Source organism: Podarcis bocagei (genome assembly GCF_964188305.1).
Source record: "Podarcis bocagei genome assembly, chromosome: 17".
In the NCBI taxonomy this organism is placed as follows: Eukaryota; Metazoa; Chordata; class Lepidosauria; order Squamata; family Lacertidae; genus Podarcis; species Podarcis bocagei.
Genome location: NC_138143.1, coordinates 27,668,150 through 27,731,616, shown reverse-complemented (window position 1 = coordinate 27,731,616; position 63,467 = coordinate 27,668,150). Strand labels below are relative to the sequence as shown.

General features: G+C 42.0%; 1 protein-coding gene across 1 annotated transcript; it reads left to right on the top strand.

Moving 5' to 3' along the window:
• Positions 1-15,066: 15,066 nt before the first annotated feature.
• PTBP3 (polypyrimidine tract binding protein 3) lies at positions 15,067-63,250 on the top strand. Its single transcript, XM_081177131.1, has 15 exons — positions 15,067-15,197; positions 24,694-24,727; positions 41,169-41,244; positions 43,644-43,813; positions 45,010-45,156; positions 46,679-46,843; positions 48,287-48,397; positions 49,330-49,504; positions 51,392-51,470; positions 52,048-52,207; positions 52,612-52,645; positions 53,686-53,778; positions 54,308-54,524; positions 55,888-55,965; positions 57,474-63,250. The coding sequence occupies exons 1-15, from the start codon at positions 15,190-15,192 to the stop codon at positions 57,604-57,606; spliced, it is 1,680 nt and encodes a 559-aa protein (XP_081033257.1). The 5' UTR covers positions 15,067-15,189; the 3' UTR covers positions 57,607-63,250.
• The last annotated feature ends 217 nt before the right edge of the window (positions 63,251-63,467 follow it).

Below are 63,467 nucleotides of genomic sequence, written 5' to 3'. Positions count from 1 at the left end.
GAGAAGGACTGAACCTCCTTACCTGGCTTTGTGATTGCTTAAAATAATACATATGAAGCCCTATAATATATAAAATAATACATATGAAGCACTATAGACATGCTAAATATTTTTATTAATACGTCATTTATTTTATATATGGTATCCTTTATTAATGCTGTATATGAGCATGCATGTGCTATTATTTCACGAGGAAGCAAATAAATGCAAGGGCAACTGAAATAAGTCAAGGAAGGGAGATAGAAATGGCAAGTGGGAAGAAGAAGAAGAAGAGTTTGGATTTGATATCCCGCTTTATCACTACCCGAAGGAGTCTCAAAGCGGCTAACATTCTCCTTTTCCCTTCCTCCCCCACAACAAACACTCTGCGAGGTGAGTGAGGCTGAGAGACTTCAAAGAAGTGTGACTAGCCCAAGGTCACCCAGCAGCTGCATGCGGAGGAGTGGAGAATCGAACCCGGTTCACCAGATTACGAGACTACCGCTCTTAACCACTACACCACACTGGCTCTCCCAGTGGGAGCTGGATTGTGGTCTATCTATTGAGGAGCAGGTGCTTAGAATCCACCAAAGAAATTTAAGGGATGATGCAAAGCTAGATAAGGTCACAAAATTAAGTCTCATTTCCCCCCTTTTTCCTCTTCACAAAACAACAGTGTAGCACAAACTCAGGCTTTTGCAAGTGGTCTGGAGTATAATTAAATTAAGAAAAAGACCCAAAGCAGTTCAAATAGGGAGAAACAGCCAAACGTTAAACAGGGGGCACAGGGAAGGTGTAGAAAAAATCAGGTTAAAACAGTAGTACGTGTTCAGCACAACAACAATGGCATAGGCAGAGGTTTGTTGCCTACAGCAGCCAGCACAGGGGAAGGAAGTGTTAATTCTTTCTACTGCATGCCCCACATTCCTATGGGGCTACTAATAAGAATTTGTTGTTGATGCAGGATAGCAAATGTAGGCAAGAGTTTAACAGGAAATGTTCATTTTTATTTTTGGCCAGTTGCCTCAACTTCATCTTTGATTTGTTCTCAGAATGCTTGCATCCGTATTGCCAGGAAGAAATTTGTAGAAATAAGGGGCACCTGGTCATTATATAGTTTCACCCTTTTGCACCCAAATGACAGCAGCCATTTTTTGTGCCTAAGAATCTATCAATTTCCAGAACTATGTTAGTATGTTGCAGCAAAACAACAGAATCTTGTGGCACGGGAAAACACTATTCTAAGGCCTAATAACATCAGCCACAACATCCAGGGTTCATTCACTAGCTCAGCTTCCAGTGTGTTTATATATCTGTGTTTTTTTTAATTTTCTGCCACCCGCAATTCACTCCAAGTGGTTTCAAAACCTCCTTCTAGCTGGTATAGTAGGCTTAGGCATGAGATGGCAGCCAACACTCAAGACAGGGTGAACTTTTATTGGTTTGTTAAAGGGATGCTACATACATAAATGTTCATTGAGTTTTCTGCCAACACTTACTATTCTTTAGGTTGCCAAACAAAAATGTCCAATTTATTAAACTTTAGTATCCTTTTTGAGGTGTCTGATAGTACTTTAGTGTTTGAAACTGTGTGTGTTCATGCAGATAAAGGATTTCTGCCAATCTTTTATTGCCAAGTGATTTTTCTCTAGCCTTTCTTTCCTTTGACTATTTCCTGTCCATGTCAGCATACAATAGGCTCTTTAGCCCTATTATGCCAAATCTCCAAAGTGTCTTCTTGTATTTTATTGTAGCCATTAAGCAATGTAATAGTACCTACAACCAGAAGTCAATCTGGTTTTCTAGCAAGACAGCATGGACTACAAGACCACTGGCCTACTTTTTATATACCAAATATAGAAATATCCTGTAAGTCAGACTTTAAATTTAGCTTGTAATAAGAAACATCTGTGCCCATCCATAAAAATGTGGGGTCTTTTCAAAACCTCTCAGGGAGATATTTTTAAGGACACAAAAGGAAATCACTTTTCTTTCTCTCTTTTGCTGATATCAAAAGCCCAGTTTTTGAGAGAAGGGGCGCTCTGGAGGGGCAGGAACAAAATGAAACCCCTGAAACGAAATTGATACCTCTTCTAAAACTGGTATTTAATGGTGCGTTCATCAGTAACCACAAGGCTTTTAGGTTAATAGATACAAATGCAGTTCCACACATTATTTGCCTTCTATAGTTGGTACAAGGAACCTTGTGGACAGATGGTGCTGGATGAAGGTAGTCAACCAAGGAGAACTCGACCAACTTAGTCAATTTCCTCCCTACCTGTTCAAGGGAGAGGGAAGCTTTCCTGCCTTTGGCTCATTTTCCAGCACTCTTAAAAAAATATATTGTATGATTGCAACTTGCATATGCAGAATGGCAGCATGCATGTTGTAGTGTAGCACCCTGCTTGTGGTTAACGCTTAGCTGGAATGAAATATTCAACGCAGCAATAGAGAAATTAAAATAATTATTTATTTGTCAGACAAATAAATGAGAGGCACAGTGGTATATGGTTACCAAGCTCTGGCCTGGCTCCTGCCATTATGGTCAGCCCTTATATTCCCTTAATCCAGCCCCCCTTTGCTCCTCCTGTGGCTGCCTTTGTCCAATCAGCCTAGTTGGATTTCCTATTGGCTGATTGCTATATCCAATCCTAAAAGATACACCCACATCCTCCTGTCCTTATAAGGAACACAAAGAGCTATATATTGTTACATCTATAAATGACAAATAAGTAGTAATATATCTTACATGTGTCTCAACAAGGAATCTTAATTACCAGCTCACCTCTTGCCCTCCCTGCCCTATTGCCTTCTAAAACAAATGGTTAATCTTAAATTTTTATCTTAAACATATGTCAAGGATCTTGAGTTTCACATCAACATTGAAAGATATCCTTCATTTGAAGGTTTCTCTGACAGCTAATATATCTGGACAGCATTTGATGGCGTCTTCTTGTCTGGCAAGAGGCTGAGCTCAATGGCCCCTGTAGTCTATTCCAACTCTAGGACTCTATGATTCTATGAAATAAGAATCTAACATCTAAATTTGTTACTTTCTAAATCCTTTGCATAGTTACATTTAAGCTAATATATTTCATACATTATCATAGGTAACCTTTTAAAAGGAATAAGGCCTTTTTAAAGTAGAGAGAGAAAGAGAAAAAAAGAAGAACTCAGTTTAAAACAGTTTCAGAAGAAGGCTCTTCAGTTTACATCCCCCCCCTTCAGCAAGCTGCTTTTCCCATTATCTGTTTAAGGAAGAAACAGCTTTAAAAAGACTTCCCAGCTAGATGCTTTTCCCCATTCGCCTCTGGCTTTAGAAAATACAGCTCAAGGTTTTAAGAGAGGCCCATGGTATCATTTTACTATTTGCCCATTCCTAATTATATTTATCTCTGCCTTTGTTATCTTCTGTAACATGTAGGGTCAATGTCCTGCTCTTAGTCTGTATTTTCAGCTTTTACGACTTTGAGAATTGTTTTCTGCTATCAATCAAAAGAGGCCCCTTGTCTTAGGAGAATGGCCAAGGTTTTCTCTGCCTGGCATGAAACGTTTGAAAATTAAGCCCTCTTTAATATACAAGTCCTGATCAAACATTAATAAAATGCAGGCTTATGCCTGATGCCTCATTCCCCCCTTTCAAGCTCAAGGACCTTCATCCCAAGTGTCCTTGATAGCTTGACCTTCATCATATTCCTGAGGTAAAGCTCTGTATAGGGCCATGATATGAGGTAGAGTTTCATTTGAAACCATCTTGCTAATTGTACTTCTAAAACATGAAATGATACATGGCATCATACATAAAACCATTACCACTACTGTCAAGAAAAACAAGCAAGACAATAGTATCCCTTTGAGTCCTGTGACATTAGGTAACCAATTGGTGAGCCATCCCATATCCCATCCTTCCCATGTTTGTACTGGGACATGTGCTATATTCTCCATCTTTGTGGCCAACACACGGATTGCCTCACCATTATCTGAAATGTTAAAGCAACAGGCATTCCCTGTCAAGTTCAAGACTCCACATAGGCCTCCCTGCTTGGCAAGTACATAATCCATTCCCATTTTCAGCTGCAAAATGGCGGCTCTACTTTCATCCAACTGTTGTGCAATAAGTCTCAAACTCTTGGCCGTTGCATTGGTTACAAGTTCCACTACTGCTTGCAATCGAATTATTCTGTTTAGATTATAAATAGGATCCCGTGCCCCTTGTATGAGCTCACCAGGATTCCAGGAGGCAGGATCATAATAGGCTATAATGCGCTCTGGTGGCCAATCATCAGTACCGCTCCAACTTTGGGTACTTCCTCCTGCTATATGAGAAATATCAGCGTTTCTTCGTGTACGCTTGGGCAAATTAGTGGGCATAATCCACATTGGTGGCAATACCCATCCCAGGAAACAAGTCCCACTCCATTTGGAGGGGAGTTTCTTGTATGCCCATTCTCCACATATCCACCACAACCATCGTGTCTGAGGTCTTTGGTACGTGGAGTACAGAAGGCAAAATAGCAAAAGAGGTAGAGAGTTCACAGTGCAGTATGTCAGATTGCCTTTTTCTGTCACAGTTATGTTCCATACCACTTTCCATGCATGAATAAAAGGAGGTGCACAGGGCAAGGCATCCCGAGTTCGATAGGTAGTATCGTGTGCCCAGGTATTCTTAATATTATCCCAAGTATAGTGACAATGAGAAGAGCCTATCATGGTAGAATCAGCTGCATCTGATGATCTATGTACACAGAATTCCCCTTGTACAGGTATAACTCGTAATGGTTTAGTTGAGTTCCATCCGGGGAAATTCTGTACTTCTGTTTGGTGTGGTATTTCGCTTACCATACCAATGGCATCTAATGGTATCGGTAATAAGGGCATACCTCCCTCTGAATCATCTGGCCCGAGAGAGCAAACAAGGCAATTGGTCCTATTTGCAACATTGGCTACCATTTCAGCTAAACCTACCCACATATTGTGGTCATGGTGGAATCCATATTTAGTCAATTTGGCCAGATTCAAGGACCCTTCCCCTTCCCAAGGGATCAGGATTAATAGAATCATGTTGATGTCTAGCATATGCATTCCTTCCACAAAAGATTACCTTATAGTGATAGCAAATAAATATTAGTCCCAATATAATTCCCCCAGTGACAGAAATGGGGAACCACCAAGACCAAAACATATATCCCGAGGATCCCCAATGAGTAATATCTCTGATAATTGTTCCACAAGGAGGTGGGCAGTCAATTAATTGTATAAGAGAATCTTTCCTTTCACAATCGCTGGTTCAGATGCTCCTCAAGCTTCAGGCGTGCGCAGGTCAGCCAGCTTCCAGGTTGTGGCTGCAGCAGGCCGGTCGTCAAATGTTGCCCGTGACCTAGCCCGTTCCCGGTAGGGCTAGATACAGGGGTTTTTGGAGAGAGTCAGTTTAAGAGGATTAGAGGGGTCACCTTTGCACGTCCAACTGCCTTCGGACTTCTTCAAACGGGAGTGATGAATCCAGGGGGTCACCTCAGCTACCTTCACCGCTGTTGGAGTAGAGAGCAAGACGGTGTAAGGTCCACGCCACTTAGGTGCAAGTGGATCACGTTTCCACTCTTTCACCCATACGCTATCGCCAGCCTGGAACTGATGAATCGGCTCGGCAATGCTGCACGGCGTGCGCTCGAGGGCCCACCTGTTAAGAGAAACAAAAACACGGGAGAGAGATTGCACTTGTCCCTGTGTCACATGGTCTCCTATTTGTTTAAGATCAGCTGAAATATCCTGAACAAAGGAGGGTGGTCTCCCATACAGGAGCTCAAAAGGTGACAACTTAAGTCTTTTTGTGGGTGCACACCGAACACGAAACAGTGTTATGGGTAACACATCACTGCTGTGGCTAGCATCACCATCTTTTCCTTCTGCCACTTCTTCTTCTCTTGTTTCTCAGCCTCATCCCTATTCCGATAAACTCGGCGTGCAATGGCCATAATTTGGCTCATCAGCATCCCTTCCCATCCTTCGGATTTCTGAATTTTCTTACGAATGTCAGAAGCGCACTGGGCCACAAATGTAGCAGTAATCATTCTGCTGTTTTCAGGGGCTTCAGGGTCAAAAGGAGTCCATATACGATAGGCTTCTTGCAGCCTCTCTAAAAAGTCTCCTGGACTCTCATTTGGTTTCTGTTCTACTTCTGAGACTTTAGACATATTAGTGGGCTTCTGGCATGCCCTGCGGATACCTTGCACAAGCGTCTGGCGGTAGGTGGTAAGTCTGGCCAGGTGAATTACATTGTTTGGATCCCAATTAGGATCTTCCAAGGGAAAGTTGTCTTGGAGATGACGGTCAATATTATAAATATTTCCCACTCTGGCCTGCTCACGCAAATATATCTGTGCCTTTTCAATTATGTCTCTCCTTTCCTCAGTGGTAAACAGAGTATTCAGGAGCTGGCGGCAATCTGTCCAAGTAGGACTATGAGTATTTATTATTGAAGTCACCAAGTCCATCATAGCCTGAGGTTTTTCTGCAAAAGATGGGGTGTGTGTTTTCCAATTCATCAGATCCGTAGTTGTGAATGGAATGTACTGGAGGGTCGAAGTTCGAGGTGGCCGTGGTCCGGGTTGCCCGTTAACCAGCACAGGCTCCTCAAGTGCATCAAATACTCTTCTGAGAGGGGCTACTACGTGATCTTTCTCTTCGCCTTGCTCTAGGGGCCTCAAATCATAGGGGATGGTATTTGTCCCAAGGCGTTCTTTTAGCAGCTTTATACGCCTGGCTGTATTGCTTGCTGACCGATTAAGGTCTCCCTGTAACTTCTGTAATAATTCTCTAGGACTTGGATGTACAGGGGTTTGGGGTAGGCAATCAGTTGTTTCACTAAAAGAGACTGTAGATGGAGTTCTACTGGGACTCACAGATGGAATAACCACTTCTGCTTGGGCTTTATTATAGGCCTCCAATGCCTCCTGAAGATATTTATCATAATCTATCAAGGAATCAAGTTCTGTGACTCCAGCCCCATTATTCATTCCACTTTCTTGCCTTGGGGTTACAACTGGTGGAGTGTTTGGATTTGGCTCCCTTCGATGTGGAGCATAAGGTGGAGGTGGAAGCAGCTCTTCCTCTGGTCCCTCAAAAATGGGTTTGAGTTTATTTGGCAAGATTCCTTTCCTAGCTTCGGCTTTTACAGCCAATAATTTGCATCGTTGGACTTTGCATTCCCTTATCCATGGAGGATTTTTATTTAATGTGCTCAGCCAGGAATCTATATATGAAAATTGTTCTGGGCACCCTCCAATTTCTTTGGCGATGTTAGACCAAAGTTTGCTTACTAAATTTATATCAAAGGTTCCTTGAGATGGCCATTCAGTATTTTGCTTCGGCCACTCTAATTCACATAACGTTCTCAGGCGCTCTGGCGTCATTTTGACTCCATACGCCCCTGAGAAGGCTTTCTTAAAATTATTTAACATACATTCAAGAGGTGTATTTTCCCCTTTTGAACCCCCAACTCCCATTGTATGGCCCTGTGAAGTATCCACTCAGTCACTCACACACACGCTTCGTGGGTTTCCTTGCCCAGATGGAGTCGCCTCACTGGGAACCGAAGTACTACCCACTCCACACTCAGGTCAGCTACAGATTGCTCTGTACTTTCTCACACATACAATGCATTAGATACTTCACCACACACTACCTCCCATTCTTCCCTTTTCCCCCACCAGATCACCATCTGATGTATCCAACCACCTAGCGTACTCAGTTCCCACTTACTGAGACGCAGAAGTTTGATCAAGACTTCTCTTCCTCCCAGTTAATTGGAGGGCCAAAAATCCCTTTGTGCACTTACCCCTGGTTGGTTCCGTTTCCCCCCGGTCCGTCGCCGCCAGTGAGCAGGGTATCAGACAGACGAGACTTCTGCGTTCCCCCTGGAAAAATTTACCAGTGCGCGCTTGGGTAAGCAGTTTAAAGATCCTCTCTCTTGTACCCTGCTCAGTAGAGCGAAGGGGCTGCGTTCCAGCAGACCACTTATCCGAGTCGCAGGCACCATAAAATGTAGCACCCTGCTTGTGGTTAACGCTTAGCTGGAATGAAATATTCAACGCAGCAATAGAGAAATTAAAATAATTATTTATTTGTCAGACAAATAAATGAGAGGCACAGTGGTATATGGTTACCAAGCTCTGGCCTGGCTCCTGCCATTATGGTCAGCCCTTATATTCCCTTAATCCAGCCCCCCTTTGCTCCTCCTGTGGCTGCCTTTGTCCAATCAGCCTAGTTGGATTTCCTATTGGCTGATTGCTATATCCAATCCTAAAAGATACACCCACATCCTCCTGTCCTTATAAGGAACACAAAGAGCTATATATTGTTACATCTATAAATGACAAATAAGTAGTAATATATCTTACATGTGTCTCAACAAGGAATCTTAATTACCAGCTCACCTCTTGCCCTCCCTGCCCTATTGCCTTCTAAAACAAATGGTTAATCTTAAATTTTTATCTTAAACATATGTCAAGGATCTTGAGTTTCACATCAACATTGAAAGATATCCTTCATTTGAAGGTTTCTCTGACAGCTAATATATCTGGACAGCATTTGATGGCGTCTTCTTGTCTGGCAAGAGGCTGAGCTCAATGGCCCCTGTAGTCTATTCCAACTCTAGGACTCTATGATTCTATGAAATAAGAATCTAACATCTAAATTTGTTACTTTCTAAATCCTTTGCATAGTTACATTTAAGCTAATATATTTCATACATTATCATAGGTAACCTTTTAAAAGGAATAAGGCCTTTTTAAAGTAGAGAGAGAAAGAGAAAAAAAGAAGAACTCAGTTTAAAACAGTTTCAGAAGAAGGCTCTTCAGTTTACATCCCCCCCCTTCAGCAAGCTGCTTTTCCCATTATCTGTTTAAGGAAGAAACAGCTTTAAAAAGACTTCCCAGCTAGATGCTTTTCCCCATTCGCCTCTGGCTTTAGAAAATACAGCTCAAGGTTTTAAGAGAGGCCCATGGTATCATTTTACTATTTGCCCATTCCTAATTATATTTATCTCTGCCTTTGTTATCTTCTGTAACATGTAGGGTCAATGTCCTGCTCTTAGTCTGTATTTTCAGCTTTTACGACTTTGAGAATTGTTTTCTGCTATCAATCAAAAGAGGCCCCTTGTCTTAGGAGAATGGCCAAGGTTTTCTCTGCCTGGCATGAAACGTTTGAAAATTAAGCCCTCTTTAATATACAAGTCCTGATCAAACATTAATAAAATGCAGGCTTATGCCTGATGCCTCAGTAGCTGAAGAGATAACTGACAGTGACATATCTTGTGTGCAAGCAGCTGGTGCCAGCAATGAAATAAATCAAAGTGGTCCACCACAGTGCTAGTAGTGTAGGAAAGCAGGGGCTGGGTGTACCGGGTGCCTGAGCCACTGTCTCTCCCGGATGCCTGGCTTGGGCAGAGCTATCCCCCCCCCCAAAAAAAAAGTTTAATAACTTTGGGCAGTGAGATGGGGCAGAAGTGGAATACAGGATGACAGAAGGGTCTGTGTATGAATGCAGGAGATATTCTTGTTGGTAATGGAAGGGGGTTGTGAATGTCTTTGCTTCTCCATGTGTTATGAGAGGCAAAACAAGGTATGCATGCAAACAAGCGGTAAATGTTTTCAACGAGCTTAATTCTTTGACATGATTCCTGTTGTGACAACTTGTACCATCATTAGGTTGATTCACTTTCTTGGTTGATCTGCTTAATATTCTCCACCATGTTTTCATTGCTTGTCATTTGGGCTGTCACTTAGCACCAGTGCTTTCCATATGCAAAGTGGGTAAATTGTTTGGGGGGGTGTTTTGTTTTTTTTAGAACATCTTCTAATTCCTTAATAATATACTGCATATACAGTATGTCTTAATAATCTATGACTCTGGCTGTGATCTTTTTGCTCTTGCTTTGTGCTTGTGACACATTTAAGAGTTTAGCCTTGAATCATGTTTAGATGTACTGCTTGGAGGCAAAGGACTTGTAAACAAATCCTTGGTGTAGCAGTATACCTTAGATGAGCAGCTGCACTCTAATCCAGGCAAAGAACTCCACACCTTTGATGCAAGGCCACATCCTAGGATACAAGGCCTTGCACTTTATCTCCTATCACTGTTTCTGTGATTACAATTTATCACCTGCCCTTCACACTAAGATCCCGTTCTTCAACCTGTTGAGTTCTGACTCTCTGAGGTCCCACCGCCAGGGCCACATTCAGGTTTCAGAGTTGTCTTTCATGAGTTGGCAACCCTGGGGACTGCATGTACTCATATCTCATGGCCTTATTTAGGCACAAAATAGGAGCATGCAATATAGGTCTCTGCAATTGTTAGGTAGCATTTTGTTTCATTTATATATTTAAAATATTTTTATACAGTGCTACCTCGGGTTAAGACCTTAATTCGTTCTGGAGGTCCGTTCTTAACCTGAAACTGTCCTTAACCTGAGGTACCACTTTAGCTAATGGGGCCTCCCGCTGCTGCTGTGCTGCCGGAGCACAATTTCTGTTCTCACCCTGAAGCAAAGTTCTTAACCCGAGGTACTATTTCTGGGTTAATGGAGTCTGTAACCTGAAGCGTATGTAACCTGAAGCGTCTGTAACCCGAGGTACCACTGTACCACATTTCATCTCAGTAGGAAGAGCATTCCAGATGGTGGGCACCACAATGCATAAAGGAAAAGTATAAAGCAAGGTTTGCCAACCTTTCATGGCCTGTGAGCACATCTGCACACCAGAGAAACTGTTGTGGACATCACACACACATACTTTAGCCAAGCACACACCACAACCTATTCCACTGGCTTTGATAGAATATTTATTTCAAGCCCAATTTCAACAGAGGAAGGGTGCCAGGATGGTCTCTGAGAGTGTATGTGTGCTCATAGGCAGGGGCATAGCATGGGGGTGCCAGCAGGGCCATGGACCCAGGCACACAATTTTGAGGTGGTGCAAACCAGGCTACCCCAGCATGGTGCTCCTCTTCGCAGGTGTTGGGGGGATTTGCCCACCAAGGGCCACGTTTACCGGCTGGGCTCCCCCCCCCCCATGAGTGGGTAGTGGTCACAGTGTGGGGGTGGTCACTCCAGCAGCAGTGAAGACTGGGCTAGCATGGTGAGCTCCATTCACCCTCCGTGCCCTGCCAACTGGCATGCCTGTGTCTGCCCCAGGCTACAGCAACCCACACTACGCCACTGCTCATAGGCACCATGCTAGCAAGTCATGGAACAAAGCTGCTGAAATTTTTTATTGCCCAGGCATGAAATAAATGCTAGTAACCTGTTCCATGGCTCCCCAATAAAGCCGTGCTTTATATTACAGTTTGGCACTTTGTGCGCCAGCTTTTTGCATGACAGCAACTGATCTTAGGCTGTAGCGCCTACATCCAATTCAAGTACAGTGGTGCCCCGCAAGACGAATGCCTCGCAAGACGGAAAACCCGCTAGACGAAAGGGTTTTCCGTTTTTGAGCTGCTTCGCAAGACGATTTTCCCTATGGGCTTGCTTTGCAAGATGAAAACGTCTTGCAAGTGTTCCGATTTTTTTCCGCTCCCCCCCCCCTTTTTCTAAGTCGCTAATAGCCTTTTAGCCGCTAATCCGCTAAGCCTTTAATAGCCGCTAAGCCTTTAATAGCTGCTAAACCGCTAATAGCGCTAATAGGGTTGCTTCGCAAGACGAAAAAACCGCTAGACGAAGAGACTCGCAGAACGGATTAATTTCGTCTTGCGAGGCACCACTGTATGGTCTCCTACAGGTCCAGTCTGACTCTGGCACTGCCATTCAGATGGTACCACTTAAGTCAAAGTAGTTATGGGCTTTGTGTGCCCCAAATATATGGTTCTCTTATTTGAAAAGATGTAGAATGTGGTCTGTGTAAAGAATCTGAAACAGAAATATGATTAAAGATTAAAAAATTAATAACATGGGGTGGTATCCAACTGTTACTCAGAGTAGACCCACTGAAATTAATAAACATGACTAAGTTAATTTTGATGGGTCTAAACTGAGTAAAACTAAGTTACATACCACCCTTAATCTGCAGTGATTCACTGGTATAAGCCCAGTGGGGTGAATGAGACTTTATGCTATCATGGTGCTTTTGAGTATGAGAGCCTAATAGGATGTAAAAAAAAGAAAGGCTTGACTCACATTTTTATAATGCTTGTGGCTGGGCATTACTGAGCTCTAAACATCCTGGTGGGAAAATACTCTATACTAAAATGCAGAGTGTGGAGGAAATTCAAGGCCCAGTTCTCCCAGCCCTTACATAAAAGCTTAGGCATCTGTTATCAAAACAAACAAAACTGGCAGCTTTGACAACTGACTGTAAAACGGGGTTTGAGTTTCAAAGACTTGAACAACTCCCTTAGATTTCTTCATTGGCACAAGGCAATCTATCCGGGTTCTGCTGTCTACGGGATTCTCCTGTGCATGCGGAGCTCTTCACTTGCTTCTGATTACCATATCCTGGGTTCAAACAACAGGGGGTGCCATCATGTTGCATTTGTGCATTTGTGAGCCTTCCAGAGACATCTAGCTGGATGCAGGTGATAGAATTCTGGACTAAATGGGACCTTTGGTCTCATTTCCCAAGGAAGTACTTAAGCTCTCAGCAGATTTTATCTGAAATTAATTTCAATATGGATCAGCTCTCTCCACTAAAATCAATAGTCTGCTTTGGATTGCATGGCCAATGACAACACCCAGCAGCAACTGTTATAATAATAATAATAATAATTTATTATTTATACCCCGCCCATCTGGCTGGGCCTCCCCAGCCACTCTGGGCGGCTTCCATAAAAACCAAAAATACAATAAAATTGTATAGAATCCATTCAGGGTCAAGAATTGTTTAAGTAACCCCAGATTGAGCTGTGGATACAGTGTGATCCCTAAGCCACCATTCCTGCTGCTCTTCAAAGTTGCAATCTCTTATTTAGGGAGTAAGTAAGTTTTATTTTAGGGTGGCGCTGTGGGTTAAACCACAGAGCCTAGGACTTGCCGATCAGAAGGTTGGCGGTTTGAAACCCCGTGACGGGGTGAGCTCCTGTTGCTCGGTCCCAGCTCCTGCCAACCTAGCAGTTCAAAAGCACGTCAAAGTGCAAGTAGATAAATAGGTACCACTCCGGCGGGAAGGTAAACAGCATTTCTGTGTGCTGCTCTGGTTCGCCAGAAGCAACTTGGTTATGCTGGCCACATGACCCGGAAGCTGTACACCGGCTCCCTCGGCCAATAAAGCGAGATGAGCGCCGCAACCCCAAAGTCGGCCATGACTGGACCTAATGGTCAGGGGTCCCTTTGTCTTTACTAAGTTTTATTTTAGTGGAGCTTAATTCTGAGTAAATGTGTATAGCATTACACTGCATGTGTTTAGAAGGCCACTAAGTAGGGTGAGTACAAACTGTGTGCTCTTTCTGGTGGAGGAGGGTTAGGGTTGTTGGGGTTTTTTTTTGCATTTCACTCCTTTTGGAAAGTTTCCTTTTGTTGTACCACGGCAGTCTCGATCTTGGACAGTTTCCTTTTGTTGCACCACGGCAGTCTCAATCAGCTGAGGCTGAAATATAAATGGACATACAGTGTGCAGTATTTTAATGCAATCTGTTCTCATTTAGCCTGGCAAAGACTAGGAGTTTACCTGCTATGACTTTGTATGAATGACTGTGCTGGGCATAGTTCATGACTAGCACGCTGGCTCAGAATAGAGATTCACATGGCACGCCAGGTAATTCTGACATATCTTTGAATTGGGTGTGAATGGATAATTCAGTCTTTCTCCCGGATGCAGAGACAACTGCAGAATTACCTGTCCTTAGAAGAGGCAGATACTCCCAAGAGCTTTTAATTATGTTTATTCCTAGCAGCACAGAAGCATTTATTTCTTCAGACTGGTATGGCCCTGCCCACAGATGGTTGTTCACTAATATCTCTCATTGAATGCAAGAAGAGCTTTCCCATGGATTGAGAGTTAACATTTTAAATATGTACCTGTAGCAATTTGGGGAACCTCAAGTTATCAGTGTCTCCAGTCCTGGGGTGTGAAAGCCAGGTCACCCTGCCCCTGTAATATGGGCTTTTTGGAAAGCTTTTTGGCCACTGTTCAATACAGAGTTAGGAACATTTTACAATGCAATCCTATGCATGCCCAGAAGTTTCACTGCCTCCAATGAGATTTTCTTCCAAGTTATAGGAGTGTAGCCTATTGAACTCAACATGGAATTTACTTCAGAGCCTATAAGCTTAGGATGGTGTTGTTAAACACACTGCCTAACTCGGCTGGTTTGTAGCCCACACGATATTCCTACTGCTTCATGTTCAATGGAAAATAACCCTTGCACTCCGGGAGCTGCTGGATGTTCCCAAAATGGCTTTGGTAGCAAACAATCCACAAACTACAACCCACCCAGATTCTATCTTCTACGTCTGCCATTAGGAGGGCAGAAAGGCGCTTCTCACAGTGCTCGCTCGGAGAAAGCTTTTTCTTTCTTTCCACCCCCATTATTATATATGCGTCCATTTTAAGTCTGGCTAAACGAGGCAAGAAGAACCGGAAAACTTTGAGAACAGGTCCGGAACCGTTGCGAATGCAGAAGATTATATTCTTTCGTTTTATTGTGTCATCCCGCGTACCTGCCCCTTCCCACGTCTCTCCCCCCCCCCACTCGATAAACATTCCTCGAGAAATGGACTTGCCGAGTCTGAGGGGAAGGGCAGCGCGCGCGCGCACCCCGCCCGAGGCAACAGCAGCAACAGCTGCTGCCTGTTGTTATTGCCGCCGAAGGCTCGCGCCCCGAGATCTCCCGGGGGGCCGCGCGTGTTCATTTGCATGCGGGCGCGCGCTCTGGCTCGCCTCTCCCAGGCAAGGCAAGAAGCCTTCGAAGCCGGGGGGGGGGGGAGAGAGAGAAACGCACGCGCACCTTGCCGAGCCCGCGTGCGCGCCTCCCCCTCCCCTCTCCAGCTGACGCTTGGGTGTGTCCCGGAGCCTCGACAAGCTGGGCGGCAGCAACAGGAGGAGGGGGCGGGCAGGGCAGGGCAGGGCCCAGCTGTCGCGCCTGCGCGCCGCCGGCAGCCCCGCCCCCCCGCTTCGCCCATCCTTTCTCGTTTTTCCTTCTGTGAGGCGGCCGCTCCGCTCCCTTTCCCTTCCCTCCCCCTCGCCCTGTCCCGTCCCTCGCCGCTTCCTTCCTCCTGTCTGTGCCATGGATGGGTAAGTACCTGCCTCGCCCCGGCGGTCGCGGACGGGCGGATTGCACCCGCCTGTGGAGGCGAAAAGCGGGGGGGGGGGTCTTGTCTTTCTCTTTCCAACCCCCCCTCCCCATCCCCACCTCACCGGGGCCGGTGGCGGCTTCGCTTTGTGCACACTGTTAATCTCTTTACCTCTGTGGTTTTTTTTGCCAAATATCCCGGGTTGGTGGAGGGGCGGCGAGGGCAGCGGCGAGGCTGGTGGGAGCGAAAGAGGAAGCGCGGGGTGGGGGGTGGGGATCGGCGGCGGCGATAAAAGGTGCGGTCACCCGGGCAGGTAAGTAGGTAGGTGGGGTGGGGCGCATAATACGTAGGTGGGACAGGAGGGAAGGGCGGAATCTGGCGCTTGTGTTGGGGGATGTTGCTTCCAGCCGCCTCCTTTCGGATTTGCACGCCCGCCCCTCCAAAATCCGGTTCTTCGCATTCCTTCTCCTCGCGTCTTTTGGGGGGGGGAGGAGGAGAAGAGGGGTCATGGGGAGTTTGCAGCGGGAGCTGCTTCTCGGGCATGTGAAGGCGAGGGAAAAACAAGCTGGCCCGGCCTCCTCTTCCTCTCCCTTCCCCCGAACCTGCCGGGGTGGGGGAGAAGGAGGAGAAAGAGCGAGCGCGCAACTTTTCCCCCAGGTACGGCGTGACGAGCCCGCCTCGAAAACTTCTTACGTCTTGTTGCGCTCGGGAGCCGTGCAGCTGGCTGGGGCGACTTTTTAAGTCTCTCTCCGTCCCTTCCTCGCTGGCCATTGTTGGATCTTTCTTTTTCCCCCTCCTCCTTCCAAAAAGGAAGCCTCCCACAAGAGCAACAGATTTCTCTCCGTCCGTCCCCCCCGCTCTCTCTTCCTCTTTCTTGTTGCGACAGCAGTAAAGGAGACGAGCCTAAGTTGCAAGGCTTGCAAGGACGGCGTTTTGTTTTGCTTGCTTCTCTCCTTTTGCAGCTGCTGCGTGTCAGGTGGGGTGGGCAACAGTTTTCCCTTTGCGCGACGAGTCGCTCGCGCGGAGGAAGGAAAGCGTGGCGATGTTCTGGGGAGGGAGGAAGGCGCGTGGCGCATCTTGCGCGGGGGAAACGCGTCTGCGGAGGAGACGGAGCTTGCTGGTCGTGGGGAAAGGGGGTGAGCGAGAGCAGGCCGCGGGAGGAGCGCTTCCTCGTTGAGCCCGGGGAGACTCAGAGGGGGTGGTTGCCGGAGCGCATCGTGGCTTTTCCGCCGCTGCGCGAGAGCAGAACCAGGAAATAGAGAGCGCCGCCTTAAGTTAAAGGTTGCAGACGCGCCCGCTTCTAACATTGCAGCGTGACTCGCGGTGTTTCTGCCCCCCCTTCAGATTTCTTTCCTCCTCCTCCTCCTCCTCTTAAGCAGATACTGTAGTAGCCTTGTAAAGCGCAGTCATCAGCAACAACTGGAGAAGCTTATCGCTTTAATCTCGCCTTGGGACTGGTGAAGGCCATTAACTAATTAATTGGAACTCTAGTCTCACGCAGTAATGAAAACAGATCCCGTCGTGTTTGCTCTTCAGGTGTTTAAATCAGCCTCTGGAAAAGTCTTACCTGTACCTTCTCTCTCTGGATGTTGCCTTGCAATGGTGGTTTTCTTAATTGCAGCTTTTTCTGTCCCGACTGTAATGCAAAATTCAAATGTGTGTGTTTAAGTTCCATGGATTTTGATAGCCTTGTGCATTTCCCCCCACCCCACCACCCCTCAAATGCATGTGAATATTATGGAGACTCTTATTGTGGAAAATATTTACACACACACATGTGCATACTATATGATGGAGAATATATTGGTTGGTAGTGTGTCTATGTGCACATTAGTCATTTGATGGTTGGCTGTCAGTGTGAGTGCTCTTTCTTTGAACCATTGTGTGCAGAACAAGAGTATCTGCCTGGTGGAGCATGCATGAAAAGTTGGGTGGTATTTATTTAGCGATGAAGATCAGATAAAACAGTTCATATTTTGTAGTGTGTTTTCCTGTGCTGCAAGTTTCTGCTTTCTGTTACTGTAAACAAGTCTCCAAACTGGCATTTAAGTTAAGCATATGTACTTTGAGAAGGCTCAGTGCTCTTATGCATAACTATGAGTGGGTTGCTTCATAAAATTAGTTGCTAAACCTAGATTTCCATTACTTTTTTTGGAAGTACTTTTCTTTTATCTTTTCGTAAACATCTTTGAGGGCTTTCAACAATCAAGCGGTGTGCAGTTTAATAAATAAATAGGTAATAAATGATACGGGATTATGAATAGTGCAATTTGATTCACCACTGAGTGAAGCATGCCTACTGAGAAGCAATTCCCATTGAGGTCAGTGTGGTTTATTCCCAGGAATCTAGGTACAGGATTGCAATCTTCACCTCTAACTTGAATATCAGTGTTTCTCTATGGCATATGCATTTCAGGATTCTGTTACTTAATAACTCTTAAAAATATACTTTAGCAGATTTCATCTAGACATGACATCATTGGGGTTAATCTAACCTTTATACAACATGATTTATCCCCACTAATAAGTCATATTGTGGAAAGCTGACTTTCATACTGTTATACCATAGGTAGTTGAGCACAAGCTTTCTCAGAAATTTAAAGTGAATCAGTAGCATGCAGTGTAGATGTGTGATTTATACCATGTTTAGAGTGCACATTTGTGTATCATTTCTAATAAAAACCCCAGTATCTTGCATAAAAGCAGCACCTCTCCTTGTAAGCTGAATAATTGATACTGCTAAGCACAAGTGTCCCAAATGTGTTTTTCCATCTTCAAAACTGTGAAATGAAAAAAAAACCCAAATATAATTAGCCTGCATTTTTAACCCTTTCAGGTACTCTTCTGCAAATACATGGATTGTAGCACATTTCAAACAAAGGAAACTGATATTCTCAGGATTTCAATAAGTGTCTGGTGGTCTCTTAGTTACATGTGTCTTATTTGTTAAAAGATGGATTTCCTACTTGATATAAATTATACACCATAGTTTATAGTTATACACAGTATGAAGAGGTTGGCCAGAAGACAAACTTCAAACCCCCTTTTAGGTGTGAATTTGGTTCTACCAGCTCTGCTTAGGTGCCCACCTATAAAATTGAAATGACTAAACTATGGTTTCTGAGTTTGCTTGAGAAGATTACACAAAGTGTGCAAAGTACTTTATATTTACTTCACTATATAAAGTAGGTATAGGTTTAGCCACTTCCTAAGTGTAAAACAGGGACACGGGTGGCGCTGTGTGTTAAACCACAGAGCCTCGGACTTGCTGATCAAAAGGTCGGTGGTTCGAATCCCCATGATGGGGTGAGCTCCCGTTGCTCGGTCCCAGCTCCTGCCCACATAGCAGTTCGAAAGCATGTCAAAGTGCAAGTAGATAAATAGGTACCGCTCTGGCAGGAAGGTAAATGGCGTTTCCGTGTGCTGCTCTGGTTCACCAGAAGCAGCTTAGTCATGCTGGCCACATGACCCGGAAGCTGTCTGCGGACAAATGCCAGCTCCCTTGGCCAATAGAGTGAGATGAGCGCTGCAACCCCAGAGTCGGCCACAACTGGACCGACAGGGGTCCCTTTACCTAAGTGTAAAACAAAGCTTTGAATACCAGCATTGAATTTGGGTTCAAAGTTGTACATAGCCATGATTTTTTAGGCAGTTTTAAGCCAACGATTATCAGCCTGATGTATACTTAATACAAAGGCTGTGATGCAGAAGGTTCACAATACTTCTCAGAAGTTGTCACTGCAACCTCACCCACACCATATTTAAAGCCTTAAAGCATACTTCTGGCTTGGACATGAGATTTTTATAGGTAGACTAAGGAGAATAATTTCCCTTTAACAAAAACAAACCACCCATCTTGTTCCAAGTTCCCAATCAAGTTCAAAAACCATCCACCATAATTTCTGCAGTGCTTAGACTGTTCTAAGCTCTGTACTTTGATTAAAGAAAGGAGGCAGGCTATGCCCACAGGCATAATGTTTATTAGACGTATCGTATTAAAGGAAAGAGGAATGAAAGCAATAAAGCACATTCAACACATCAATTCTTAAAGTTAGTGTAGTTCAACTTGTAGTGACCAGTTGAAATGGCTGCTGAGGAGGCAGTTCTGAGAAACAAGGAAGCAAAATGGCAGTTGGAGGCAGCTAACCTGATGGAGTCAGTTTTGCTGCCTCCTCAGACCCAGTCACCAGGAAAAGAATCGGAAGCAACTTGGTTACAGGGCAGCTTCTTAGAAACAAATTGGAACTATGGTCATATTGCAACACTCTTAGCAGACTGGCAGTTTAACACTATATATGTTGATTCCACTGAGTTCACAGGAGCTTGCTTCTAAGTAGACATACATAAAAGTATTACATGCCAGTCATTACAACTATCTTGTGATCTCACTCCCCACCACAATCACTTCACTTATAGTGGACTTGCAGTTTGTCCTGGAGGCAAAGTAAGTATTAAGAATGAAATCTAATGTGTCTCCTCTGCCTGTGGAACAGGCTTCATTGATACAATGGATTTCCCATCCAGTCCCCGACACTGACCCAAAATCTGCTCTGGAGGTCTGGGAGGCTCAGCAGAGCAGATGTGAAGGGGGGAAGGCGAAGTCTGTCTGTGCAATAGTGGTGTCCTAAGAGTATAGGAAATTGGTTCAAAGGTGCAAGTTTTTAACATAGAAATGATGCTCAAGTCATGCTGTAAATGGGTGTCAGTGTGCTTAATTCAGCTAATTACAATGAGGCAAGATGTCTATTGGTATGTGGCTTTACTTATAGTAAAGCTGCAGTGTGGGTGAGGTGTGAGTTGTGTAACAAAAGTACAGTGGTACCTCGGGTTAAGTACTTAATTCGTTCCGGAGCATGATTTCTGTTCTCATCCTGAAGCAAAGTTCTTAACCCGAGGTAATATTTCTGGGTTAGCGGTTAAACTTACATGGTGAGTTTTAGGTACTAGAATGTTGTGTAACATTTCTGCTTCGTTTTAGTTTGTTGAATGGCTTAAGGGAGTATTCCCCAATTAAAGTTAATGAAAATTATATACGGTATCTTTCATATTGATGGATAGGGTGAACAATTGCTAAGAGGCAAATAAATAACCCTTTAATTGTAAAAAAAACGAATGTTACATATTTTGTCATATAGAACAAACAAATCTATATTTTTAAAGGGATGTAAATAATTTACTTTGATACCTAAATAATAGAGCTGAATGGTTTTTTGTTCTGCCTTTCAGGCAACTGATATATCTACGTATCACCAAAACATCAACGTAGATACTTAGCAAAACATTTACTAAAAGCTATCATTCATTTTTAGAAGAAATGTGGACTTGAATGCGTTTTGTTCATTCCCAGTGGTGCTAATATGCTGGAAATAAAATGACTTCAAAAGTCAGCATGTGTGTCCTTAACTTACAGCCTTAAAGTTTAAGATTGCCCACACTATTGATTGATTAATGCCTTAGTTGATTAATCAGCTAATTGATATTTACAGTCATACTAACAGCATTCTTTTAAATGCTTGCAAATCTGCCTTGGGCACCATACACCATATTGATTTACTGTTCATGTCTATAATAAAATAGCGTATTTTTCGCCCCATAGGACGCACTTTTCCCCCTCCAAAAATGAAGGGGAAATGTGTGTGCGTCCTATGGGTCGAATGCAGGCTTTTGCTGAAGCCTGGAGAGCGAGAGGGGTCGGTGCGCAAAGTTCTTAACCTGACGTGCTATTTCTGGGTTAGCAGAGTCTGTAACCTGAAGCGTATGTAACCCGAGGTACCACTGTATGTAGAGGCAAATGAGGTGAAGTCCTGGCAACTGCTACTATTTTAGGGGCCTAAAACTGATACACTATTACTTACCTTTAGCGTATTGTTACAATTGTTATTTTATAGTACAGAGCAGGGGTAGGCAACTTAAGGCCCATGGGCTGGATGCGGATCAGCGTGTTTTTACATGAGTAGAATGTGTCCTTTTATTTAAAATGCATCTCTGGGTTATTTGTGGGGCATAGGAATTCATCCCCCCCCAAAAAAAATAGTCCGGCCCACCACATGGTCTGAGGGACGATGGACCGGCCCATGGCTGGAAAAGGTTGCTGACCCCTTGTGCAGAGAGACACTGTGGCAGGAATCACGAAAGAAATGATGACTGGCTTCACAGTTGTTACCACATCACGATTTTTTACATAGCGCGCGCACACACATTGCGATTCACAATATATCACCATGTCGAATCTTATGAAACTGTTACCACAATGTAGACTTCAAATTGATTTTGGATGGTGCGTCTATGCATCACCCAGCCATAGTCTAGTCATTGCACAAAAAAATTAAATATTATTGTGACCTGATTTGACCGTTCTTCTTCTTCCCATATTCCCCTACTTGTTGTTCAAGTAAAAGAACTAGGTTGCACAGATGAGAGGAATCTTGTTAGTATACAAATTGATTTGTTGTCCTATTGTTGTCTCAAGAGACTCTACTTTAGTTGAGTGATCTGTGATAGCAGTTTAAAGCTACTCCACATTTTTACTCCTTGGCCTGTACTCAAGCTCATGTTTTCTGGTAATTCCTGACATTAAAAAAGTTTCTGTTGAATAGTGTCAACTGAACCTGCAAGTGCTTAATAGGACAAATGACCTTATTTATTAAATTGAACTTACCAGGTGTATAATTTGGGTGTCCATCTTGCTATAGTGGTTTGGCGCAGACTGAAAGCAGCCTTCCCTTCAGTGCTGGAGCCAACTGTGGTTATTATAACATGTACTCTGCTTTGTTTGCCAGACATCCTCCCATGGCCACTACAGCCCACTCCATTCTGTAGGGTCCTCCAGGGTCCTTGGGGGAGACTTTTTGGTGAGCTGCTGGGGATGAGCATGCCACTCTGCCAGTATTTTTCTGGATCCAACCAGTCTCTTGTTGGCTTGAGAGCAAACATTCTTCATCAGTGAAAGTTGCGGCTGAAAATGTGTAGCGGTGGTGCAATGCAAGGGTCTTGTTCAGTGTAAACTTGAAGTATTGTTTTGACATAGCAGTTCTACAGCTGCTCAAATCTTTGCAATAGCTTGCATGTGTTGTGCACAATTTGCATCCAGAAATCATCAAACATAAATATTAATATTAACCTTGCACAATGTGCCAGCTTCCTTGATTATGCCAGTCTTCATGTCAATTAATAGAAAAATAATACAGTAATAATAGTACTAGAAAGAACAAAGAAAACAAATGTAACATATTTTAAAATGCTGCTCAAAGACATAGTTTCTCAGAGAGGCATAAGTTATTTTGATTGTATTCCAAATCTGACACAAGTTTGCAATAACTTTATTTTGTATTTGGCCTGTTTCCTTTATCTCTGTTCTTTCTTTCTTTTAAAATCAATTTCAAAATTAAAGGAAAAACCCAAAGTTCATCAATCATTTCATTTGTATCGAATTTTAGTATTTTTACTAGGGACATTCATCTCTGTACGGTGAACATATTTGAAACTATCACATATGAAACTAATTCTGTATCTTTGCTTACCCAACTGTTCTGTATAGTTTAATAAACTTTATAATGGGTTGTGTGTTACATATAAATATTTGTATTCTGGTTTTGTGTTTTTTCCTTTACTTTTGTTTTATTTACACATGGTTAGCATAAGCAGTTAATGCTACGTGTGATACTGATAGATGAAGCGAGTCCTATCAGAAGTAGTTTGTTACCTTAGAGATTTGGGTGTGGGTGTGTTTGGCAAAGGTGAATGTCTCTATTCATTGTATCATTTCACTATCTACCATGCATCTATGAATTTAATAAACTTAAGGAAGCGGTTATTTGATTAATGTTGCACCACATTTTCACAAATCAAATAACAGTCTTGCTCAGTTTTAGCTAGCAGTTACAGTTCCATACACCACAGATTATCTTGCATCTTTCAGCAAGAACAAAAGTATTTTCTATCATCCAAGCAAGAGCACACGTTCTGCCTAGAATGTGTTATCCCTCTAGCGCTCACAACAGTGGTCTGCATACATAGGATCACAGAGCATCTCATCTACATATAAGAACAGCCTGCATTTTGCTCCTCTTTCTTGATATTTGGCAGGATCTTTAGAAGAAAAGTGTTGTCTGTTGCTTATAGAATACAATAATAAGTCTGCTTGCCAGAGTGCCCAGTAGCACACATCTCTTTCTAGAGCTCTTATTTGGGCTGCAGTTTGGAGAAGATGAGAAATAACAAGTAGTTGCTCACAAGCAGCAGTATTAATGAATGTGAAGTTGAGAGATAGATGAGATGAAGAGGAGATACACATCCAGGTTTCCATTTCCCAAATTCTTACTTGTAGGGGAGCAGGTGCTGATTGCTGCGGTGAATTACTGGCCAGATGCTGTGGCTTTTAACTTCTACTCAATGCTGGTTAGGAAGTGACATGGTGGGATTGTATTCTTTAGAATATATTGAGCTTAAATATGATAATATTTAGGGAAGTTATTAATATTTAATGGTGTATTTTTAACACTTGATTGGGAGCCGCCCAGAGTGGCTGGGGAAACTCAGCCAGATGGGAGGGGTATAAATAATATTATTATTAATGGAGAGCAAATTTCTTAGCTGGGTTTGATAGAACATATTAGGTACATGATACTTGGCTTGATCTCTTGGTTTTTTGTACTGAGACATACTGATGGGGAAAATCATTTTCTTCTTTAATGAGCATATCCCTGCACATAAATTGTTTGATACAGTAGAGTGTAGGAAGAACAGAAGTAAACGATTAGTTGTTGGATTAATCTCAAGGTAGTTTAAATTTCACTTAAATTTTGCCTTCATTTGGTTCTTGTTGAAAGATGTTTAAGGGCTTGGATGCCCAGGATTATATTTTGTTGTTTGGAGAAGCTATGGCCCTACTGCAGAACAATCTCCTTGAAAGATCCTATCCATCTATTTCTCAGTGGCTTCTGTCTGCTGTATCATCTTTAGGATGGAATGGCAATGGCATCCCGCAAACGGACTGGGCATGGAAAGGAATATGAGAGAAGTGGAACTACTTTTCATAACTTTACTAGACTTCATTACCCTTAAGGAGACAATGTAGGATGTGTGGTCTTGTTCTTGCATTTTATTGTACAGTACAGAAGTAATGACTTTGCTATAGGAGTATTTCACTTCTCCTGGTTTCATACGGTTTCCCACCTAAAAAGCAGTAGAAATTTAATCCAAATGTGTCTGGCTTGTAAAGGAAACGTCTCCACTACTTCCTGTGTAATAGATGTGTCTAAAAACTCCTTTAATGAGTTGTGTAAAGGAGTTTTGTTTTTTGTTTTTACTACTTGTTCTAACTAAACTTTCCTTTTCTCATACTGTGTGTTACTAAACTGTCCCATTTCTTTTGCAAAACGCTCCATAACTCATTTCATTCTTCCGATATTTTTTCTTCCTTAAGCTTTATTTACCACTGCCTGTGCAATAACTATTTTTCTAACTTTTCCATTTTCTCCCATTTTTTTTTCACACAGTGTTGTTACAGATCTTATAGCAGTCGGTTTAAAGGTAGGCATCTTTTTCTGTCCTTTCATATGCACTTGTTACTCCATTTTTATTTCCAGATATTGGTATTCATACACATCTTTTGCTTTTGTGGCATTGCTCTGTTTCAGTCTGATTCCCCTCCCAAAGAAGTCTCTACAGTTATTTTTTCACGCGTTTACAATTATGTTTCTTGCAGCTCAGCTTGCTGTCATTTGTAGCCCAGAGATTAAAGTGTTTTCGTTTGCTTGCAAGTTGTCAAATGAGAAAAGCAGATGCTTAATAGCGGTGGTTTTGAGTCTCCATACTTTTGTTGCTTTCAGATCCTAATGACCAAAATGCTGGGTTTAAGAATTAGTTCTTAATAATAACTATCTAAAGCATTGTACTCTAGATCTATGCAGGCCATATTAATAAAATCAGATCGTCAGAAACTGAATTTTAAAGGTCAAGTAACTAATACGTTATAGCAGTCTCTGAACTTCAGTTCTGCTAAAGACTTTTAGCTAACCCCCTAGCTGCTCTGTGCTCTTTAGATGCAGTGGCGCAGCATGGGTTGTCAGCACCCGGGGCAAGGCAAGTAATTTGCGCCCCCTAACCCATGGATTTGCGCCCCCTAACCCTAACCCCCAGATGTTGCGCCCGGTGCGGCCGGCCCCCCTGCACCCCCCACGCTACGCCACTGTTTAGATGTTTGTAAGAACAGCGTTTTTATTTATTTGTCTCATAAAATGAAGGCTACCATGTAATTTGTAGTCTTGGAATATATTGGGTTGTTTCCAGTGCTCCACTTGCATAGTTCCACTGTTGGACAGGAACTTCTGCCTCCTCTCATGCCCCTACACGCCCTCAAAATCTGCTCTGGAGGATTCCCCAACCCCAGTTGATTTTGAGGGTTCACAGGAAACTGCTCCATTGTGCCATTGTAGCTGCTGCATTGAAAATGGCTTGTTGTGTTCACGATCAATACTGAGACATACTTTTATTGTACCATCACAAAGCTGTTGAATGCTGCAGCTTCAAAAGAAAATTGTAGTCCATGTATGCCAGTAAAAGATAGTGCCCTAATATTATGTTCCTTACAACTCAGTACGTACCTCCGGTTGTGCACGGGATCCATTTCGGAGCTCTGGTCGGATCCCAAGGAATTCACAACCGGAGGTGCCTGTTCTGCACATGTGCACGGCGCGGTAGAGCTCTTCTGTGCATGCGTGCATGGCGAAACCTGGGAAAATACTTCCGGGTTTGCCGCGCGCATAACCCAAAGGATATGCAACCAGAGGTGTGTGTATCCAGAGGTACCACTGTATCTACTCAGAAGTCAGTCCCTTTGCCTAATAGGGACTTGCTCCCAAGTAAGAATACAGGACTCGAGCCTTAGAAAACGTAATTGCTTTGTTCAGATAAACAAGTAGACAAAATCTGAAAACTTTTTATGCAAGCCTCTGAAAATAGACAAGCTAACAAAAGAATAAAGAAGTCATGGCTAATATTTGGGGGGAGGGGGAAATAACATTATGCAATATTTTATACATTGAAATAAATTGTATACAGTTTTCTGAAGAGGTAAACTTTATTAGGACATGGAGATCACTCTTTAGGAATAAAAGACTGGTCTTAGACTTCAGGGTTTAAAAGACTTGATTTGGATCAAATTTCATTATGTGTTGAGTCATTGCTTTTACTTAACATACCATAAGATTTAAAGACAAAACGGAAGTGAACCTGGCAAAATATTATAGTTTGAGTTCAAAAGGAAGCCACGCTGCATGTTATGAAATATTTATAAGAGATTATTGGACTCGGGGGTTTGTTTGTTTTTAATTAGGCAGAACCAATTCTGTAATAGGACTTCTGATAAATATCTTGAATATTTGTACAATATATTTTCAATTATCTGCATAGTAACCCATTTTTACAGCAAAATGGGATGCAGGTAAACATAACTGGAAAACATAACCAGTCTTAAGGATACTTCGCAGGGATTTTAAATAAGTTTAGTACATGCTCGTGCTATACAGATGGTATCATTGGGGCTGTATATGCTAAAGTACAAATTAAATTTTGTGCCAAGGGCCAAGGTACTCAAATTCTGGCATCTGAGTGCACACTGTCAGTACACTTTGAAGTATCCCTCCCATTAGTCTGAATTGTCCATCTGATGAGGCAAGTAAATACCCAGTTTTATGTTATATTGAGTGCTTCACAATAAGTCTATGCTCCCTGCTTGTTCTGTTCATAGATACTATAGTGGCATTTCCAGAATCTCTTCATTGCTTTTTTGTCTGTTTGTTGTTTTCTAGCTGTTGTACTGCTACTGGCTATCTCTACATTTTCTTTACTCGGTTGCAAGTGGCCAGTAGCCAGGTGCAAAATGTGCCTGGCACTTGGCTAATTTCGAACACTGTTGGAACTACTTCAGTCACACAACTCTCCATGTAGCCAGATATCCACGAGGCTTGATAGCAGCATATCACTAGAATGTCAGGAGCAGTCCTGTGTCAGCTTCTAAGAGTACAATAAGAAGCAGTGCATCTTAGTCCTCTTCAAATGGTACCTGAAGAGAGAACTAGTGTTGCCAGACATAAATACTGTGATTTTTGGTTAAGGGGCCTCACCCTCTAGTTTGTTCTCGAGTAATTCTTAACACCTCAGTGTTTCAAGAAATGTATTTGGTCTTTTCTTCCTACTATACTGTATGATGCATTATGATTTGGGTACAATGCAGGATGTAGGATTTTGTAAAGTCTATGGAAGGGGAAGGGAAGAAATAATGACTTTGTTTTGCTGACACTCTCCTCGAGCAGTTTGAATGTGTGAAAATTCCATGACTCCAGAGCAGCTTAGCCAGTAAGTTTCATAGATTCTACTTAATCAGCACCACCAAATTGCATACTGTATTATAATATAGGTATCTAGTAACTGCAGGAGGTTGGCTAATATAATCTAGTGTTGTTGTAGCCTTTTGAGATTTGGGAGGCAAGCCTCTTTAATTCAATAATTAACAAAGCTGTTGGAGTCTAAACGTCTCATGAATTAAGAGAGAGCAAAGAATTGGTTCAGATAAAGCATATTATCTGGTTCCAACTTGTGTCCCCCCCCCCACCTTGTAATTTTGTAAGCTATGAGGGGCAGTGCATTTTGCAGCTTAAAGGTAAAGGTCCTACTCTGCAGTTGCGGCGCTCATATTGCTCTGTAGGCTGAGGGAGCCGGCGGTTGTCTGCAGACAGCTTCTGAGTCATGTGGCCAACCAGAGCAGTGCACGGAAACGCCGTTTACCTTCCCGCTGCAGTGATACCTATTTGTCTACTTGCACTTTGACGTGCTTTCGAACTGCTAGGTTGGCAGGAGCAGGGACCGAGCAACGGGAGCTCACTCCATCGCAGGGATTCGAACCACCAACCTTTTGATCGACAAGTCCTAGGCTCTGTGGTTTAGACCACAGTGCCGTGGGGGTGGGGGTGAAAGGGAAGGGAAAGCACTCTAGCACTGCCCCTTCTTGCTGTCCATGTCACCCTCCGCTTGCGTAGACTCCCCATGGTTACATCCCAGTTTTTCAGAGTCCTAAATCAAATGGGAAGCCTACACAGGTTGTGAAGGCTCCCCATCGCAGAAGTTATCACTTCAGCTTGTGGAGGACAACTGACAGGCAATAGTAGCATGCTTGTCTTTGCTTCCCCCTTGTATGTTGATTAAACATAGTAGAACACCTGAATAGAATTGTACAGTGATAAGAAAGAAGGTGTTACACAGATTGCATATATGTTATCTTTTTGAAAAGCTATCTTTTAGGACTCCTTACTAATCAGAATCTATATAGTTTTAGGTTCAGAAGCATAATAAAGACATTTTACCGTATTTTTCGCCCTATAAGACGCACTTTTCCCCCTCCAAAAATGAAGGGGAAATGTGGGTGCATCTTATGGGGCGAATGCAGGCTTTCGCTGAAGCCTGGAGAGCGAGAGCGGTAGGTGCGCACCGACCCCTCTCGCTCTCCAGGCTTCGCGGACCTCTCCCCAAGCAGCGGGAATGCTCCCGCTGCTTGGGGAGAGTTGCCGGCATCCCGAAGCCTGCGCGCGCTGATCCCAGCGCCTGCAGGCTTCGCGGATCTCTCCGCAAGCAGCGGGAACGTTCCCGCTGCTTGGGGAGAGTTGCCGGCATCCCGAAGCCTGCGCGCGCTGATCCCAGCGCCTGCAGGCTTCGCGGATCTCTCCGCAAGCAGCGGGAACGTTCCCGCTGCTTGGGGAGAGTTGCCGGCATCCCGAAGCCTGCGCGCGCTGATCCCAGCGCCTGCAGGCTTCGCGGATCTCTCCGCAAGCAGCGGGAACGTTCCCGCTGCTTGGGGAGAGTTGCAGGCATCCCGAAGCCTGCCCGCGCTGATCCCAGCGCCTGCAGGCTTCGCGGATCTCTCCGCAAGCAGCGGGAACGTTCCCGCTGCTTGGGGAGAGTTGCAGGCATCCCGAAGCCTGCCCGCGCTGATCCCAGCGCCTGCAGGCTTCGCGGATCTCTCCGCAAGCAGCGGGAACGTTCCCGCTGCTTGGGGAGAGTTGCAGGCATCCCGAAGCCTGCCCGCGCTGATCCCAGCGCCTGCAGGCTTCGCGGATCTCTCCGCAAGCAGCGGGAACCACCGCTGGGCTCCCACGGCTTGCAGAGAGCTGCCTGTTTGCGGGCTGGGGTCGGGGGAAGCTCGGGCTGCCCCAGCCCCGCGCCTGGGGGGGAAATAATTTTTTCCCTTTATTTCCCCCCAAAAAAACTAGGTGCGTCTTATGGGCCGGAGCGTCTTATGGGGCGCAAAATACGGTACATTACTTTGAAAGTTAAGAAGTAGCACTCACCTGTTGACATCCGACAGCATTTGAAATTGTTGTGTTTCTTACAGATGAATTGGACATTTTAATTCTGCATTTTACTTTTTCTGTTCAGACCGTTTGTGGTCAATTTAATTTTTTGAGGTTGCTTTTAGAAAAGAGGTTGATTGAGAAAAGAGGTAAGATTGACAGCTGTTGGAACACTGAGCCTTCTAACAGATCCTCTTTTCAGTTGCTAACAGTTTACTAACCAGTTATAGAGGCCTAATACCAATCTTTTGCTCAAATTTATTGTGGTCACCTCCCAGGCAGAGTTCATTTTCATACCAGACAGACCATTTAGCTAGAACAGTGTTATTTCAAACTTGCCATCTTTTTGGAATAATTTCCATACTTTTCTGCATATTGTAGATGATCCTTTGTGCATGCGCTCAAGAAATAATAGTGCATTCTGGACCATGTCTACTCAGAAGTAAGTCCTATTGATCCAGTGGGTCTCCCCCACCCCTGGTAAATGATTGCAGCCTTGGAATGCAAACACCCAACCATACAAAAACAGACTTTTGGATGCACATTGACTGGGTATATGGAATACAACTTATTTTTTCATAAATCTAGTCTAACAGTTTTATTCTTGGATTTCTGAGGAATCTGTAATATGCTTCCAAGGGGCCCTAAGACATTCTAATATGGTTTGAAAAGTTCTTATCCAGAGCAATTCATTTCTAACCATAGAATCCAGAGCAATTTTTTTTTGCCTTAAGAACTTCTTCCTGTTATTTCAAGTGAGTGAGAACCATAACTAGTAGGACATCTTCATTCCAGGATACAACCAATATGTTTTCTAGTTACCTCACTTGCACAGTCAAGGTTTTGACCTGTGTATTCTCGAGTGGCATACAAGTATGTTATTAACCAGATGCAATGTCAACCTAAATTTCTTCAAAACAACCATGATATCCCCTTCCATCCCTGAAAGTTTTCTTAAGGTTGCTAAGATTAAACAATAGCGTTGTATATCACAATATCGCCTTCAACCAATTGTCAACTAGGATTTTTCTTTTTTGAATGTAATAATGCTTGCTCCTCTGGCAGGATCTGATAACTTACTCTTGCAGAATTCACTTTAAAATGGAGGAATTGTGCCTCCTAGTTCCTTTTCTGCTCATTTATTTTAACATTGTTTCCTTAATTATCATACAGTTTCTGCTTTGTGACACTGAGTAGTCATTTGTCACTTAAAATTAGTATTGTAATTTCGGTGTCTGTGGGGGATCATACGAGTTTTCTAACAGGACTGACTTAGCTAATAAGACTTCCTGGGAGATAATAGTCCTGAATGTTCTTAACTTCATCCTTTTTATAGTTATATATGAACAGTTACAAGTAGTATATAATAAGCAGTGTGCAATAAGCAGTTTACGTAGGAAAAAAGCAGTTGCTCCCATAGTACTTCTTATTATTCAGTATAGGCCATATCGTCAATTGGTTTTCATGCTATTTATAGAGTTTAAATTCTGTTGGTTAGGTTGGCACTTATTAACTTTGTTTAAGTTTAGGGTTAATAACCTTTATTGCTTTAAATAACTATTGATTTAATTATTGAGTTATTAAATTACAATTTTAGTCAACTACTTCAAGAATGCCTATATTGATGGTTGGAGCGGTTGGTTTAATGCACTGTTCACGTTTGGTTGTCCTAAATATATTTTTTGCTTCTAACAAAAACTACAATTGGGCATTTCCTTAAGCATCTCAAACTTGCTTAATTAAATAACTTAATTAAATAACTTGCCAGTTATTTAATTGGTTGAATTGTAGTTTAAGGGTGCTTTCTTTAAATATCATTTGACTATGAAAAAAATACAAGTGACTCATACACATTCTGGTTTTATGTAGCCACTAACTCCACAGCTATGTGTGAAAAGTCCAAGATTTTCTGCATTTGCAGTTTCTCAATTGCTTATTTTTCACTTCGTTAGCTGAACATTTTGAGACTGACTTTCACATTGTATATGTTGCCCAGGAGACTTCAACTGGGATGGCAAAAACCCACATATTTCTAATGGAAATATGTAGGTACAAGATAGGAAAAAACATTGGTCACAACTGTACATTATAGATGCAGTGGTGGACTGGATTTTATCAATAAACTGGGGTTGAATCTGGAAAAGATGCAGGCCATGTGGGTGGGTGATTGCCGCGTCTGGGAGATAGATCTGTTGCATTCCCTCTGAAGGAGCAGGTACACAGTCTGGGGATGCTCTTTGATCCATCTTTGTCACTTGAAGCTCTGTGACTCCTACATCAGCTGTAACCATTCCTGGACAACACAGTAGCCTGACCACAGTGGTCTATGCATTGGTAATCTCAAGGCTTGATTACTGCAATACGCTTTTATATGGCGCTGGCCCTGTATCTGGTCCAGAAGCTTCATCTAACGCAGATGCAGCAACCAGGTGGTTCACAGGAATAGATAACTGGCAACGTGGTACCCTGCTGCTGATAGAGCTGTGCTTGTTGCCAATTTACTAAAAGGCCAGGTTCAAGGTACTTGTGTTAATTCACAATGTCCTGAACAACTTTGGCTCAAACTACCTTAAGGATTGTTGCATCCCTCCTTGATCACTGAGATCCGGGTTCCCCATGCCCCTCAGGTTTGGCTGGCCTTCCCTAGGGATCAAGCATTTAGCATGGCATGCCCTGCCCTTTGAAACTACTCTAGGAGAGGTTTAGCGGAAAACCATCCCTCCATTCTTTCTGCCCTCTTTTGAAAACTATATTGTTTAGAGAGACCTGTGCAATATGAACTTTCTGCTTTAACCCAGTGTTTCCCAACCTTTTTTGGGCAAAGGCACACTTGTTTCATGAAAAAAATCTCGAGGCACACCACCATTACAGCCCCGTGACGTCAGCGCGCAGCGTCACGCCGGGAGGGACATGAATTGCTAGCAAATTACATAATCACCTTGAGGGCTGGCTCATCTTCTCCGAAGGCAGAACCCCATTAATTAACAGCACAGACTCACACCATAGCCAAGACGAGGGGGGAAAACCTCAGTCATGCACAGTCATGCACATGTGGGGGCTAAATGAGGACGAAGACCGGGCAGAGAGCAGGGTTCAAATCACCCCACCTGGCCAGGACAATCCCTGGGTGCTCCCTTGGGCCACTCGCCTGACCCACCTCACAGGGCTGTTGTTGCGAGGATAACACGGGGAGAACCACGCGCGCCCCCGGGAGCTCCTTGGAGGAGAAAGCGGGCGATGAATGCAATGCACGAAATATATGAGAGGCGACCAGGTTTTGCAGGTGAGGGGCCCCCGCCAGCCTCCGCTTCCAACACCCGGCGCAACGACGCCAAAGTTTCCCCCCGGGCTCGGCTCGGGGAGCAGCGCTGCTCCCCCCCGGCTCCCCTTCGCCCTCCCGGCTCTCTCTGCCGCCCACTGGGGACCCCCCTCACCTGCCAAGTCCGGAGCGCCGGTGGAAGTTGCATGCATGCATGCAGGGCGCCGCGTTGCCATTGCATTGCACTGCACTCCATGCAACGCCTGCACGCATGCATTGCCTTGCACGCCCGCCAAGGGGTCTCCCCGCGGTCCGATGCGTCCCCTCCGGCGCGGATGCAGCATTGCAAAAATAAAACCCCCCCGACGCAGCCCTACCTGGGGGGCAGCCTCCGCCTCTGCCGCTCCGCCTCCGCGGGGATCCCCGGGCTCCATCCTGCCGCCCGATCTCCGCGGGGGCGCAGGCAGGCTGCGCGGGGTCTGCGCGGAAGAGCCCCTGCCCGCCCGGCCGCCGCAGCTGCGCTCATTCCATGGCCGGGAGAAGAGCGCTTCAAACAAAACGCCCGGCCCGCCAGGCCACGCTGGGAAACGTAGTTTGCGCACCCCGCGCGGGCGCGGAGCCCAAGGGCGAGGTGACTACGGATCCCGTCAGCCCCCGCGCCGGGGACGGAGGGGGAGAGGCCGGAGCAGGGATGGAGGGACGGGTGGGCGAGCGAGTGAGTGAGTGGCAGCCGCCAAGCCTTGGCCGAGAGCCAGGAAGGGCCTCCCCGGAGGAGGAGGAGGAGGAGGAAGGAGGCGCAGAGCGGGAGGGAGGGAGGGAACCCCAGGGCTCATCTAGTGACGGCGCCCCAATCGAAAATTTGACTTTAAAAAAAAAATCTTTCGAATTTTTTAATTTTTCCCGCGGCACACCAGGCAACATCTCGCGGCACACTAGTGTGCCGCGGAACAGTGGTTGGGAAACGCTGCTTTAACCGATTAGTATTTATTGATGTTTTGTTTGATATTTTTCACATATTTTATTCTTACATGTTGTATACCATGATATATTTTTAATGAAATTGCAGGTTATAAATACATAAATAGAAAGAAATGTACCCCACCCACCCCAATTTAGCTTGCTATATCAGATACTGTGTTCAGTTGGCCATAGCTTGGATCCTAAATGCCTTGGTACTCAGACGTCTTGGCTCCCAAACCCGGAAGTAAGTGTTTCGGTTTGCGAACGTTGTTTGGAGCCCAGGCAGTCAGCAGCTGTGCTTTGGTTTCCATACGTTTTGGAAGTTGAATGGACTTCCGGAACAGATTCCGTTCAACTTCCAAAGTATGACTGTATTGCTATTGAGGTAAATTTCCAGTCCCAAACATTACTGGTGCCCACTTCTCTGTTCCTTGCAAATTTCTGCTGCATTTTACGTCTTTGCAGAATAGATAAGGGGCAAACACATGAGTACAATTCATGAGCACAGTTTGTCCAGGGCAGGAGCTGGACTTAGCACACTGTTCACATTTTCCTGGTTGGGGAACCAAAAGCTGTAGGATCATTGAGGCCACCCCCTGAACTTGAACCTGTACAGTGGTACCTCGGGTTAAGTACTTAATTCGTTCTGGAGGTCCGTTCTTAACCTGAAACTGTTCTTAACCTAAAGCACCACTTTAGCTAATGGGGCCTCCTGCTGCTGCCGCGCTGCCGGAGCACGATTTCTGTTCTCATCCTGAAGCAAAGTTCTTAACTTAAGGTACTATTTCTGGGTTAGCGGAGTCTGTAACCTGAAGCGTATGTAACCTGAAGCAAATGTAACCCGAGGTACCACTGTACTTGAAAGTGGGGTGGTTTTTTTTTTAACATGAAACCTTTCTCAGTCAAAAATTACCACCAATTTCTCAAAGTTTGGTCTCATACTTTAACTTGGTGAAAAGAGAATTCTAGAAATATTCTAAGGCCTTTGTGAATGAAAAGTCCCTTGAGTTTTAGGTATCTTGATTTTATTATTCCTTGTAGTCCTTACATAGTTGCTGAAGCCATTCCTTCAATTATCGGCATCCTTTCCACTGGCTCTTTAATTACAGTCTTGTGTGCCTTTTGTTAGGCCCATAGTATCTTGTTACTGATCTAGCAGGCAGCCTCAATAATTGATACATGAGACAATGGAACTAGCTGCATGCTAACTAACTGTGCCAGTGAGAAGGCAAGGCTGAAACAGCTGCTCCCTCTGTTAATTTAACAGCCCTGTTTCTAGGGAGATTGCTGATCAACTTGTTGGACTAGTATTGGAATGGGACTTCTTTGTTGTCACTGAAGCTTGTTGCTATCTCATTTAGGTAATTTGGCATCATGAAATGGTATGTATGTAGGGCCAACTCAACCACGATATTTCGCTTCTACTTTTCTACTTTTTCTCTGTGAGATTTTTTTACCATCTGAGGCCAGCTTTCCGCGTCAAAGCCTAAATGGCTCTTCTTCACTAATCAACATTCGCATCTGCATTCTTGCATTCCTGCAAGGAGCTCAGAGCAGCAGTGTAGCTTCACATAGCTACCCTGTGAGAGTGGCTTAGGCTGAGGCTGACTTGCTCAAGGCTTCATAGCTGAACAGGACTTTTGAACTGAAACCCAACCCTCTGGCTACTGCGCCACACGGACTTTGTTTATACTGGAAAATGGAAATCTTGGGATCTGTGTAAGTGACACCAGAAGCTCTTTTGCATGTGTTGGGTTACTTCATTCTAAAGAGTTCCCAGCTGGAACTAAAATAGAACCCCCCCAAAAATGTGGCGATAGTTATTTTGAATTCACCCCAAATTTCAGTATTGTTTCCTGCTGTTTTTGCCCTTTTCACTTGAGGTGAAAGATTATCAAGCAAGTCCACCCATCATTTGGCACTTTCGGAAGGGGGTTGCCTAATAGCATTTTGTACAAATGTTCATCAAGCTTGTACTAATATCAAAAGGCTGAAATTGAAGTTCTGTAAAGTAGCAGGCAAGTGGAACACGTTCTAGCAGGACTGGGGAAGATTACCAAGGGTGCTTCTCTCTCAGCACCTGTTGTTGTTGTTGTTGTTGTTGTTGTTGTTGTTGTTGTTACTTTTCCATTTATGAATTGCATCCCATGAGGCACCTCAAAGCAATTTACAATACGACCTAAACATTAAACATGATTAAAACAGTTTTATATATGTAGCTTACCTATAAGTTTGCTTGTAGAGTAGAATTCTATCCCCCCCCCAAGATAGGTGTTTGAAAGCAATGTGAGATTTGTATATCAATATTAATTTTGAAATAGATGTTTGTAATATAATAGTACAAGACCCTTGTTTCTGATTTCCTATACACTGAGTATAAGAGTCTTAATGGTTTGTGTTCATTTTGTAAGAGAACATGTTAGTGCAGAAGTTCAGGTTACTAATTTTTTGCTCACTCTTGTCTAAATAGCTGTACTTGTATGAACCAGGATATTCTAGTCTGGTTGAACGTGAATGTCAGCTATTCACATAAAATATGCCAACAATACGAAGATCTTTTTGGAATCACATAGTGAAATCTAAATGTTGAAACATCTGAGATATTTGAAGCTACCACTCTTATCATTCCAGATGTATTGCAGCATCAGTGACTGTGATATTGCCAGGTGGCTGTTAATGTGAGACTGAAACAGAGAATGGAGGAGGAGGAGGGATGAGCCGTAACAGTAAACTACACATCTATGGCACTTTTAAGAAACAAAAATTGACAGACATTTTGCCTCATTTTGAACTAAACGTAAAACATACATCTATTAAGGATGTGCTGCCGTCTGGTTTGAAATATGTTTGATTTAGATTATTTAAAGTAAAAAGTATTTCTAACTCTGGTGCATAGCTATTTAGGGAGTGATTAAGGCATAATATAGACTTTACTAGATTATGGTGAAATTGGAAATTCGACTCCTGTGCCTCAAACTAAAGGGATTTGCTTTATGACAGCAGTCAGTTAATCAAGAGTGTGTGCATATGAGAAACCCAATCCATTTATTTTTAAGAGTTAGTCATATGAATTGTGTGACGCATACTTGAAAGCAATCCCCACACATTTATTGTTAATATTATTTTTTGAATTTTCAAAATACACGTTTTACTGTTTTTACTGATAATTTCATTGTATTCTTTTTGGGAGATGGGATGAGGTTTTATTACTGTCAGGGCACCCTTCGCTGACTTAACCCGTGGGCCCTTAAGGCCAGCCCAAACAGGACTTCCAAGGAGGCTTTATTTTATAGCCTGCAAAAATAAATAGGATTGATTAAGCATTTGTAGTCTGCAATGAGTTTAGTTTCTATTGGAAAACCCACTCTCTTCTATTGCCTGTAACTTTGATGTTTTCCAGGCAAATGATAGGAAATGTGCAAACATTTTGAAGTATTATAATTGGCAAGTGCCAGGCAGGTTAAGCAAATGGTTCCTGTCTTAGTGGTAGTTAAAAGGGGAACATTGTGTAAAGTCTGCTCTTATTTTTAGCGGAAGACCTAAGCAGTCTGCCCAAGTAGCATGATACTACTACGGGCAGAAACGACTACTTTGCCAGGACATCAGAACATGCTAGATTGGAGACAGATTAGAGAGGTCCGATTAAGAGGAAGCGTGCATACACATTCTATAAAATTCAAGCAAGTGGCATTGCAGGGAATGCCCGGGGTACCAGGGAAGGGCTTTGCAAGCTTCACAGTGCCTATGGGCACCAGGTTGCCAGCCTCTGCTCCAGGAGCACAACTTGATATGATCTTAGATTCACTATGCTATTCTCTGAAATAGTGATCCATTTACTATTGCTTATTTGTAGTATGGCCCACTGGACCAAGAATCCTTCCATGTAACACAAATGTAACCTCATACTCTGCCCAAATCATTGACTGTTTAAATCTGGGGTGTTAAATGTGGGTAGGGGTATTCAAATTAATTGGTTTGAGTTGCAGTACTTTGTGAGTAAGAGAAGTATAATTTTCTCAGAAATGCCACTTTTCTGTATGCATAGGAGCTAACTCTTTGGGGCCAAGGGTCCTTCGCCCCCCCAAAAAAATATTTCAGGGGGTTGCCCCCTCCAAAGTTAATGGGCATTGCCGTTCAAATGGTGTGCGTGCACCTCATCGTGATTGATTCTGTGGGGCAGAGCTTACCTGACCCCCCCCCCCAAATAGTTTATTCAAGTTGGCACCTCTGTCTGTATGTGAATTTAAAAATGACAGAGCAGAAGCAGAAGTCATGGAATGTGTGAACCACCTGCCTTTTAATTCTCTGCTGTTCCATCTGCTGCTGATCTCGGCAATACAGATATTGAACCTGCAAGTATTGCCGTGATGAGCAGCTGCAGCCCAGGAATTTTTAGACCCAAGAAAGCGAATTCCTTCTGATTTTAATTCCTTCTGGCATGCGAACTTAAGTATGTGCTTCCAGACCTGTCAAACTCCACTGTGTCTGTTTTCTGTCCTGCTTACAAAGAAGAGGTGTGTGAATGCAACGTAGCAGAGTGTTTAAACAGAGCTTCTGTTCCCTACACATTTTTCTGAACTTGATTTAGAGAAGACTTTCCCACTTGCTGTTGAACTAAAATAACTGCAGAACAACCAACCTCCAGATGTTTTGGGCTAAAGTCCTTCAGCCTCAGCCAGTGTTGTCAATGGTCAGGGATGATGGGAGTTTTGACTCCCAACAATATGTGGAACTACGTTGGAGAATGCAGTTGTAACAGTTCTGATTACCTCTATAGCCAATGCACTATGAAGTTTTCACTAGCCTTGAACAATACTTTTTTCTCTTCAAAGAGAAGAGGCATTGAGGGTTATAGTGAAACTGCTTCGTGCTAACCTGCATGCTTGTCAGGCTCTGTTAGTTAGTTAAACTGCAACCCCCCATTGTTAAGAGATCTGTAGATCTAAGTGTAATACAGCTAAAATTACTTGACTGTTACTCAACTAGTATTTCAAGTCGATCCACATTTTTGCTTAGTCACAAATGGGGTTTGTTATGGCAAATGGTAAGCAAGATCATGACTGGAATTGCAAGATCCCATTGCATGAATAGAAGGAATTTCTGCCTGCACATGGCAGTAGTGTTCACTGATTTCCCCCATGTCTGCAGCCCCTTAAAAGCTGGAAAATCCTTATCTTCTAGAGTTGGAATGTTTGTGGGGGAGTGTCCTTCAAGGAAAGGAGAAAAATTGAGCCCCCATCAGCAGAAGTATCTTCACACATAAATGTTCAGAATTTCATGTTTAAATATTTTGCAACAATATATGGTGTTTCAGCAAAGGACATATTTTTGCTTCCACATAATGGCCTGATTTGCACATCACGTTATGCCGCATGATCCTTTGGTACGAACCTATGAGCTGGGAGAAGTTACCCCAGCTGTATTGCTTCTCCCGGACCATTTGTTGTTGTGCTCCAATGAACTAAGTCATAGTTTTGGTTGGTGTGTCTTCTGAACTCTTGGCTTAGATCTCCAGGACCAACCATAAGCTATTAACAGGCAAACCTTGGTTCCTGCTCATGGTTAGTCTGGAGAAAGTTAAACCATGAGTTCAGGTGGATGACATGCTAAGCCAGTGTTTCACAAATGGTGGGCCCCTGCCTCCTTTCAGGTGAGCCTCAGGCCCACAGCCTGCCCAGTGCTTTCTCACTTGCTTAATGCCCCACCCCCTTTGCTGTGCCATAGCCTTCTTGTTGGAACAATACCAGCCTCAACATCTCCCCACAAACTGGTGACTAGAAGACAACAGAGGTTCAGTGCGGGAGGAAAGTGGGGTACAGTGGCGCAGCGTGGGGGGTGCAGGGGGGCCGGCTGCACCGGGTGCAACATCTGGGGTTAGGGTTAGGGGGCACAAATCCACGGGTTAGGGGGCGCAAATCCACGGGTTAGGGGGCGCAAATCTATGGGTTAGGGGGTGCAAATTACTTGCCTTGCCCCGGGTGGTGACAACCCACGCTACGCCACTGGTGGGGTATTCCTCCTAAGGGGAAAGGGGCAGAGCAGGTATCAAAGATATTTGATAAACGGTTAATGTGTATTAATAATAATTGGGAATAGAAAGGAACAAGCCAAGAGAAGGGACAAAAATGTGAAAGCTGCAGTGAGGAAGGAGGAAATAAGTAGTTTATGAGGAAATAGAATACAAGTTAAGTGTGAAAGGAGAAGGGGAGATTAAACAACAGGAGATGTGTAAAAATATTTTAAGTGGCATGTTTGGGAAATGCAAAAATAAAAAGTATTTTTCACCTCTGCATTGCCTTTTTGTCGCTGGTGGGCCTCAGTAATTTTCATACATCTTAAGTGTGGGGGGAGAACCGCTGCTATGGATTAGCATGGCACAATGCAGCAACAAAACTGGGGAGGCCCAAAGCAGTTGTCATGTCCTTTCTGGGAGCCCACATGCTTGCACATTTGTGCTAATCCATGGTTTGGCCTAGCAAACCAGGTCAATCAAGGTTTCGTGTAGAACACAAGTTTGAGGGTTGCTTTATTTTCAGGCAGCGTGGCATATTTTAAGGTTCTCATATTTTTTTATTATTGGGTGTTTATTTTATTTTTTAAAGCTATCTACCGTTGCCAGCTTTTTAGAGCCAAGAGAAAGAAATTTAAGCATTATGAAAAACCATTGTTGAAGAGGAAAAAATACATTAGTTGTGAAAATGCAGCTGCGGTTCATAGCAAGCCACTCTTGCATTGAAATATCTCATTATACCTCATAATTATTTCATTTTTGGCATGCCAAGTGGATAGGGCTGTTTATGCTGCAGAGCCTGTGGGGCTTGAAAAATCTCCCATGTGTTTGGTTCCAAATCCTGCCTTTTTTTTAAAAGAAACCATAGTTCCTGGTTCCCAAAATGGGAAGCTGTGGTTAACTGCGACTTTCTGGTTTTTCCTTTCTGTTGAACAAGTATATGAGACCTCAACAAGAATGTGTAGAGATATGAATGATAGTTTTGTGAGAAATGTAGTGGCTTGCATATCTGACACTGGCAATAAAAAGGGAACATTATATTAGATATATATATGGGAATGCCAGCTTGAGTGAGAGGGTAAAACAGACTAGTTAGATAAGTGGAGGAAGCCTGTGAGTGTTGAACCCATCTAAATGTTGGTCCAGTATTTGTTTTCAGATGGTTGGTAGGGTGGATTCTTTTATTTGTGCAATATGTTGAAACATTTTCATTGTGCATAAAATGATAGGATAAAATAGTGGTTTTCAATCCACACAAAAACTGTTTTTTTAAAGTAAAACTTTGTTTTTCCTTCAACAAAAATCTTCCTGTTATCAAAAGTTGCTGAAATACATGTGTTAAAATAAAACTTGAGGCGCAAGTATTTTTACATTTTACTTTTATGGTATTTTTTCCAGCGTGGATCTGATGAGCTTCTTCCACCTAGTTTCGCTTACGGGCCTTTTACCATGAGCAATTCTACTCCTGCTACAGGTATGATTGTATGATGAAAGAACACACCTTGCAGCAGGTTTGCAAATAGCCCCTCGCCTTGTTTCCTGTGTAAAGTTCAATTTTTATGAGCTGGTCACGTCTGAGGACTTATTTGCAAAGCTATTCTGCAGTGTGTTAACGTAAGCAGAGGCAGACCCCCAAGGATTGCTGCCACCACCCCAGTTTGATCAGTGTGACAACTTTCCATGGGACTTGTGCTTGTAGCAACAGTGGAGGGTCTATCACATGGCTTATTTAAGAAAGGACCCATGGGAAGTAGATGAACACGCCTCCAATGATCAAGATAGCTATTGAATTCCCATTGCCTTATATTGTAACTCACTCATATCACGTTCTTTAGTTTTAATGCTGCCTAATCTAGCCATGGTTAAAACTGGAAGTGTCCCCAGACTCACACGCTCCTCCCCTCTTGTGTGAGCATTCTCTCTTACTCCCTTTAAGAGATAACTATGGTTAATGAAACATCTGCATAAGAGTTTTCCCTGCGCATAATTGGCATGGAATAATTTGTAATCGGCTTCAAAATGAGAAGAAAGGGGAAGTTTGGGAAACTTCTCAGACTCTGCTCTGTGGACCACCAGTGGTCTATAAGGTTTATTCAGGTGGTACACAGCTTGTCTGTAAAAATACAAATAAACCGTACAGCATCTAGCAATGTATTCCTATTCCTACAACAAGACACTCAGCAGTTTTCAAGTGGTCCATAGGGAAAAATATTTGGGAACCACTGGATTCCCCATGGAACAGCGAACAGTGTTCCCTTGAACAGCCTTATTTATGTAGATAGCCTTCCATTATCAGCTAAAGGTATGAAATGGTGAATTTATAGATGCTGTCAAATTATTTTAGCTAGTTAGGTCTAAAAGAGGCTATGAAAGATCTTGAATTACCTGTAAAGCAGGCATGAAAATATCATTTATTGCTCTTAATAAAAAAAAAAAGTGCACTAAGAACTGCTTTGATGGTTTTCTGCAATCAAGCGGTGTATAAATTTTATGAAATAAATAAAATAATAAACCATTTGCAGTTAATTTTTGAATTACCTCAATGGTCAGTCAAATGTCTTCTTCAGTCATCCCCTTGCCCTAGTAATTTCAAAAAAGTTTTCTCAAACCTTGACAAAACAGTAATGCATTTGAGAACAATCTTTCCAATTAAGCAAACCTCAACAGGCAGAGCTGTAAATAGCAAAGGAACGTTAACATAATATTTTGCAATTGGTCGTTTTTCTCAGTACTTGAATATTGTAATTCTGGTTTCCATATTGAGGAAAAGTAACGTAGCATATCTAGAGGAGTTGCAGAGAGAATCTGCAAAAACGGAAGAGTTGAAGCAGAGGAATGGAGAGTCTTCAGTCCTGTCCTGCATGCTTCCTTCAGGTGTACCCCTACAACCCACCTCTGAAGAAGTGACTTGAATAGAGATCCGCTACTTCCAAAATAGCCTGATATATTCACCCCAGGCAGATCAAGCTTACGCTTATGAGCACATGTACAAACCGCCTTTACGCAATAGGCTTCTGAAATAATTTACTGCTGATCTGGTTTACTGGCCCATTTCCCATGCCTGGTGAGCTGGCAGCAGCAATGGAGGCTTCCTCACTTCGTTCAGGATGTCTGTGTGAGCAGATAGTGGACTCACCCACTCTCTCCCTGCCTAACGTGGTCAGACATTGCCTGCCAAGTCAGTCCATGGCTACTGTGCATGTGCTAGTTCAGGAATCTAGGGTGGGCATCAGTGATCCTCCCCTTCCATTTTTGGCAAAGCTAAAATATATTTTATTGACACTTAAGATCCTCTGTGCAGTACTGTGAATTGGTTGTCTGCAGAATCAACCAAGATGCTATTATGGGCAGAAGGCCCATTGTCAAAACAGGCTGTAGCATTGTTGACTCTCATGCTCTGATTTTCTCACAATCTCCCCTGGAGCACTGATCTCTTCTGAAATACCTTTCTTGATGCTTTTATATAATGTTAGGGGGCTTTATTACTCTTATAAAGTTCTAAAGCAGCCAGTAGCTGGGTAATATGCTTGTAAACCTCTCTGTGAAAGAAGCTCAATAACAGGCCCAGCTGCTGAAGCCCTTTTGGTTGCTGTTGAATTAGTTACCATGATTTCCTAGAGCGACCAGTGAGCCAAAAGCAAAATTCCCAAGTTCTGTGACTGGAATAAACCCGTACAGACTTTATCTAAAACAGAATTAGAACTTCCTGTGATTAGAGCTAGAGATTAGTGAACAAACACAAATGTCATAAGGAAACAAAAAGCTTGTTGTTGCTTAGTACAGGTGGTTTGATATTGTGACCCGCACAGCAAGCAAAATTTTTAGCAATGCTAAAGTATACATTTTTATCTGAAGTGTTTCTTTATATCTTAGCTAATGGGAATGACAACAAAAAATTTAAAGGAGACAGATCTCCCTGCTCCCCTTCTCGAGTCCTTCATCTTCGTAAAATTCCAAATGACGTCACTGAAGCGGAAATAATTTCTCTAGGTCTACCTTTCGGCAAAGTAACCAATCTCTTGATGTTGAAGGGCAAGAGCCAGGTATGTATATACTTTGCAGTAAATACCCAAAACACAAGAAAATGTAGTGTATGCTATTTGGCTAGTATCCAGTGGAATAGTTAAGAGTTGAACAATTCAAATCTCCCAATTGTCTCACAATAGTTTTGCCTCTAAAATAAACCAAGCATGCGCTGGAAACCAGGAAGTTACTCAGATTGTTGCCTAGCCCATACCCAGTCCCCAAAAGGCTATTCACCATGATTCTTGGGCTACAAAGTTCTGCAGTATCTCTCCAGCCCTTCAGGGAGCTGCCTGCCATTTGCAGTCCAAGAGCACAGGTCACTAGCAGGTGTCCTCAATCTTCAGCTGCATGAACCATGAAAGTGTTCGTATCGTAGCTTTGCTCTCAGACCATAGTTTTAAACAAAGCACATTTCTCAAAATTTGGACCTGTCAGGGACCTGTGATGGCTTTAATATCAGAAGTAGAAGCTTTCAATCCCTTATTCTCGGTGCACAAAAGAGGTAGAAGAAGGGAACGTGCAATTCTGAGGCTCGCTCATGTAGAGGAATATTATTATTATCATTAAATTTGTATACTGTACTGCCCTTCATCTGTAGATCTCATGGCAGTTCACAGCATAAAAATACAAGATAAAAGCACAAAATGCATAATAAAAGCAAGAACAAAACAAACCAATAACCCACCCCACCCCCTCCCAAAAACACGTTTGAAAGAACATAGGATGCTATTCAGCCAAAGGGCTGGTTTCAGAAAAAGATGGTTTTTCATCACATCTGAAGCTGGTCACTGTATAGTTGTAAAGTGTTTGTGTTTTTTTAAAGAAAAAAGCTTTTGGGGGAAATCACTAGAAATATAGAAAACTTGTGTTATTTAAACAAAAAATATTTTATTTGTTTCCTGCAATGTCTTTAGCAGTTATTGGGTGTTTGGAGAATGCACTCTGAAAAAACTTATATTGGGTCACACATTGATAAATGCCTGTCTATCCCCAAGTTGTGAAATAAGGCACCTTTACATAATAAAAATAAGGAACTACTTGAAGTAAAAAAACAAAAATTGCAATGTTTTCTTTTGTAAATAGATGTATTTTTAAAGGACATAACAAATATAAAAGCAGCAGTCTGTGCACGGTTTTTTGTTTGTTTGTTTGTTTGTTTTCAAGTGAAAGTGGTTTTACAATCACAACGTTCCTGTGTTTGTGTTAATTGCAGGCTTTCCTAGAAATGGCTTCAGAAGAAGCTGCCGTTACTATGGTGAACTACTACACTCCTGTTACTCCTCACCTCCGCAGCCAGCCTGTTTATATTCAGTATTCCAATCACCGAGAACTTAAGACTGACAATCTACCCAGTCATGCTGTAAGTATGGTACTTTTTTAGGAGGGGGGGGGAAATCCATAGTATTCATTAGAACTATTAGTATGTAAATGATTTTCAAACCACTTAAATATCCTGTTTTTATAAGCCTTTAGTTTGCTTTCCTGAAAGCAGGCCAGTGCTTTGATTTGGAGCAAAGGAAGTTGAACTTCAGCTACTTTTAGTTAGCTGTTTACAAACTTTCGTGTTTTGTTACTAGGCTGGACAGTACAGCTAATAGATAAAGTTTGAAGGTGTGCTGACTACATATGTGAAGGTCAGAGGGGTGCGGGAACTGTGGCAGGAGAGGTTTTCTCCACCCCCATTGGAAAAATCGGGAAGGATGGGGAAACACCTGGAAATGAAACATCTTTTGAAGGAGTGAAATGTTGCAAAGGCAAGGTTTTGCTCACTCATAATATTTATTCCATTTATTAAATCGTTCCCCGTGACGTACTCCGAAGCAATTTACAATATACTATAAAAAACAGTGAAAACAATTGCATATATAAGAACAATTACGTAGTAAAGATTTTTACACAAGACAGTCAACAGCAGGGGTGGGGAAGCTTTTCTGCTCCCCCCTCCTCTGACTCACCACACCCAGCAAAGCCACCTGGTTTTTCGGCACTTCGAGTGCTGTGCAAAGGACTTTTGACAGGTGCCAGGCACCTGACACTCTCTAAATTCCTGAAAACGAGCTGGCTTTGCAAGCCCTACGCTTGATGTTTCAGAAGCACTGAATACAGAATGGGAAACTTGTAACCTTCACTAGTGTGGGCCGTACATCAGGGATAGGCAACCTAAGGCCCATGGGCCACAAGCAGCCCACGGGGGTCGTTTAACCGGCCCACAAGCCGCCCCTGAACTGAGCCACCCACTTGGCGAGTCCCTGCGCACTGCGATAAACCGGTGTGGTGCGGGCACTCGCTTTCATGGTGTTGAAAATCACGCAGGTGCTGAAAATCACGTCTGTGCAGGCACTGTAAATTGCGGGTGCATGCGCTCATGTGTGCGCGCAATCCGGTCCATGGAGGGATCTCCATTGGAGTGAACTGGCCCAGGCGAGGTAAACCTTGCTAACCCCTGCCATAGATGAACAATTTGCACACTGGGTGCAGTGGAGAGAAAGTGTAAGGTTACGCTTTGGGGGCACATAGATTCTTACAGATTGTAACTCTTTAAATAACATGTGTGCAAGCTAACAGTGGCATGTACAATACACAAAATGTTATGTACTGAAGTTCTCACCCTGGGCCAGCAGGGGGATACTGTAGATAGTTCAGGTCCACATATGCAAATAAGGGATCGAAAGTGACGTTCAGTGATTGGATAGTTACAGAAACTTGTTACAGTTACTTTGTACTGGAGCTCTATATAAGCAGGCTGGCTGAACCCTTCCGTTCAGTTCTGTTCTGGCCTCTGAATAAACAAGAGCTGTTTGAAGAATTGCTGTGTCGTCTGATATGTTCACCCACAACTTAACACAAAACATTTTCATCCTTTCTTTCCACCCCCTCCTTAGAGAGCGCAAGCTGCATTGCAAGCAGTGAATGCGGTGCAGTCTGGAGGCTTGGCCCTTACAGGTGCTCTCGCGACTGAAGGCGGACTACCTCCTGGTCAGAGTTCTGTTCTTCGAATTATAGTTGAGAATCTCTTCTACCCTGTAACTCTAGAAGTGCTGTATCAGGTAAAAGATTTTAAGAAAAAAACCCAATTACTGTATTTTTCTGTGTATAAGACCCTGTTTTGGGGGACTCAAATTTAAGAAATTTGCACTGTGCACTATCCATGTATAAGACGACTCCCTCTTTTTGGCATAATTTTAAAAGAAAAAAACCTAGTCTTATACACGGTAAAGTCAGTACTTTTTTTTTACACTGCTGTATTTGGTAATGAAAAACAAATTGTCAGATGCTTATTCATTCACTACTTCCTCTCCAGGGCTGATCTTTCATAGTGCTGGGCTGGTCATCTATTTTCTGACAAGGGGAGGGCATCTGGTGATGATTATTTGCTAAAGAGAGTATATGCCTATAGCGATTGGCACGAACAGCACCAGTTATCTGGTCACTTGCATGCATTCAGAGCATAGCTGTCAACTTTTCCCTTTTCTTGCGAGGAATCCTACTCAGAATAAGGGAATTTCCCTTTAAAAAGGGGGAAAGTTTGCAGCTACAATTCAGAGTGCAGCCTGTTTCTCTCTTATACACTCTCTCCAAAATAGCCACAGATGCATATGGATACAGATTGTTCCCCTCAATTGCCCTGGAGAAACCTGTTTCTTCATGTCAATTATTTTTGCTAGGCTGTGACAAAAGGTTTGGCTAAAAAGGAAGATCTGAACCTGGAATTATATATTTAACTCAAGATTAATAGGGACGCGGGTGGCGCTGTGGTCCAAACCACAGAGCCTAGGGCTTGCTGATCGGAAGGTCAGCGGTTTGAATCCCTGCGACGGGGTGAGCCCCTGTTGCTCAGTCCCAGCTCCTGCCGACCTAGCAGTTTGAAAGCACATCAAAGTGCAAGTAGATAAATAAGTACCGCTCTGGCAGGAAGGAAAACGGCGTTTCTGTGCGCTGCTCTGGTTTGCCAGAAGCGGCTTAGTCATGCTGGCCACATGACCCAGAAAAACTGTCTGCGGACAAATGCTGGCTCCTTTGGCCAGTAAAGCAAGATGAACGCCACAACCCCAGAGTCATTCGCTACTGGAATTAACTGTCAGGGTTCCTTTACCTTTATCCTTTTTAATAGGGGTTAATTATGTATTCATTTAAATATTATTAACAATTCTGTTGTGCTCTAGCTGTATGCATGTAAGCAATCATTCCTTATAGAACAATTAAATGATTTGAGTGGTGTTTTCTTCACTCTGCCGCACGAGTAGTAATATAACCAAACAATTTCAGTTAGTAATAAGGCACAGCTATCTAGTTATTTCACTGAGAGAACCCCTTCACTTAATGATTTTGTTATTTACATGTGGTTCTCATGACAGAAAAACATCTCTATCTGTGTGGTTAAAAAGTAACATTGATTATTTTGCTGGGGGTCGGGTACACATGAAGTTTGCTTCTCAAAACTTTTCTGGAAAGTATCAAGGTGTGAACTGGCTACCTGCATTTTTATTCAGATCTTCTCCAAGTTTGGGACAGTCTTGAAGATTATCACTTTCACAAAAAACAATCAGTTCCAGGCCTTGCTTCAATATGCTGATCCAATGAATGCACATTATGCCAAAATGGTAAGTGCAAAACTATGCACCTGATAAGTTTTGGATTTTGACCATGTTAACAATTTGCTGTGTATGACTTTGAGTTTAACATGCATCTTAATTTTCCAGTGTTTTGTGTCACTAGTATCCCATTTGGAGTTGCTAAAGGAGGTCCATACCGATATATCTTTGTGGCACATACCGGTGCAGTGATTGTCTACACAAACCTGTCATAGCAGGCTTTGTTTCTAGATATTTAGTCAAGATTTTTAAAGTCAAATTTAAAACTACTTTATTTAATGGTGGCTTCCGAGTCTTTTATATGTTTTATGTGTTCAATATGTCTGGATTACTAATGTTTTGTGGATGGTGAGTGTTTTTTGTTGTTTTTTTTAAAAATGATTTTACTGTCTAAACTATGCCAATAAAGGCTGAATGAATGAATGAATATTACCTTGTCCACCCAAAAGATCTTGCATAAAGGGCCCAGATAGTTAACGTTGGGGTGGATGGGCATAGTTGTAAAAATCTCTTCTTTGCATGTTAAGAAATGACAGAACAGTCATCCTTTGCAACTGTCATAAAGTATGACTGACAACCATAACTTACAGGTACTCTAATTGGAAAAGCATTAATGATACACCATAAGCTTGACCAATGCAGATAATAAAACAAAATGCTTATAGCATTTGGATGTGTGTGCTGCTTACCTTGATGGCATGTGGTGGTAATATTGTAAGGAACTGTATGAATGATGCCGTTCTTTAAGACTGTAGTGAATATTAGAGAATGGACTTGGAAAAACATGGAGGAATGGCACAAGAAATGTTCACTAGCTGCTTGCCCCTTCTGCTCTACCCAAAGCATGTTCAAGATTGCTAAAAGGATTATCTTGCATATATCAGTATTGTAAAAGATTAGGACTTCATAAACTCAAGTCAGCTCTTCTGTCATCTTTACAGGCTCTAGACGGTCAGAATATCTACAATGCTTGCTGCACTCTTCGTATTGATTTCTCCAAGCTAACAAGCCTTAATGTAAAATACAACAATGATAAAAGCAGAGACTTTACTCGTTTAGACCTTCCTTCAGGTGATGGACAGCCTTCCCTTGATCCCACTATGGCTGCTGCCTTTGGTAAGAACGCTTCATTTCTCTGTGTGTGTTTATTTTATGTACCAATTTTCTAGACTGCCCTTCATTAAACAAAGGAACTTAGAGCGGTTACCAGCATAATATAGTACAACAGACAATGTATAGCAATAAAATACAATCCTTAAAACTAATAGCTAATAATATAAGCAGTTCCAGGGGGGTGGGGGGACAATATCATTTGCAACATCAACAGATTTAATCCAAGATTTCCAATATTTATAGACAGCTTTTCACCACAAATTGAAAGGCAGCCCACCAGTATTTGCATACTAGAATTCTTGCTAATCTAGGTAAAAATGGTGGGTATTGTATTTCTGTGTTTGGTATCAGTATTCATGCAGGTTGTGTCTGACTGAATAAGCGCTTTGTTGCTGGTTGCATGTATAATGAATTACAATGGAAATCAGAATTGTGAATAAATGATTAATACCTATATTGCCAATAGTAGGAATGGTACCAATCCATGTATTATAGGTGTTTAATATATGGTGCTTTTGCTGTATTTGTGTAACTGCCATATTGTCACTAAAGATAAGGGGTGATGGAAGCTGCTGAGTCTGTTTAGATTGGAAGGACAATTTACAGCTGTTTATGTAGCAATTTGCATCTAATTAGGTTAAGTATCACAGTTCAAGTGTGTGAGTATACTTCAGGAAATGTGGCTTGATCAGGACTATCTCTGCATATTATAAATCCCAAATATTTATCGTCTAGCTTTTTTATATTATGCCTCAATTTAGAGCAATAGTTCGACCAAAACATCCAAAGTTATTTCGCTGTTGGATTTTGCCCTAAGTAGTGAGAGCTGGGAAAACTATTATGATTTGGCTGAAAATATATAATAGTCAGATTTTTCTTTCCTTCCCTCATCACAATTTCAAATCTGCCACAGAAAAGGAACAGCATGATTTGGACTGCTATATGACAAAAAGGAACACTACCACCTGTTAAGCTTATTTTTAGTGCATTGTTGATTTTAATTATATTTTGTTCCTAACTGTTTTTACGGATAATTTCATTGTTCTTTTTGTAAACAGCTTTGGGTTTTGTTTTATTTTTTAAATTCAGACAGTATATAAATATGCAGTAAATAAAGTCATGAAACTTAAAAATAATAATAAGACAAAGGGCTGGTGTACAAAGCTGATTCTTGCACTAGATTTTAGATTTTGGATTTTGCGGCGCAACCTTATACACATCTACTCAGAAGTAAACCCTCCAACAACTTTATACTGTGTAAGTCACTCTTGTGATCTTCAGATGAAAGGCAAACCCCTAAATGTTAATTACAGGGGGGCACGCTAATAATTAATTTTAAATTTTTATATTTAAATCCTTGTTATATTCAAATTGTCCTCTGTATTTCTGATCCCCCCCCTTGTGATCTGTGATATTGTGTGTGTTGATGGTGGTCTGTGACCGTATTAATAGATTCATTCATTCACTTACTCATAGGTAAGTGAGTATAGGATTACAGCCACACTTTGTGAGCTGAGTTGTGCAAATGGCACAGCTGCTATTGATCCCATGATTGCTGTATCGTCTTGAAGAAGGAGCAACCAGCACAGACACATGTAGGCTCTACAGCAGGCACCCCCAAACTCGGCCCTCCAGCTGTTTTGGGACTACAACTCCCATCATCCCTAGCTAACAGGACCAGTAAGGGATGATGGGAATTGTAGTCCCAAAACAGCTGGAGGGCCGAGTTTGGGGATGCCTGCTCTAAAGTGACTAAAAGCACCAAATGTGTGTATCCAACCCCTGAAATAATTGCCAGGTTAATTTAGCAAGCTTTAGAGGAATTGAAATTGCTTTCTGTTTTCTCTAGCAGTTAATCTCTTGCACCCTAATTTAATTTCTCTTTTTTAGGCACTCCAGGTATCATCTCCTCACCATATGCGGGGGCTGCTGGTTTTGCTCCTGCCATTGGGTTTCCTCAGGCAGGCAAGTCCTTTTCAGTATGCGTAAACCCTGTCTGTTATTGGTCTGTCTGTTTGTTTTTGTTTAAACAAATTAATTAAAATGGGCACTGGAGTAGACAAAGGACCTAGCATGCCTTTGTGTATGTAGGCCATGATACTGTCAGAAAGCAGTGTCTTTTATACTTTTCTGCACTTAATTTTACTTAGAGAGCTTGGGGCATTTGGGAATTCATCTATCTTTGGACAGGAAAATGTTTTTTTGCCATGTTAAAGTGAATCATTGTAGCGGGGCTGTTCTTTTTGTACCTGTATTTAACAACTAGCTGGAAGTATGAGAACTCAAACCCCCAATGTATTGAAATAAATCTTAACTCATCAAGAAATGGAAAATCCGTAAGAATGGGATGGTACAGTTAGGTTTGTCTTATCAAGATAGGCTGCAAAGATTTATTTGTGGTATTTTAACCAGGTGAGGAGGAATAAATGGCAGGCCTTTGCTTATTTATGAAGCATTTATTATAGAATGTTTCGCTCTGAGCTTGTGCTTTAAAATGAGAGATAAAAATTGAACTGCCATGTGCATCTTATGAAATATTTCTATAGATCTATTTTGACTTTTCCAGGTCTCTCTGTCTCCGCTGTTCCCAGTGCACTTGGTCCTCTTGCAATCACCACCTCTGCTATGACTGGGCGAATGGCTATCCCAGGAATGACTGGAATGCCCGGAAATTTCGTTTTGCTTGTTAGCAATCTCAACCCTGATGTAAGCCTCATATATAGTACTAAAGTTTATAACATAAACATAGTTTGGAGTTAAGCTTATGGCACTTAACCCAAAATCTAAACTAGAGATTGGATAATAACCAGTATTATCAATGAAAAATATAACTGAAATAACTTTTTATGATGTGTGTGTGTGTGTATATATATATGTGTGTGTGTGTGTGTGTGTGTGTATAAAAAACATTCTGGGACAAGGGATGTTTGAAGTAATTTTACTTTAGAATAGCACTTTGGTTTACCTAATATTGTATTTCACTATCTATTCATGCACTTGCTACCTGTTAAGGTTCTCTGGCAATCCTAAAATAATTGACGCACCTTTTCTTTTTAATACATTATGCTTGGTTAAAAAATATTGCCTTGTGATTTATTTATTTTTTGCAGGCAATCACACCAGATGGACTCTTTATTCTGTTTGGTAAGTTGCTTTGTGTACAACACCAGATTAAAATAATACAGATATTAGCTGAGGGACTGGTTTTTCAAATTGTGTTGGTTTTAAATTCCACGGAGTTGTCTACATGTGGTGATAACTGTTAGGCAGTAGTTATATCTTAGAACAGGAGTGAGGAAGCTTTTGGAGCCTGAGGGCTGCATTTCAATCTCATCAACCTTCTGAGGACCACTTGCCAGTGATAGACAGGGTAGAATTGGGCAGGGCAACAAATGTAAAGTTTACCTTTGTGCATAAGGCCACTTTCTGTACACACTGATACATTCCTCTGCATTATTCATCCAGACAAGAAAGCGGCATTATCAGAGGACACAGTCATGCAAAAGAATTTGGGGGTGAGAAGTATGGGCAGTGATGAGTGTGGTCTGAGGAAAGGGGGCACATTGGGGACAGTTACAAGGGCCAAACAGGCCTGCTGGGTTGTATTTTTGCTCCTAGATTGAGGTTCCCATTGCTGTTTTAGAATAATCTGTCTCCCCAGTAACTAGTAAATGGATACGTGTCTAGATTCTTTGCTAGTTCTTGCTGCATTCTCAGGTGTATTCGTTGCAAACACTGATAATCAGATGCACATTATGTGCTTCTTAAACATATATGTACTGGGCCAAGTAAATGATTACTTCAGGATGGAATAATTGAGCTTAGGATAAAACAAACTCTGGATCTATGCATTCATGTGGAAGATGTATGTATTTAGTACACTCATCATATTTGTGCAATGTCTGGCTCTATATCTAACAAGCTTCACCAGCTTCCTGATGTTTTTTTTTTTTTATGTTCTCTTTGAAATGATCCCTAGCATGACATGGACGTGATACTGCAGTGTTGCATATAAAGGGTTGCATTCAATTAAGTTTTACTAGGAATAGAGAAACTGAAATTAATAGAACTAACTTAGTCTTGGTCATTTGTTCCATTGGATCTACTTGGTTAAATAGTAGCCAATAACTTGAATGAGATTGGTGCATAAGGTGTGTTGAAAAATACTTGTTTTGCTTTTGCAGGTGTTTATGGTGATGTCCACCGTGTAAAAATCATGTTTAATAAGAAGGAAAATGCCTTAGTTCAGATGGCAGATGCAACCCAAGCCCAACTAGGTAATAACAGTGTCATGTTACAGTTTGCATAGGTCCGATTGAAGAGCACCTACTCCTTTTGGAGTCTTCATTAATGGGAGGGAGAAGGGATTTTTGCTGGTTACTCTGTGTCACCTTCTCCTGTATTCTGGGGGTTTCCCCAAACTTGTTGAGCAGGTTTTCAGGGGGAAATGAGTCTGTCCACCACCTTCCGTTAAGGGGATCTGCTGTGAATCAAAAGCCCTTTTGCAAGCAGAAGGGACCAAATGGATTAGATCCATTATTTTAAGTGTCCACGATTAATTTGAAAGAGGTATTCAGTCGTAGTAGGAAACACGCTTGACTGAAAATAAAAGATGTGCTGGAGTAGCAATATTCTGTGCTTTCAGACGCTGTCTGCAAATCAGAAGTCTTGAAATGTACAACTGTGACTGTGAATAAAGCTGAGTTGAAGTGTGTCTACTCCTCACTTATTTGATAACTGGGGCAAGCATTTTGTAAGCACAGATTCAGTAGAGTAGCGTTCCAGCTGTTCTCTTTCTTTTTCTAGCCATGAATCACTTAAATGGACAAAAACTATATGGGAAGGTGCTGCGTGTCACACTCTCAAAGCATCAGACAGTACAGCTTCCTCGTGAGGGACAAGAGGATCAGGGTTTGACTAAGGACTATAGTAATAGCCCTTTGCATCGCTTCAAGAAACCTGGCTCAAAGAACTTCCAAAATATCTTTCCACCATCTGCCACTCTGCACCTATCCAACATTCCGTAAGTATCTAAATGTGAACAGGGCTAGCCGAAGTGACTTTTTCTACTCTGCAATCATATAACAATAATAAATTTAAATGGAGAACAATTTGCTGCCCTTCCATGACATCAGAAATCCCTTGCCCAATGGCAGGGCTGGCATTGAGAGAAATCCCAAACAACTGGATTTGAGAGGCAAGAAAGAGCATGGCACATCTGAATTGCAGGACAGCTCCTCTAAACCACTTGTGTAACAGTCTGCTGCATGACTTACAGGTTTTGTTTACATGACAAATAAAACAAGCCAACTTGTAGGCCATGGCCTATATTCAGAGAAGCCATTTGCTCATGGGCTCGAAATAAATTCTTTTGTTCCAGCACCAGCAGCTTGCATCAGGAGATGCTAAAGAGTTGCTTCAGAAGCTGTAAATGTCTGCATCCTGGGTGGAGTTTCTTGTGCAATAATTCCATGGATTTTAAGAGCATCTCAAATATTTATGTGGAGCCAAAAAGAATAGCAGAATTCTGAAGTAGTCTAAAACACGTTGTATTGTGTTTTTAATGTTCAGTTGGGAGCCACCCAGAGTGGCTGGGGGAACCAGCCAGATGGGCGGGGTATAAATAAATTATTATTATTATTAATATTGTTGTTGTTGTTGTTGTTGTTGTTATTATTACATAATTCTCTATATAGCAATGGTTTTCAATCTCTGATCTAAACTGGTGCTGGATTATGTCTGATTAATTGCTCAAGGGAATTTTAGATTCCTAATAGTGGGTGATACCCTACATTAGACATAGTCAGAGTTAGATCCATTGTAAACAATGGAATTAAGTTATGTATGTATGTCTATTTATTTCAGTGGCTCTGCTCTGAGTATTATTTAGTTACAAATCACCCTGGAGTGGGTGGGATATTAATGGTATAAGCAGGGTTAAAGAAAATATTCAACACTGAAAAAAGTAAACACAGCAAGCCCACATTCTTCCGCAGTAGTACATAATAAAAAGACAGCCCTACAACCTGTTAGAGCTAAGAAGGTTACATCATTCAGAGGAATTGAAGTTAAACAAAATATTACAAATTCTGCCAGATAAATTTGCACGTAAGAGGGGACAAGAGCCCAGAAAGGTTGGTTGCTTACCCTTTATTTGTGATGCTACTAGAATATAAGAAACCCAGATTGTCTGTGAAATGGGAAAAAGACAAAAGGGGTGTTGTTGAACTCTGTTTTCTGGACAGGTAGGCATGGTAGTAAGTTACAGCAACACACCTTACAAGCTAACCAGTTTATTTTGACATAAATAAAAAAATGTGGTGGTTTTTGTTGTTGTTGTCGAGACCTGAAAATTTAGCTAACACGAAGGATTTAATCCATTACAGACCTTCTGTCACAGTAGATGACCTGAAGAATCTTTTTGCTGGTGCTGGATGTATTGTGAAAGCCTTCAAATTCTTCCCGTAAGTATCCACTGTAAATTAAGTTTTTTAAAGCAAGGAATTCATCCATTGCATACATACAGATGGAAAATAAGGAATAACATGAAATTCAGTACTGGGACTTAATCCGGGGTAGGGTGGGGATGTAATTATATGAACTTGCACCACTTAAATAGGTCCTTTCTCTTACACATAATTTCCTGTAAAGAAAGCTGAGAAGCTATAGCTGGAAGTCTTTGGTTCAGCATAATCTTGCACTAAGCAAGGTTCTGGAAAACTAATGTGTGGAAGGAAGGGAGACTTAACCAGCTAGCGGCTGAGCTTCTTGGTGTTCATCTCTTGAGATGAAGGCCAAATAAAAGACCAGACATGAAATGCCTACAGATTGCACCATATCATACTGTGTGTTTGGAATTGTCCTGTGGTTCTGTTTCACTGATTATCTGCCAGAGATCAAGCTGAGGAGTGCTGCTCTGATGAGGAATGGTGGGACGCTCCCCCTCCCCCTGCTCCTGACCAGGATCCTGAAGCTTCCCAGGAGCAGTGGATCAATATAGATTTGGAACAGTGGTTTGCAGAGGGGCATAGTTCTGAAGACAAAAGTTGGAATGAATTGGGGTGTGAACAGCAAAGTGAAGAAGAACTGGAAGAGAGAGAGCTAACAGACTCTCTCTTGCTGGAAAGTATTCAGCATATCAGTCCAAGGTCAGGCATGGAGCAGGCATGTCCCAACAGGTCGATCGTGATCTACCGGTCGATCACGAGATGTCCATGGTCGATCGTGTGATCATTAGCGATTTCCCCCCACAAAAAAGAAGCTTGACAGGTTTGCCTGCCCTAAAGAAAAGAAGAAGAAGCTCAACAACTTTGCCCCCCCCCCCAAAGCACAACAACTTTGCCTGGCAATGGCCATGGGTAGATCACAGCCAGTCTTTTTATACTGTGAATACGGTCATACCTCATGTTACGTTTGCTTCAGGTTGAGCGTTTTCAGGTTGTGTCCCGCGGTTACCTGGAAGTACCAGAAAGGGTTACTTCCGGGTTTCGGCGCTCGCGCATGCACAGATGCTCAAAATGGTGTCATGTGCAGAAGCGGGTTGCGTTCCTTTCAGGTTGCAAACGGGCCTCCGGAACAGACCCTGTTCGCAACCAAAGGTACCACTGTAGATCTCATTCTCTTGGGAGTTGGACGTGCCTGATAAGGTGGCTGTACAAAAAGCCATAATTGTTGCGAGATCGCTTTGCAAGATGGGAGTTACTAGGAGGGAAGTGGGTGGAATCCTTAATTGGGAACACCTTTATTCCGAGAATGAATGCTTTGTTCTTTTGCTGTGGTCGTTAAGGACTCTTTAAATGGTAAGGGACTCTTCGCTTTGTCCTGCTTATCTATGGCCAAAGGGGAGGAGGAAGCTGGGTCCCCGGAGCCTGACATTATCCTGACACTTAGTTCTAAAAGTGCACTAAGATTTTGGGAAGTGAGGAACTCTTTAAGATGTGGTTGGGATTGACACTTTCCTTTTCACTTTTAGAAAAGACCGCAAAATGGCTCTCATCCAGTTGGGCTCTGTGGAAGAAGCGATCCAGGCTCTTATTGAGCTTCATAATCATGACCTTGGGGAGAACCATCACCTCAGAGTTTCCTTCTCCAAATCTACAATCTGACACTTCTGTGACCTTTTGCTTTTTAAGACTCTACCCACAATTACCAGTAAAATTCAGACAAGAGACTGGAGTAGCCAAAACCAACGCTGCGTCCTTAAACCATTAAACTTGTGTGGCTCATGTGTATTACTTTACACAGTAAATGAATCAAGGGATGATTTTTCATATCTTCTCCTCTTTAAATGGCTAACAGTCCTCCACGAAATTTTCTTCTGTAGTATTTAATAACGCAACATTTTCAGTAGAAGCCCCTCTTTTGTTTTTAATGATTTCAGAGGCATATTTTTTTGGTTTTTATTCCAAAACAATGTTACACAACATTTCTGTGCCCCGTTAAACTATCTTATGAAAATAATGTTTTCAAATAGATATAGTGGATTATTTTAAGCACATAGAGTGTTCAGTGGGGGATTTATTTGACCCCTTAGCTAATAATTTTAATCAGTACCTGTTGAACATATTGGAGGAAAGGCAGTGCCTTCTTTTTCCATGGAGCAAAGTAATTTTTTTCAAATAAATTGTGTAAGTGACACAGGTAAATTATTTTAATGTGATCATAGTGAATTTTTAAACTAGGTATTGAATCATGGTGTAAGAGACCACTAATTTTTATTACTATGAAATGCTGTGTAATAAGATTTTGGAGAAAATGAAAGAAGAAATATGTCCTGATTTCAAGTTTTGTACATTTCTTTCAGAAAAAAAAAATGTTTACACTCATAAGGAAAAAAATTCAGGTCTGTCATATGGTTTGACAAATTTTTAGAAAGGTTATTTTTGGTAAGGTCTTGTTTAAAAATATAAAATTAAACCTCAAGGGTTTTTTGTACCACTATAATCTCTAATACTTAAATCAGAATTACTGTGTATTTACTTAATTTCTTACGTGCCTTATTATGTGCTTATAATGATACAATAGTTAGAGTTTTATCTGAAGTATCTTTAAACTGTATTGTGGCTTGGTGAGATTTTTTTTCCTTTGTCCTAGTTTTTAAACGCTTGGTGATTTAAAAAAAAAGTTTTAATAAGTAATAGTCAAATCAGATTTTTGGTGCTTTGGTACAGGGGTGGTGGTGGGGGACTAAAGATAACTCAATGCACATCCTTATAGGCCTCACAATATTTTGGAGGTTGCAGTTGAGTGACACCACTGTTGGGTTTTAAAGAATGTTCTCCAGTTTCTGCATGATATCTAACCTGTAGAGCCATTGGCTCTTTGAGAATATTTTGCCTCAGGATTCCTTTTCACCCAACAGTACTTGCTTGCTGTACTAAATGTGGACTGGCTTTCCTCCATAAATATCACAACTTCAATACTGAATGTTCACTCCTCTTTGGAGAGCAAGATGAGATGCAATCTTAACTATTTTTTGTGAAATCTAGGCATACACAAATTATTTCTATGATTGTAATACAATGTTTTTAGAGGTGTCTCAAGATGTTACGTCTACTGAAATTTTTCATTGTTTTGTAAGGTATTCCTCTCAAGTATAAGGGTTATTAGTCCTTAAATTGTGTTGAAGATGGACACAGAGACTTAAGAAGTGAAATGGAGTGTAATGATTTGTAGCTCTCATTCTGCTTTTGGATTTTTTTTTTTTTAGCAAGTCAAATTGCTCTGTGAAGACTGGCTGTTGGTCAGCAAAAAGAATTCCATAGCTTTAGATCTAGTTTGAAAGCTTCTTTTAAAATGGTAACTTGGTAACTTATCTTTGAGATGTCAACTTCTTGATAACATCACTGTAGGATGAAAGGATAGCCAGTGAGACATTTTTGCAACCTTATATAGCTATATTTGTGTCAGCTGGCTGATAAATCACCTTTGGACATTAAATGAATGTGTTCATTTTGTCACCCGATAAGAGTGTGTGTGACGCTAGACTAACGTCCAGTAATAACTGATCCCGTATTCAAAGTCCACCACTGCTTTGCAGCTGTTTGGAAATGGCATTTTAAAGCACCTAGAATACCAATATCTTCTTTTGTTTTAGCAATGCAGTTCAATTGGTCCCAAAATCCAGCCTAAATGGGTCTCCTTCATTCCATGGAACCATGACTTCAAGTAAGCATGTTCAAGATGACAGCCCATTTAGGTGTGTAAATTAAATAGCTTTTTTGGTTTTATATCCCCAATCAGTATGGCTCCTCTTTAGAATAATTTGCTAAGTTACCTTTTAATCTTGGTCACCATGTGTTTAATGCTGCTACAAAGGGGACGTTATTGCAGTTGATGAATGTACCTGAAGTAGGGGAAAAACAAGTTCTGAGAAATGAGCATTAGCATGTATAATATCAAGGGTGGGGAGTGTGTGTGTGTGTGTGTGTGTGTGTTAGTGTGTGTGTGTGCGCGCACACACATGTGTGCTGTGTGAAGTTTCCTATATGTATGCTAATACACATTGCAAGCATTTAATTTATTGACTTAACTAATCTAAAAACAAAACGTACCTTCATAATGCTTAACAGAGAAGTAAATGGTTAATCCTAACATGAAAGACACCTTCACTTAGTCCCTAGAAAATGCCCTTTCTAGACAACGTGTCGTTGTAAGTAGTCATTTCTCGACTACTTTGAGTTGTAGGGCGTGCGGTTTATATGCTGGCAAACTTTTTTTGAATTTTATTTTGCATATACTCAACATATTCTGTGTGGTCTTGTCATAATTATGTTATATTCTGTATTGATCATCTTGGTTGTAGTGCATGTGTGTTCAATGATTGGGTGGTTGATTTCCTTTTTGAAACTATTTCTCCATGAGGTGCAAATATGAGAAATGGCAGTACAGTACACACTTTGTTTGCATTTAAAACAGTAATTCCATTTGCAGCAATAGCTAAGCTTGATTTCCCCCCTCCCCATGAAAGCAAAAGAAACTTAGTCCCACAAAGGTGACACTTTCTGGCCCCTTTATTCTTTTGCTGCAGAACGCTAGCATCTGGTCTGTCACCATTTAGCAGATCTACAGTGAATGTCCTGCAAGGTGTTCAAGAGGATGTTGTTAGCATCCCTTTGTGAAAAAATATTTGACAAGAAGTTTAGTGCAGAGTAACTTACTTTTCCAGACTTACTTGGATATTTGTAGCATTCCTATTATCAACTGAATTTTCTCTCGCCCTGAAGCGGTTGTGATTTTAAGCTGCAAGTGGCCCTTGCTTTCAAAGTGAATCCTGTTTGTGTCCCAGTCACCTGTGTGCCAGACATTTCTGTCACCTGTAGAGTATGGGATAGGTGTTTAGGGCTTTGGCCAATGAAGTCTTTGAAGAATGCTGACTTTTAATAACATTTAAATATTTTTGCTCATTATGCAACCTCAGCAAAGGTTCCCTTTTAGCATTTTGGGCGAAGGAAATATTTTTCTCAGTTGGAAGATTTGCAGTTTCGTTCATTGTAAGAAAGAAATGCTAACGAATCAAATTAAGGGATATGTAACACCACAGGAGCCAATGTGGTTTATAAAATAAACAAACCTAAATCTCCTTGGTGTTGAGAGGCCAGATTTAAAAATGGTATTTTAAGTTACTTAACTGATTAGTCACCTACAGTTGCCTATGATTCTTACTTCTAGAAGCTAAGCCATTACAGCTTTCACAACCGAAAGACAAACTGCTGCTAGCTTTGGATACAAACTGGAAGGAAAAACTGGCTCAGGAAGGCCAGAGTGCATAGTTACAAGGCTTCATGTCTTGCAGTCTTTGCTTTTTAGCCCCACAATAATCTGGGGAGAGGGGCTTTTAATACTCTAATGAAATTTTTGATTGCACCGTTAAATCAACTAAGCCCATCCAGACACTTTTTGCAAGTTACAGAACTTCAAAGATACGTTCATTTTAAGCCTTGCCCCCAAACTTGGTTGCCTTTCGTGTCTCCCACCAGTTGCACGATTTCTGTGTTTGGAGAATTTATTGAGGGCTCGTTGTGCCTATATCTATCTCCGAATGTAGCCTTGAGTTGTCCATGTGGCACCTCTTTTTCCCAGACGGAGAGATTGTGAAGTGGAATCTTGTTGCTGTAAAATAAAGCAGAGCGTGCGAATTTTGCAGTGAACAAGCCTATCTAACTGCTACACTTTTTACTATGACCAAGAGAGAGACCGCTGGATATGGGCTTTTTTTCTGGGAATGACAAACCTGAGATGTGCTCTTTCAGTCTTCATCCTGTTATATGTAGTATGTACTGCTATTTTCAAAGGAGAGGGGCTGAGTAGTTTACTGTATTAAAGCCATTTTTATTTGCCTTGACTTTTTTTGTGGACTGGTAACTCTGAACAAAACTGTCAGATTTAAAACAGTTGTGCTGAAAACTGTTCAGGTCGCACAGAGATTTTCTTGAAGCAAACTAACTCCTAATTGTCTTTGCAATTATCTGTCTGTGGTATATGAGACTGTTCTTAATTTTTAAATCAAATCTTAACAATTAGGAATTATTTGAAGAAATTTAAAACTTCGAAGATTTAATTTCAGGGTTTTTACGAAGAAGAAAACAATATGGGACCAAAGTTTATGTGCCTTCAGTAGTCTTGTGTAATTTTCTTGCTATCTTTTTTCAGTCTTTAGAATAAATACTATTGTTTTCAAGAAAATGTGTATTTATATAGTAAAAAAAAACACACCAAATGACCCATGAACTATCTATATGTGCAGTCAATTGCTAACTGTTTCATTTGGGTTTTAGTATCCCTTTGCTTTCTATCATTATAACATGAACCAAGTTGCACCACACAGGAATTCATGTTCAACTCTAGGCATGTGGCTCGTGGTTGTCACAGTAGCTTGCAACTGGGACATTATTAAATATTGAGGATCCTTGTATCCAGAAATCCTCAGTTATAAATGAAGAGTGCATGCTTTGGTAGAATTTTCAATTCTTGGATCTATGTGCAGTATTAGGAATGATAGTGAAAAGTCTAACCAGCGATGTACTTAGATTCATCTCTCTTTGACCATGTTTTTTGCTGTTTTCCAAATTCATTCTCCTGTTCCTGAAAACAACTCATCCCAGTCTCAAAATACAGTTGCTGACCAAGCAAATTGTTGTATCAGATTTGTCACCTCATTGCAATGACCAAAGATTGTCTGCTCTGGTTTTACTGAGACATCTTGCCAGTTCTCTCTCTTTCTCAAGCGATTTTTTTTCCTGAAAGACTCGGTGTAAAGTGGCCTTTTATATGAATGTTATTGGTGAATGGACTACTTAATGGGAAATTAGATTTTTTTTAAAAAAAGAAAGAGAAAAGCGAACCAAATGTAATGGCATAAGGCAAGAGGCTGATGGAGAGAGAGTGCTGTGTTAAGAGAAAGATTGGTGCGCAATTACAAGAGTCAAAACATTCCCTTTTCATGTCTTCACAAATCCCTTTTTAAGTTTGTAAAAATATTCATCTTAACACAAGAAAATGCTGTAAATATTTATAACAACATTTTTTACCTGTCAAAAAAAAAAAAGGTTTTTGGGAACAAGTATAAAATGGTTTTTATATTTAAAAAAAACATCAATTATCTTGTATATTTTGATAAGCAACAGTACCAGCTTTCGTTTGTTAAGCAGCTTGTGGCAATTGGAGGGGGGAAAAGGATTTCATGTTGTTGAGATGACTTGATGTTATAAATGCAAAGAAGTTGAAATATTAAAGAAACCTATTTTCTAACTGCGTAGTGCATGGTTAATTTGAACTTCTGTACACTGCCGGATGCTCCATTTCTTTTTAAGTTTTGTGTATTTGATTATTACTTGAGTATCTATACTTAACTCTTTTTCTAACAACTCTAGTTGTAGCATGCCTCTTAATAAATGTCATGACATCTGTACTCTCAAATTTTTCTGCGTTCTTGTCTATTACTTTGGGTTCCCCCCCTCCCCTCTAA

Bases quoted from the DNA above. Each gene is read 5' to 3' on its own strand.
- PTBP3 (XM_081177131.1), top strand. The intron at 52,208-52,611 runs GTAAGCCTCATA...TATTTTTTGCAG, and splicing joins TTAGCAATCTCAACCCTGAT to GCAATCACACCAGATGGACT. The intron at 53,779-54,307 runs GTAATAACAGTG...TTCTTTTTCTAG, and splicing joins TGCAACCCAAGCCCAACTAG to CCATGAATCACTTAAATGGA.